Here is a 72,089-nt window from a genome sequence, read left to right as displayed (position 1 = left end):
CCCATGGGACTGGACAAGGAAATTCTGAAGAAAAAAAGTATTCTAGTGAGAAGAAACTACCTGTAATGTACATCCAGACATACTTTGGAAAGATAAGAAATAGGATCATTGACAAGGAATTTGAGTGGGGTCACTGTGGGTCTCTAATTCACTCCTTTCACAAAAACAAATTCAAATCAAATGCAACTACTATATAAGAAATAATGACAGTTCTTCTCTCTTTTTTTTTCCCCTGATTATCTTGGATTTAGTTAGGTTTCATAAAACAAGTTGCAATTCTCAAAAGCTGTGAGGCAAAATACAAATAAATCTGATTGCATATTTTTAAAAAATCTGTAAGAGCTACTACTAACAAAACCTAATGAATGATAATACTACAGTAACTCAACATGACAATTGGCAGACAACCTTGTTTACTATTTTTTTTGAGAAATTGGAGCAAAAACATGTAAGGAGAAATAGGTAATGACTTGAAGAAAACTGTGATATAAAAACATTAAAATCATTCTCACTGATGATTAAGGATTTAAAATATAGTGTTATTTACTTTTTAGATAGGTAAGTATTTAAAGATGTGGTACATACAGAGCTAGGAAATATGAGAAATAAACGCAATAAGTTTTGATAGGAATTAAATGGGAATAATATCTTTCGAAGGATAAAGATCATTAATTAAGAGTATACATTTATCTTGACATTGTACCTGTCATTTTAACAATGGAAACACCTATCTTCTATAGAATTAAAAATTACATTTTTTGACTCATTAATGTGTATCTAAGAAACTATCCAGTGTTTATTAACCCATATTATGTAAATAAAAATCAAGAATCTTCATTGTAGCATTGGATGAATGGATAATATTCAGAAAAAATATATATGCTTAAAGTTAGAAATAAGTATATGTACATGACTTCATCTGCATTTTTTTCAAAAGCCATATCAATTTCAAACAAGTAGACAGTGAAATATAATGCATAATGAGATTATATGAAGCTTGATACCAATTTTTTGGTCACAAACTCTCTATGAATTAAATATTTCTTTGGGGCTCCTGGGTGGCTCAGTAGGTTAAGCTTCTGACTCTTGGTTTTGGCTCAGGTCATTATCTCAGGGTCCTAGAATCCAGCCCCACAGCAGGGCTCCCTGTTCAGTGGGGAGTCTGCTTCCCTAGTCTGTCTCTCCCTCTGCCCCTCCCTCCATTCATGCACTCTCTCTCTTTCTCTAAATTAAGTAAATAAATCTTAAAAAAATACTGTTCTAAGTATTATATTTATATTAAAATAGAAACAATATCTGGAAGTATACACAGAACTGTTAAAAAGACTTACTTCTAGAGAGTGTGATGGATTTTAAAGACTTTAATTTGTATATGAACCCTTCTTTATTAAGTAATAATCAATAATCATCTATTATGTTGCTCATGGATCAGAAGAATTAACATAGTTAAAATGTCCATGCTACCCAGAGCAATCTACACTTTCAATGCCATCCCGATCAAAATACCAATGACATTTTTCAAAGAACTGGAACAAACAGAGCTTAAATTTGTGTGGAACCAGAAAAGGAACCGAATCACCAAGTAATTGTTGAAAAGGAAAAACAAACTGGGGGCATCACGTTGCCAGATTTCAAGCTATACTACAAAGCTGTGATCACAAAGACAGCATAGTACTGGCACAAAAACAGACACATAGAGCAATGGAACAGAATAGAGAACCCAGAAATGGACCCTCAGCTCTTTGGACAACTAATCATTGACAAAGCAGGAAAAAATATCCAGTGGAACAAAGACAGTCTCTTCAATAAATGGTACTGGGAAAATTGGACAGCTACATGCAAAATAATGAAACTTGACCACTCTCTCACACCATACACAAAGATAAACTCCAAATGGATGAAAGATCGTGATGAGAGACAGGAATCCATCAAAATCCTAGAGGAAAACATAGGCAGCAAACTCCTTGACATCAGCCACAGCAACATTTTTCATGACACATTTTCAAAGCCAAGAGAAACAAAAGAAAAAATGAACTTCTGGTACTTCATCAAGATAAAATCTTCTGCGCGGCCAAGGAAACAGTCAAAAAAACTAAGAGGCAGCCCATGGAATGGCAGAAGATATTTGCAAATGAAGCTACAGATAAAAGATTAGTATCCAAGATCTACAAAGAACTTCTCAAACTCAATACACAAGAAACAAATAATCCAATTGAAAAATGGGCAGAAGATATGAACAGACACTTTTCTAATAAAGACATACAAATGGATAACAGACACAAGAAAAAATGTTCAAAATCATTAGCCATTGGGGAAATTTAAATCAAAAACACGTTGAGATACTACCTTATGCCAGTTAGAAAGACAAATTTGACAAGGCAGGAAACAACAATTGTTGGAGAGGATGTGGAGATAGGGGCTCCCTCTTACATTGTTGGTGGGAATGCAAGTTGGTACAGTCACTCTGGAAAACAGCGTGGAGGTGCCTTAAAAAGTTAAAAATTGAGCTACCCTATGATCCAGCAATTGTACTACTGGGTATTTACCCCAAAGATACAGATGTAGTGAAGACAAGGTCCTTATGCACCCCAATGTTCATAGCAGCATTGTCCACAATAGCTAAATTGTGGAAGGAGCCAAGGTGCCCTTCAACAGATGACTGGATTAAGAAGATGTGGTCCATATATACAATAGAATATTACTCAGCCATCAAAAAGAATGATTTCTCAACATTTGCTGCAACATGGACGGGACTGGAGGAGATAATGAATGCTAAGTGAAATAAGTCAAGCAGAGAAAGACAATTATCATATGGTTTCACTCATTTATGGAACATAAGAAGTAGGAAGATCGGTAGGAGAAGAAAGGGAAGAAGATAGGGGGTATAAACAGAAGGGGGAATGAACCATGAGAGACTATGGACTCTGGGAAACAATCTGAAGGCTTTGGGGGAGGGATGGGATAGGCTGGTGATGGGTATTAAGGAGGGAACGTATTGCATGGTGCACTGGGTGTTTTACACAAGTAATGAATCATGGAACTTTACATCAGAAACCAGGGATGTACTGTATGGTGATTAACATAATATAATAAAAATATTATTATTAAAAAAAGGAAAGACATCTGAAATGAGACTTGGAACACTCTGGGTTTATGAAATTAAGGAGAAAAGAAAACATGCAAAGAAACTTTTCCTTCTTCAGATGCATTTTACTGTTGAAAAAATGTTTTTGTTATTGAGCTTAATTATGTAAAATCATTAGTCATTCCCTTTTCAGTATTAAAGCATGAATTCTGCTTTCCTTTAAAAAATAATCACGCAGTATGAAATTAAAAAGGATATATATAAATTTATAAGTAAATATAAATAAGTATATTTATATATTTATATAATGCATAATTATATAAAATAATGTTTATATAACATATATGATTTATATAATCATATTATATAAATAAATGTATTTATTTGTAAATAAATATAAAATTTATAAATATATATAATATTTAGGATACATATTATAGTATATACTATATATATAAAGTATAATATTTAGGAAATTCCCCATGAGTGCTTTTTTTTTGACTTTGTTAAGACGTCTTTTTAATTTTGACATTCCTCCTTTACAGAGATCATTGTCCCATTAATTAACAAACTAAAAAGGGCATAAATGTAGGAAGAAAGGCAGAAGATAGGGAGGCAAATAAGACTGAAACATATATTCAATCACCATAGTAATGTCAGCGTTTTACATCAAACTGCTGCACAATTTCATGGTCCTAAAATTATGAATCCTGTGAAATAAGAGAAAAGTAAAAATGAGGAGCTGAAAATAATCCAAATGCAGTGAAAGGGCATGCATTTGTCTTTCAGGATAATTTGAGTTCCAATCTCCTTCTGAATTGTGTTCACAACTTCTATGTGCAGGTAAGAATGACTCCACAGGAAGATTTGTGACAATCAAAAGACACAGTTCATGTTTTTGTATCTCATCTTGCCAGCTCTTAACCAAGAAGCTACCTCTTGTCTTGTCTTTGAAATGACAGGAGTTACTTGCCCTGCCTCAGGCTCTGCGAGGGGGTGAGCATGAGCCCTGCCGCTAGCACAGGCTTCTCTCCATGGAAGAAACCAGTTTTCATGGAGAACATGCAATACAGTCATTTTATGAATGATTCTGGGGAAGAGACACATATTTTCTTCCCTTAAATTCAAACATTGGAAGGAATATAATCACTTTTTTCTCTGGGTAAAGATCCTTCCCAGCACACTAGTTCAGCATTAGCAACCTCCCAACACACAGTTTACACTTTATTAGTATCCTCTAGAGCCACTGTGAATATCTTCATATTCCACCAAATTGTGCACCTGTCCCTGCACAGAGCAAATTTTACTGTATGTCATGCAAATTTGCCACTACTCTCTTGGTCAGGGAGAGATTGGGCAACATCCATCATTTTATCTTTTATATATGGACACAACTTAGTAACTCAAAAAATAAACAATTAATTGCTTAAGGTGGCATTTCAACTTTACCTTACCTCGGGGAAGCATTTCTTCTCCATTGCTCAAAGCTAGAGAAACTGGAAGGCAGTATCAAGTGCCCAACTAGAAAAACCTGACCTCTCCCCACATGTGTGGGTGATGACTCATGGAAAGGTCAGGAAATTAACCCAATGACTGATGACTCGGCTTTTCAGACACAATTTTGTGTGAAATTGGAGAGAGAAGAGCAGCTTGCCTGCACAATCGAGACTATTACTATGTAAAAGAATTTTTTAGGGGCACCTGGGTGGCTCAGTCGTTAAGCGTCTGCCTTCGGCTCAGGGCGTGATCCCAGCGTTCTGGGATCAAGCCCCACATCAGGCTCTTCTGCTGGGAGCCTGCTTCTTCCTCTCCCACTCCCCCTGCTTGTCTGTCTCTCACTGGATGTCTCTGTGTCAAATAAATAAATAAAATCTTAAAAAAAAAAAAAAGAATTGTTCAACTTATGTGTTTGGGAGTGTGTTCTGATGATGTACGAAAAGGTATAATACATTTCTCCCTGTAGGTGCTGGTCAAGGACTGGGAATACCATTGCATCTAAATGCACCATTCTACTGTAGAAGTACCCTTACTTAAATTGCAAGTCAAAGAAATGTGCTGTTTTTCAGTTTCTGGGGGTATGATCAAAGATTTTAGTTTATTTTCCAAGTATTTTTAATCTTAAATAGTTTAAAATTCACAAGAAGTGTGGTCACAATGGCCAATGATAGAGAATGCAATTGATGTTTTGAGGAGGTGTTGGGGCAAGCCTAGATCTCCAGGCAAGGGCTGACATTGCCCCATCTCCCACCAGGAAGCTGAGAACACCTTTTTCAATTTTTTTCCCTCAAAATGAAACCCGCGTCTCAGATCTCATTTTCTCATGTCTGCCTGACAAATCTGTCTTCCTTATTAGCACCAATTCCAACATTTAAAAAAAGGAACTCACATTTTGCGTTTCTTCACATTTTGTCTCATTAGCACTTTTACTTGTTATCCTTTAAAAGGATTTTGCATTGGTAGGTTTATTGCTCTATTACGATTAAATAACATGAGTTGTGATGCCTGTGTTTGTGTGCAGCTTTTGTCTTGGTGTGTCGGTCATAATCCATAAACTTTCCAACTGCAAGGAGGATGCTCCTCGTTTCCTATTTTTCTGTTCCTTTGATTCATTTCATACAGCCTTTTCTTTTTAACAAAACAAAAGAGAAGTACAGATTTATGAGTTGAGCTCCTAAATCCAGAAATCTACTCACCATTTTTACTTGAATGCACCAGGTACCACTAGAAGTCAGAAGTCAGAAGGTGCAGATCTAGGTGGACAACCCCCATGGGATTGTGCAATGTCTTCTCCCTAACTATGGGTTCACATGTGTGCTCTAGCCAGGTGCAATTCCAGATATGGGAGGAAATATAGACACCTCTCCTGGGCTTGGCCCATACCTCTATAAATGCAAAGGACCACAATATTTGTGCATAGGGCAATGACAGTATGATGCAGCTCTCCTGAAGTGAGACAGGAAGGGTTGTAATGGTGGTCTAGATTCATCAACAGCCCCAAGCTCTGGGGAAGCGCTAAGCCCACAGGGGTCATTAGTACACACACTGAGGTGTGCTGTATGCATGTATCACATCAAACTGTTCAATCCCCCATAGGGTCTAGACAAAAAATGAGGACCAGGAGAATTTGTCCCTTGATATAAAAAGTATTTATTCCTTCATATAAGTAAAACTGGAAACTCAATCCATTGTTGTTCTATAAACATAAATAGTGATGGGCCATTTGCTCCCCTGTTACCAAGGATTTTTATGTGTCTAAAAAACAAATTATGCATAATCAGTCCCATACAACCTGGAATAGGATCATGCATTACCTTTTCTTTCTTTTTTTCTTTCCTTAGATCTATGGAAAATAGGGCAAAAGTATTTTGACTTTTTTTTACTAAAAATTTAATGTATGCTAAGAAAGAACCCATTGTCTCAGATAGTGAAAACAATGACTTAAGTGCATTGATTAATAGATATTTTATTATTAATTTAAGGAGCTAATTTGTTGAACTATTTTGTTTCATTTATTTATTGATTTTTGGATCTGAAAGGAAGATGTCAGCATATATTGATTTATACTTCATAGTTTTAAAACTAGAGGAAAGTTGAACGGGTATGAACCCCTAAGTTTATTAGATTGTGTGCATATGACCATGTTTATAAAGCTCTTGTAGATGCAAATATGACATCATGAGGCTGGATTTTTTTTTAAATGATAAAATAAATAAATACATTGAAGTTGAGTTCCTGCAATCAGCCAAGCAATATCAGAGAATAATCAGACTAGTTTGAGTCAATTAGCAAGATAATTTATCAAAAGGATGATTTGAGTACTTTTGCATACATACAGTTACAGAATCAGGGAATAAAGAGAATATTCCATATAAACCAATACATATAACTTGTAGGTTTGTAGAAGGTGTATTCTATACATATTCAGACCACATCCATCTTTCCCTCTTCCCAATATGACAGGAGAGCAAATAGGCAGAGGGCCCCAGTAGCACCCAATAAACCTGCATGGTGAAGTCCATACTTGAAGACCAGATAGGTTTAATAAATCCCAGTGTTCCCAATTTCTCTGCCCTTGGGGACACTAAGAATTGAAATCACCAGTCTAAATTTGCTAAGTTCTTTCCCCCTGCTAACACAGCTATTTTACTCCCTGCTCCCAACCAGCCCCACATATCACTCTCCTCCCAGTTTCCAGCATTCAGGACCTTCTTAACATGTTACAATCACTAGCTTATTAATTCACTTGACAAACAAGTTACCTGGTTGGTTAGGAAAATGCCCAACTTTGTTATTTGACTTATCCAGTCTTCTGTTAATATGTAAACATAGCTCTGAAGAGTTATAGCTTCAGAAAAACTAGAATCTAAAGTTGGTGGTTACTTTTTAATCATTCTTTGTGATTACAGTAATTCTTTATAATGCTTTGAGCTAGGAAAAAAAAGTCCAATTTATAATAACAGAGATATGCACAATAGTAGGGCAGTGATGGGGAGGAGAGAAGATCCAAGACATTCTACAGGTGTAGGAGGTGGCTCTCCTCTACAGCTCAGATGAAGAGGGGCTCAAAAAGCATGAAAAACTCAATTAAAAAAAAGGTTTTCATCCATATAATTTTATAGAATGATCCCCACATTCTTAGCGGTACAAGATGTGGCATATAGAGTGCATATGAGGTACAATATGATACAGAAGTACTGTTGTGTTGTCATCAATGGGACCATTACCTGGACATGGTAAGTCATCATGTTCCTAGAATCCATTATATCTACAAACTGATCTTTCTTTATTTTTATTTTTTAACTTATTTTATTTAAATTCAATTAGTTAACATATAGTGTATTATAAGTTTCAGATGTAAAGAAATTCATCAGTTGCATATAAAACCCAGAGCTCATCACATCACTTGCCCTCTTTAATACCCATCACCCAGTTACCCAAAACCCCCACCTTCCCTCCAGCATCCCTCAGTTTGATTCCTACAGTTAAAAGTCTCTTATGGTTTGTGTCCCTCTCTGATTTTGTCTTATTTTATTTTTCCCTCCCTTCCCCTATGATCCTCTGTTTTGTTTCGTAAGTTCCACATATGAGTGGAACCAAATGAGAATTATCTGTCTTTGCTTGATATATTTCCCTCAGCATAATACCCTCCGGTTCCATCCATGTCAATGCAAATGGTAAGAATCCATCCTTTTTGATGGCTGAGTAATATTCCCACATATATATATATATATATATATATATATATATATATATATATATATGAATTGATAAATAAAAAATGGTATAAATATTTATCAATTCATCTGTAGATAGACACCTGGGTTCTTTTATAGTTTGGCTATTGAAGACATTGCTGGTATAAACATTGGCTTGCAGGTGCCCCTTTGGGTCACAATGTTTGTATCCTAGTAAAGTAATTGCGGGGTCTTGGGTAGCTCTATTTTTAACTTCTTGAGGAACCTCCATACTATTTTCCAGAGTGGCTGGACCAGCTTGCATTCCCACCAGTGGTGTAAGAGGGTTCCCCTTTCTCCATATCCTCACCAACATTTGCTGTTTCATGACTTGTAATTTTAGTTATTTAGACTGGTGTGAGGTAGTATCTCATGGAGGTTTTGATTTGTATTTCCCTGTCACCGAGTGACATTGAGCATTTTTTCATGTCTGTTGGCCATTTGTATGTCTTTGGAGAAATGTCTGTTCATGTCTTCAGTCCATTTTTTGACTGGATTCTTTGGTTTCTTGGGTTGGGTTTGATAAGTTCTTCATAGATTTTGGATATTATCCATTTATCAGATAAGACATTTGCAAATATCTTTCTCCCATTCTGTACATTGTCTTTTGGTTTTGTCAACTCTTTCCCTTTCTGTGCAAAAGCTTTTATCTTGATGAAGTCCCAAAAGTTTATTTTTACTTTTGTTTCCCTTGCCTTTGGAGACATGTCTAGCAAGAAGTTGCTGCCAAGGAGGTCACAGAGATTGCTGCCTGTGTTCTCCTCTAGGATTTTGATGGATTCCTGTCTCACATTTAGGTCTTTCTTCCATTTTAACTTTATCTTTGTGTGTAGTGTAAGAAAATGGTCCAGTTTCATTCTTCTAAATGTGGCTGTACAATCTTCTCAACACCATTTGTTGAAGAGACTGTCATTTTTACAGTGGGTATTCTTTCCTGCTTTGTTGAAGATTAGTTGACCATAGAGTTGAGAGTCCATTTCTGGGTTCTCTATTCTTTCCATTGATCCATGTGTCTGTTTTTGTGACAGTACCATACTGTCTTGATGATCACAGCTTTGTAGTATAGCTTGAGGTTAGGCATTGTGATGCCCTCAGCTTTGGTTTTCTTTTCCAACATGCCTTTAACTATTCAGGATCTTTTCTGGTTCCATACAAATTTTAGGATTATTAATGCCAGCTCTGTGAAAAAAAGTTGGATGGTATTTTGATAGGGATTACATTAAATGTGTAGATTGCTCTGGGTAGCATAGACATCTTAACAGTATTTGTTATTCCAATCAATGAGCATGAAATGTTTTTCCATCTCTTTGTGTCTTCCTCCATTTCTTTCATAAGTGTTCTGTAGTTTCCAGAGTCCAGATCCTTTACTTCTTTGGTTGGGGTTATTCCTAGGTATCTTATGACTTTTAGTGCACTTGTAAATGGGATTGACTCCTTAATTTCTTTTTCTTCTGTTTCATTGTTAGTGTATAGAAATGCAACTGATTTCTGTGCATTGATTTTATAACCTGCCATGCTGCTAAATTCCTGTATGAGATCTAACAATTTTCGGGTGGAGTGTTTTGGGTTTTCCATATAAAAAGTAACTTGTCATCTAGGAAGAGTGGGAATTTGATTTCTTCTTTGTCAATTTGGTTTCATTTATTTTTGTTGTCTGATTGCTGAGGTGAGGACTTCTAGTCCTATGTTGAACAGCAGTGTTGAGATTGGACATCTCTGTCATATTCCTGACTTTAGAGAGAAAGCTTTCATATTTTCCCCCATTGAGAATGATATTCACTGTGGGCTTTTCATAGATGGCTTTATGATATTGAGGTATATTCCCTTTATTCCTGTATTGTGGAGAGTTTCTGTATCAGATGAGGGCATCATATGTTTCATGTTCTTTCTTTTATTAATGTGATGTATCATGTTGATTGATTTGCCATTGTTGAACCACCGTTGCAGTCCAGGAATAAATCCCACTTGGTCATGGTGAATAATCATTTTAATGTACTGTTGGATCCTATTAGCTAGTATCTTGATGAGAATTTTGGCATCCATGTTCATCAGGTATTTGGCCTCATAGGATGAGTTCAAAAGTTTTCCTTCTGGGTTGGAGGGCATGTATTTCATGGAGCACTGGGAGCACTGGGTGTTTTTTTTTTCTCCATAATAATATTTTTATTATATTATGTTATTCACTATACAATACATCCCTGGTTTTGGTGTAAAGTTCGATGATTCATTAGTTGTGTATAACACCCAGTGCACCATGCAATACGTGCCCTCCTTACTACCCATCACCAGCCTATCCCATTCCCCCATCCGCCTCCCCTCTGAAGCTCTCAGTTTGTTTCTCAGAGTCCATAGCCTTTCATGTTTTATCCCCCCTTCTGATTACCCCCCTTTCTTTATCCCTTTCTTCTCCTACTGATCTTCCTAGTTCTTATGTTCCATAGATGAGAGAAACCATATGATAATCGTCTTTCTCTGCTTAACTTATTTCACTTAGCATTATCTCCTCCAGTGCCATCCATGTTGCAGCAAATGTTGAGAAATTATTCTTTTTGATAGCTGAGTAATATTCCATTGTATAAATGGACCACATCTTCTTAATCCAGTCATCTATTGAAGGGCATCTCGGCTCATTCCACGATTTAGCACTGGGTGTTATACGCAAGTAATGAATCATGGAACTTTACATCAAAAACTAGGGATGTAGTATGGTGACTAACATAATATAATAAAAAAATAATTATAAAAAAAGTTTTCCTTTTATTTCTCTTCTTTTCTTTTTTTTAACAGCTTCAGAAGAATAGGTATTATTTCTTCTTTAAATGTTTGGTGGATTTCCACTGGGAAGCAGTCTGGCCCTGGACTCTTGTTTGTTGGGAGGTTTTGTTTGATTACTGCTTCAATTTCCTTGCTGGTTATAGGTGTGTTCAAGTTTTCTATTTCTTCCTGCTTCAGTTTGGGTAGTTTATTCTTTCTTTCTTTCTTCCTTCCTTCCTTTCTTTCTTTCTTTTTCTTTCTTTCTTTCTTTTCTTTCTTTCTTTCTTTCTTTCTTTCTTTCTTTCTTTCTTTCCTTTCTTTCTTTCTTTTTCTCTTTCTTCTTAAATATTTGATTTATTTATTTGACAGAGAGAGCAAGAGAGCACATACAGAGGGATTAGTAGAAGGAGAGGGAGAAGCAGGCTCCCCGTTGAGCAGGGAGCCCAATGTGGGGTTGATACCAGGACCATGGGATCATGACCTGAGCTGAAGGCAGATGCTTAACCATCTGAGCCACCCAGGCGCCCCTAGTTTTTACATTTCTAAGAAGCATCCATTGCTTGCAGTTTGCCAAATTTGTTGTATATTTGCTCATAATATGTTCTTGTATTTGTTTGCATTTCTTTGGTGTTGGTTATGATCTCTCCTCTTCATTCATGATTTTATTTGTGTCCTTTCCCTTTTCTTTTTGAAAAGTTTGGCTAGGTGTTTATTGATTTTATTAATTATTTCAAAGAATAAGCTTCTAGCTTCTTTCATCTGTTCTACTGATCTTTTGGTTTTTATTTTACTGATTTCTGCTGTAATCTTTATTATTTATGTTCTCCTGCTGGGATTAGGCTTTATGTGTTATTCTTCTTCCAGCTCCTTTAGGTGTAAGGTTAGCTTGTGTATTTGTGTCTTTTCTTGTTTCTTGAGAAAGATCTGCATTGCTTTTGCTGCATCTCAAAGGTTCTGAACTGTTACATTTTCATTCTCTGTGGCTTCCATGAATTTTTTAAATTACCCTTATATTACTCTTTTATTACTGATCCATTCATTCTTTTTTTTTTTAAGATTTTATTTATTTATTTGAGAGAGAGAGAGAGTGTGAGTGAGTGACAGAGAGCACGAGCAGGAGGAGGGGCCAGGGAGATGCAGACTCCCCACTGAGCAGGGAGCCCAATGCCAGGCTCAATCCCAGGACTCTGGGGTCATGATCTGAGCCACCCAGGTACCCCACTACCCATACATTCTTAATAGGATGTTCTTTATCCTCCAAGTATTAGAACTCGTGAGTTCAAATTTCAAAGCACTGTGGTTTGAAAATATGCAGGTAACAATCCCAATCTTTTGGTACCAGTTGAGACCTGATTTATGACCCAGTATGTGATCTATTCTGGAGAATGTTCCATGTGCCCTTGAGAAGAATGTGTATTCTTTTGCTTTAGGATGAAATGCTCTGAATATATCTGTGAAGCCATCTGGCCCAGTGTGTCATTCAAAGCCCTTGTTTTCTTGTTGATCTTCTGCTTAGATGATCTGTTCATTGCTGTGATATGGGGTGTTAAATTCCCCTACTATTATTGTATTATTATCAATGTGTTTCTTTAATTTAAAAAAAAAATAATGTACATAATTGGCTGCTCCCAAGTTAGGGGCATACATATTTACAATTGTTAGATCTTGTTTTATAGACCCTCTAAATATGATACAGTGTCCCTCTTCATCTCTTATTGTAGTCTTTGGTTTAAAATCTAATTTGTCTGATATGAGGATTGCTACCCCAGCTTTCTTTTGAGGTCCATTAGCATGAAAAATGGTTTTCCACTCCCTAACTGAATCTGGAGGTGTCTTAGGTTGTAAAATGAATCTCTTGAGACAACATATTTATGGGTCTTTTTTTTCATTTTTTTCTTTTTTCAATCTGACACCTTGGTTTTTTTTTTTTTTTGATTGGAACATTTTGCCCATTTACATTCAGAGTAACTATTGAAATATATGAATTTATTGCCATTGTATTACCTGTAAAGTCACTCTTTCTGTATATTGTCTGTTTCTTTCTGGTCTATGCTACTTTTGGGCTCTCTCTTTGCTTAAAGTATCCCCTTTAATATTTCTTGCAGAGCTTTTTTTTTTTTAATCACAGTAACAGAACTAAAATCTAATCAGGCTGAAATTAAAAATGCTATTACTGAGATGCAGTAAAAAATGGAGGCTCTAACCACTGGGTTAAACAAGATAGAAGAGAGAGTCAGTCGTATAGAAGACTAAATAATGAGCCTTGTTTCTGACAAATTCATTCATTCCAAATGTGGAGATTGTTTATGTACTCCTCTAATACTTTTCCTAGTTGTTCAAAAGAGTTGAAGGTTGTATTCAAAGGATAAGGCAAGCTCAAGGTACCCCTACTACTATGCCATCTTGGAAACTACAAGCTCAAATTGATACTTCTATTCAAATTTTCTCTATACCTAAAAATTGATTCTACTCATTTCACATTTGACATTAAACTTTATTGGCCAGTGGTTGTATAGTTATAAATTGATAATAATAATAATAATAATAATAAATTACATTTTGCAAAACACTTTTAGATACACCATTGAATTCTGTCCCCTGAAAGTCAATCATTTATTTATTGAGCAAATATGTGTTGAGTCATAACCATGTACAAACCAGTATTTGAGGTGCTTACAATATGCAGAAAATATCAATAGACAAAGACCCCTTCCTTCAGAATGCTTGCATTCTACCAAGAAAAAGCTAAACAAACAAACAAAAATGAACACAATAAATAACAATATAATAGAATACATTTAGAAATTGTTAAGCATACTATTGGGGGGGAAGCCTCCATTAGGTCTGGTAAAAAACCTGGGAGAGTGGGCTCTGGGTGGACTCTGAGGTGGTTCAGTCTGTATAGTTCTGACTGAGAAGCTGCGTTTTAGGAGGCTTAATGGGGAAAAAAAAGAGGAGGGAGGAAGTTGAGTAAGGGAGACATGTAGGAAAAAGGAATTTCAGGTAGAAGTCACAGATGGGAGAAAGGTCCCATGGTGGGAAGTGCTTGGTCTAGTGTAAACCCAACTTAGATGCAATGATAGAGGGAGGAGGATAAAACCAGCAGTATGTGGACAGAGACAAAATCAGAATCAGTTAAGGAACTGGTGTTCAGATACATCAGTGTTTGAAGCCTCACTGTAAAGATTATGGGTTTAATTCTAAGTTGAATGGAAAGTCATTGCACTGGCACTACTGTCTTGGGAACTGAAGGATCAGCCCAGCTGCTGCATTGATAATGGACATGGGAGGGGCTGGAGTACAGCCAAGATTACTGTTAAGAAAATAATATAGTAACCCAGTGGAAAAAGATGGAAGTTCAGACCACAGTTATAGCAGCAGAGTGGTTAGGACTGGTTGAACTTTGTATGTATTCTGATGTTAAAGCCAAGGGTTTACTGATGGACTGGATGAGGGCTAACGAAATAAAGAGAGGAGTCAACGAGATTCTTGGCCTGAGCAATTGAAAGGATGGAATTCCCTTCCACTGAGATGGAGAAGCCTGTGTGTGTGTGTGTGTGTGTGTGTGTGTGTGTGTGTGTGTGTGGAGATGTCAGGAGAAAGAACAGAGAAGAGAGTAAGGGAGAGTTCAGGGAATAGGAAAGATCTTTAAAGATGATTTAAAGAAGTTAGCCATTGATGAATCAGAATTCTAGAGAGAACAGAAGAGACATTTTAGGAACTGGGAGGGAAAGGAGAAAGAATTATAACAGCGGATGCACACAACTTAGCGAAGTTTGGGAAGCAAGGGATGAAGGAAGACTTCAGTTGCTTGAATGATTGATATAAATCATGATAAGATGCAAAGTGAGGTAACAGGATTGGAGGGAGACAGTGGAAACCAGGATGTTAACTTTGTCTAGGGGACTAGTCATTCTCTGTTCATGCTTTGAAGAGGGTAGACAGACTGAGACTGTGCTGTGGTGTCCTTCTGCCTGTTAAGCTTAAGAGAATGGGTAGAACCCCCTGGGGAGGTGTGTTCTCAGTATGGCCTCCTGTCATGGATCCCTGGCCTTGCAGTGACATGAATAGGTGTTACACTAAACTGCTGGCTCCTCTTTAATCCCTGATGATGGGAAAGCATGGAAATCCAGGGCATGAGCCTTTTCTCTATTCAGACCATGCATGGAAGAGGCCTCGGGTATGCGTGGTCTATAAAACTATCAACAAGAGGCATATAAGACTACATTATTATTACCTACATTTGGAAAGGAGAAATGGAGAGAGGGCTTGTTTGCTTATGATCAAACAAAAATGTATCACACATGAATGTACAGAAATCTTAGTTCAATGCAAGGACTCATCAATAAAGTATGTAGAGCCATCTGGAAATACAGTTTATGAGATTGTTCCATTTCTAAAATTATTATACTTCATGATAGTCCTCTAAATGTAAAAAGCCTGGAAAGAAAAATGTTTAAAAACTCTAGAAAGAAAACTATGTTAATGATGTTATTGGAAAGTAAGTGAGAGATTTTAGTCAAGGAGATCTTTCAGAAAGAGAAAAATACGTAAGTTTCAGGTTAGAGTTAAAGTGGAGGATTAAAGTGTTGGCAGATTATTATTAAAGTAATGTTAACTAAATTTCTCATTAATTAATAATTTTATGATACCTGAACATTTAGCATTTAAGCATTTTGGCACTTGTCTGGCAATTATTTATTAGACACAGATATAGAGTAATATAACAGCAAAGTTAACCTTCAATGACAAGAATTTTTTTAGGAAGGTACAGAGTACTCTTTAAAAATAAGTCAGATATCATTATCAGTTCATTATCATCGTCATCATCATCATCATCTTTATATCATATTTAAGTAGAAAAGTTTAATTAAAACCAATCTTATCAATCATGATCTTAAATATTTGCCATAGCATTGTAAGGTCAATATCATTATTATATTAAGTTGCTGAGATCTAAAGACAAAGGGTTTATTTGTTTGAGGTCTTGCCACTAGTAAATGGCTAAGTCAAAGAACTAGTTGAATCAGAATTCTGAGAAATCTCTACTCTAAAAAATATCTCTAAAGATAAAGGAAAATTTGCAGTCCCAGATGGGTCTTGGATCATAATCAATTATAGTAGAATCTGAGGAATGGATTTCATAATCCTTAGAAATTAGTCCAGTATAAAGAGGATTTAGAAAGTAAATGAATATAGTCATAGGAAAATTGAATGTAAAAAGAAATCGTTCTGGATTTGTTAATCAAGAAGGAAATGGAATGTTATCAATAATAGGTATAAAGAAAAAATAAAAAGTCAGGAGTAAGAAAGAGAGAAAGAGACAGAGGCAGACAGAGACAGAATGAGAAAGGAAGAGAAATAGAATTACAGATCTGAAGCTGGAGGGATATTGGACTGTTCTCCACCAATTTAAGAACTGCCATTTCTTTAAAAAAATAATTTCTTATTCTTAGTAAGAGTTGGAATGAAAGGAGACTAAAAGGAATGAGAAATTATAATGAATGTATAGAAATCCTTAACACAAGTTAAGGATTGGACAAAGCCTCATCAAGAAAATGTGTAGCATCATTTGGAAGACATGAGGAGCCTGCTCCATTTCTAAAATTGTGATCTATAGGGGTTTCTGGCCAGCTCAGTCAGAAGAGCATGTGACTCTTGATCTCAGGTCGTGAGTTCAAGCCCCACATGGGCTGTAGAGATCATCACTTACAAAATCAAATATATATATATATATATATATATATATATATATATATATATATTCTATAATTCTCCTCCAAATGTAAATATGTAATATTTTCTGTTTTGTCCTGATGGAAAAATGTCCATAGCAAGAAGGATTAAAGTGCTGATCTGAATGGGGGCATTTGTTGGAGCTTAGCATGTTTGCATCCTCATTCCACCCCAGGAACTTTTGCTAGGTGTAAAATTCTCAGGAACAGAATGTTAGGAATGATCGTGTCTCACATTAGAAGCAGAGTCAAGATGACCTCTGGATGCCCAGTTTTCTGACTCCGCATCTGTCATAGATGGCAAGATAAGAGGAATCGTGTCACAGATAAAAAAATAAGGTCGGAGAATACCAGAGAACAGTTGATTGAACGTGTAGATGTAAGACCCATTTGTTACATTGTAAAATGAGATTTCACCTGCTTCATAGTCCAAAAAAATCCCAATGCAATGAGGCCGTTCCAGGTGGAGGAGAGGCACCGATGGGGAGGCAAGGACCATGTACTCATTCCCTTTCAGCAGCCACATGGCCCAGACTCCGTTCTCAGGAGAGGGTGTGGTCTCCCCTTTCCTTGGCACTGTCTCCTGACAGACACCTAAACCCCACTCTGCTCTTTCTCCCACCATGACCTCCCAATAATGCCTCCCTGAGGAGAAGTTCTGCAAACCCAGGATACAGGGCCATGTGTCAAATCGCTCAGGGTTGTTGGGGAGATCCCTCCACAGCTCTCCATCCTGCACACTGCGCAGATCAGCCGTCAAGAGGAGGCTAGGATGCGCTGTGACAGGGTCCAGCTTTACATCAACTGTGGGAAGAATTTTGTGAGACATGTGAAAGGTCAGAGAAGACTGGTAAAAATATAGGAAGCACAATAATATGTATAATAGTCACACCATTCCTCATTCTTCTCTCTCAAATAACTCCTAGAGAAAGCAAAATAATATTTTATCTTTCAGGTCACTCGTATATTCCTCATTACTTCCTTGTGTATCCCACTGCTACCTCTGCATAATTCAGGACTCATTCTTACCCCAATAAAAGCATAACAATTGATGATGTGATGAACCATAAGCATACCTATTTAAGATTCCTTTTGCCTATATTCAGAGCACTTGGGAGCTCTTAGGAAAATCATCTGTATTTATTTTTTTCTCAAAATCCATAGAACAAATTTGTTAATTTGAAATCTACCACTTTCAATGTTACTTTGCTCTGGTAGGAAGAATTCTAAGATGAGCCCCACGACCTACAGACCTTGGTGGTACTCTCATGATTTTATTTTATGACAAGAGGAACATGATCTGGGAGGATCTCATCTAATCACATGAACCCTTAAAACCGGAAAGGTTTCTCTGGCTATTGGGCTGATGGCAGAACAAGAAGTCAGAGAGATTTGAATTTAATGTGTCATTGCTGGCTTTGAAGACAGAATGAGCCACATGAGGAGAAAGGCCAGTGACCTCCAACTGACAGCCAGCCATGAAATGAGGATCTCATTCCCACAACTGCCAGAACAACATTATGCCAATAAACTGAATAAGCTTGGGAGTGGATTCTTCCCTAGACTCTTCAGAGGAGCCCAACCTGGCCAACACCTTAATATTGATCTTGTGAAAACTAAGCAAAGAAATGAGCTGATCCCACATGAATGTCTGGTCTGTATAATTATGAACTAATAAATGCATGTGGATTTAAGCAGTGAAGTCCGTGGTAATTTGTTACACAACAACAGAAAACCAATACTGATACTGTGAGGTCCCAGGGAGATTGATGTGAAATTTTACTTATACACATAATTAATAAATACATTTACATGTAAAATCTTCTCAGTGAAGAAGGCAGGATGTAAAATATTCAGTGTCTTTTCTTTATAAACATTCAAAAATAATAAATTTTATTCATACAGTTTCATTTTTAATATCATAATAATAACAAATACTATTACAATGACCCTTACTACTATTTGTCTCTAAATCCACTTCTGGTGATCTTGTGTTGATACCCTAACCTGAGTGGGTCACGTACATGATATATCATTGCCGCTAACCCATTTAGGTGCCTGCTATCATCCCCACATTACAGACGAGGAGACTCAGAGTCATAGTTTATGCGATTTCCCCAAACTTTAGAGGTCATAAATAACAGACTAGAATGTTGGTTTCCATGGAACTCTGTTAGGCCTACTTAACGCACGTTGTCTTTACACATCATTTCCACTCCAGCACACTTCCCTGCTCCATTTATAAGAATATAAATCTGTGAAAGGTAGTTAATATGGTCTATCTCCAATTGCTCCCCCACCCCTCTCTCTTATACTCAATTGCTCATCATGATATAACAATACTCTAATGAAACTTCCCAGTGACCTCCACACTGGTGAGTAGTCATTCGAGGTCACCTTAAATCACTTTCTTGTAGCAGTCAATGCTTCGCCCCCCCACCTTTGTCCTGGAAAACCTCCTTTCTCTTTCCCAGAGACGCTGATCCTCACCCTTTCCTCCCCTCTCCACTCATCACTCATTTGGTCTCCTTTACTGTTTTCCCCTCTTCTCCATCCAGTGGTTTCAGGACTGGGACCTCTTCTTTCCTTCTCAGCTCACTCTCGATGTGTTATTGGGCTGGCTGGATCATTGCTTTAATTAAATTCCACTCATATGCTTACTGATTCCAAATGCAAATCTCTACCTTAAACCTTTCTCCTGAAACTGTATTTGCAGAATCATCTGCTTACCTGACATCAAACTTTGGATATATAACATTCATCACACCATTGGTATGTTCAAAATCCAACTCCCTCCTTCTGCCACACCTGCAGCCTTAACCACCAATGTAAACAACAACTTCATTATGAAAATTCTGGAGATTCAAACTCTGGAATCATTTCTGACTTTTCTCTTTCTCTGACAACTCATATCTAATCCAACAGCAGATTTTACCAGCTTTACCTTTGAAATATACCAAGATTCTGTGCACATTCCACATCTCAGCACCTCTGATAATACTACCATGTTAATCCAATCCATAATCATCTCTGATTGAATTATTGCAAAGGCTCCTAATTGCTTTTCCCACTTAAAGCCTTACCCCTTTGAATTTATTCTCAATAAAACATACAGAGTAAAGACTCTTAAAACATTAATCTAATCATGTTATTCCTCCATTTACAACTTTCCATTGATTTCCTGTTTTACTCAAAGATAAAGCATCCTGGTCACAGTGACCTGCCCAGAGCACCCTGTGCAAGTTGGTCCTTTCTTGACCTCTCTGACTTTGCCCTTGCTTATTCTTCCCCAGCCGCACAGACCTCCTCATAGTTTCTGGAACACATCTTTTATATTTCTATTTCCGGCCTGGGCACTCATTGTTTCTGCTGCCTGGAATGTTTTATTCCATGTTAGATATTTGATGTGTTAACCTCAAGGGGACTTCCTGGATTATCAAATTTAAAATTAGATGCCCTAACCTGAAAACTTCTTGCCACACTTACCTTATTTTTTCCCCAATATTCTGTATCATCTTCTAACATTCTGTGCATTTTGCATAATTTAGGTAAATATGTACACTGTATGTATATGAAGCTATGGATTTGTAGGATTTTTTGTTATTGTTCAATAATATATTTCAATACTTAGAAAAGTGCCTGGCACAAAATATGGAATATTTATTGAATTGATTCATTATTTATTCAGTAAAAAATGGGAATATGAGGACTTTGATTATGGGAGTGTAACAAATTGCAAGAAGTCATACAGTTAGTATGCTAATCTGCCCATCATTGAACAGGGCTGCATAGGGTTTTCTCATTATGGGCTGAAACTTCCTTCGAAGTAATGAAAGCAGTGTTTAGCCACAGTTTGCATACATTGCTAGGTATAACTTGGGTTAAAAACAGAAATACAAATGTTGAATCTATACTCTTTGAAAAACAGCATTATCAGATCTAACAAACTCATTTATGTCACCACACTTACTCCTACATAAAAATAATTGACTGAATATTTTTGGCTTTATTGAATACCTGATTTAAGCAACTCATCAAGTTACAGATAATAAAATATATTTGATGTATGCTTTTATATTGATGATTTTTCTGTTTTCAAATACGTTTCATTTAGTCCTCCAAACAATACATTTTTTCAGCATTTTATAAACAGGGAAATGAATATTCATTGCAACTAATGTTACTCATATCACAGCTAATAAGCTGTGAACCACACTTTCAAGCCTGTTGTTCTAACTAAAGGTAGCTTAAATGGGTGTTAGTGACTCTGATACTCTTTATGACTCTACACAAATATCCCAGTTCTTTCTTCTGAATACAGCACTGTCTCCCATCCACCCTTATAACTTGGCATGAGCATGTGACTCACTACAGTTAAAAAATCTTCAGGGAAGCCAGGGTGCCACTTAAGTGTGGATGCCTTTAGGACCAGTGCCCAAACCACCATAACCTAGCCCTTTCCCAGAGCAACCAGCAACCGAATCGAGGTGGGGCTCTATCTGCACTACTCCCAGAGGAAGATGAGGTGAAACAAAAGTCTCCACAACCCACTAGTAAATCAGTGATATGATCTAAAAATAGACCTTTGCTGGGGTGCCTGGTGGCTCACTCTTGGTTTTGGATCAGGTCTGATCTTGGGGTTATAAGATCGAGGCCCGCATCAGGCTCCACTCCCAGTGAACATCCTGCTTGGGTTACTCTCTCCCACTCTCTCTCTTTCTCAAATAAATAAATACATCTTTAAAAATGAAAGATAAACTGGGTTCTGTTACTGCAACCTGATTTGTATGGTAACAAACTGTAATAACAACCAAACTATAGACATTGTAGTTCTCCCGGCTCAAAGAAGCAGCCTACCTTGGAACTTTCTCAACATTTCCCTCATCCCAGGGATGCGACACATTGTCCTCAGCTCCATGGGGATGGTCTCCGGTTCCAGCTGTGTGACATCCTTACTTCTGAGAAGGGCACAGAACCGACAATTCTTAGTAGGATTTATCCACCAACTCCCTTGTCCTCCCACAACCCGTCCCTGATTCAGACAGTAAACATACCGGCTCAAGGCTCCTCTCACACCCTGAAAGTAAAAGAGAAATATAAGCAGGTATGAGTTACACTCTAAAATTCTTTTTACAGATTGGAAATAAACCATGAACATCTCTTTAGGGATGATTGGAAATAATTAATTATGACAATAAAATGATTGAAGACATCAATCTCTCTTAACAAAATCAAAAAATTGGCTGTTGAATTTTCTCATGAATTTTAAAATCAGTTTGCCTGTACTACAATGGAATCAGACTACACAAAGTTTAGGTTAATTCCAATGATATCAACCAATTTAACTATTTTCTGAATTGATAATTCTGACATTTGGATATATTAATAAAGAGTTACATTCTGTAACAAATGTAGATGGAATTAAGGTAAAAATACACTTTAAAAATCTCCAGAATTTATTTGAGGAACAGAGAAAGGTATTGACAAAAATATATTACTCCCCATGTCTCTGTAAGAAAACCCCAAATTCCTCATTACTTGAACCACGACACCATAGCTATGGACTCATGTGTCAGTAGGTTACCTAACTGGATAAAAAAGGAAGTCATTAATTAATAGCAACATTTTATCTCAAAGGAGATTATTTAAATAAATCCCCTGTTTTACATTTTCTTTTTTCCATCTAAAAATAACCACGTGTCAGATAAATTTTGAGAAGGCATAAAAGAAGGAAAATAATTGACTTTACTTTTTATGAGACTGGCAGGCCGTGTTTTTGGCCTTTGGCAGTAAAATGCTGCTTACTGGTACTGAGGAAGAAAGGGAAAGGTGGATACAAAAATGAAAATAAATAATTTTAGAATATATTCTCCCTAAGATTTGTAGCGGAAATAATTTTAACATTTATCTGGTGCTAATAACTGCTTATTTTCAATGTTTTGTTTTGAAATATGGTAAAATAAGATGATGGATGTCATTATTGAAAATGCTAAAGTTCTGTGTATATTTGCTGTCTGAAATTCAGAAAATGAATTCCTTTTTGATGCTTAGTTTGCTCACATGGAAACGAGCCTAGTAATAATGATAATGATAATAAACATATGTGTTGCTTACACATAGATGGTAGATAAATGATAGATAGATAGATGATAGATAGATATAGATATAGATAATTGAAGACAAAATGAATTAAATAAGACAAATAAAAATGCTTTGAAAGTTCATTCATTTAATGAACCCCTAACTATGTCACCAGTGCTGCTTACTCACTGTCCTTGTAAACATTACGTAGATAGTTAATATGAAGATTTCACTGCACTTTCAGCGTCTGGGGCTGACTCACGATGGAATCTGCGGGTCAGCTGCTAAATGAGGACATGGATTCCTTAGCTGAGAAGCTCCTGAATGAGTCATTGGGGATGAGACAGAATGAAGTGTGCCCAGAATTTTTCTACTGCAATGCGTTCTGTCATGATAATACACATGCATTATCAACAATGGTTTTCTCAGTTCACTTGGGATTTTGATGACCTCATGAAGGATTAAAAACAAATAAAAATTTCCCTTTTTCCTATTTTGTCTCTCTGCTGTCCAAACCCTAACAGACTGTGAGCAAATGGCAAGGAACCCATTTAATCCCTCCCCACCATGCTTGGAATGGGCATGCAATATGGACAAGGAAATTTGTGTTTGCCACAAAATTTAACAGGAAAGCTTCAAGCTGGACAATTTAAGACATTATTCATACATTTAGCTACTGACACAGAAATGGGTTACCAAAGACTTCTGGAATCGGCTATCATCATTGACAGATTAGCTGTGCGGTTTTAAGAAGTGGTTTTCACCCAACATAACATCAATTGTCCATTTTTTTGTTTAACCTCATAGGTAAGATATCAAATTAATTTTTGGTCTCTAAGATGAACTATTTTATACAATTGTTGAGAGTCCCTCCTCATTCTGATGCTAAGACTTAGAATTAAGGTGCTTTCCAAACAGATGCCAGGGTGCCCTTTTCCTAAAAATCATGATGGCACAAGTGGTTTGTGACTGAAAGTGGCTGTGTGTCTCTGTGGTCTCCCCCGTACCCTTTGTTCTGCTGAGGGGCCCAGGCTCACCTCCAGCAGGCCCAGCGCTGGGCGCTGGCACCTCTCCTCCAGCTCCTCGGCCAGCTCCCTCAGAGCCCTGCTCTGCTGCACCAGCCGGTTCTTGCTCTCCCGGAGTCTCTGCAGGGTGGCTCGCTCCTCCTCCTCCAGACGCCTCAGCTGCAGTTGCTCCTCTAGGGCCAGGAACCCACGATACTTCTCAAACTCCAAACGGAAACGCTGCCTCTGCATTTCCACTTTCTCCTGGAGTGACACAGGGGATCCAATCATCAACCAGGGAGAGCTTCAGGTATGGGGTAGGGAAGCTGACTGCAACGTCCAGAAAGACCCCAGCACCAAAACTCTGTCCACAGTTCAGCTGCGTTTTAACAACATGCAGAAACCAGAGGCCGCTCTATGGGACCAGTGGTCTTCAGACTTAGAGTTTGAGAAAGGCAGCTGGATTTGAGTTCTCATTTGGCCATGGACTTGCAGGCAAGGCAGTTCTGCATGCAAGTTTTTGTACCATATTTAAATTATGGGAGGAGGAGTATGCGGATTAAGATTAAATATCTATTAATCTGCTGAGGAGGCTGACTAGCATAGAATAGTTGCACAATGAAGTTAAAATACATCATTAAAGTACTGACTAGAATGAGAACTGGATGGAAACAACTGAATCATTATGAAGATTAGAGAGACCTGAATTGTAAATGTGAGAAAAAAAAAAGCCTTAGACATTAGAAACATGAACATTACTTCGTAACATGGTAATTGTGAAACCTTAAGGCTAATGTTCTCTGTTCAGCCAAAATAAAGCTAAATGATCCACAGGCCATTTATTACAGAGTTAACTTAAGGAAATTAATCCTGATTTCCACCCAAACCCACATGCACATGTTTTAAATAGACCTAAAGAATATACTCTGACACAGCATTATTATTCATACATTTTATTCTCTTGAGCCTGGGATGTGGAAAACTAGCTTTAAAATGAGTATAGAAAACACAATAATCTCCCATAGTGTCTCATTTTGGATTCCCTGGCCCATTGCAAAACATTATAAGGTCTTGGTTTGATTTAAGGGCATGAACTAACACCTTTTTTCTAAAAACAAATTAACAAATGAAAAACAAAATTAGTAATGATTCTCAAATCCCTTAAGGCTCAAAACCATCTGGCAATTTTCCATCCCTACCACTTTCTGCCACTTTCTAAATTACTGGATTCATGTAATCCTGACTTCTAAAAAAATAACCAACTCTAAATTCCATAGTTTGATCTGAAAGGTACAATTCATGTAATTTATCCCTGATGTTGGAGTCTGAGCTGTTGAGCCGTGGTGCTAATAATTCAGCCACGGAAAAAGAGTGGAGTTACACCCTGAGGGACGGCATGGTGAAAGAAGGGGTTTGGTTGCAATCCTTCTTTCTCTCACATCCTCCTTTTGAGTGTGACAATTGTATCTACAGACATAGACAGAAGTGTCTTTGTAGAAGTTAGAGTTTGTTTTATTAAACTGATGTGTGTTGTATTTGGCCTATATGGTTCATGCAAGTTTACATTGCTTAGAACACGGATCATAAAGCAGAGAAAGACAATTATCATATGGTTTCACTCATTTATGGAACATAAGAAATAGGAAGATCAGTAAGAGAGAAAGGGATAAAGAAAGGGGGGTAATCAGAAGGGGGAATGAAGCATGAGAACCTATGGACTCTGAGAAACAAACTGAGGGCTTCAGAGGGGAGGGGGTGGGGGAATGGGATAGACTGGTGATGGGTAGTGAGGAGGGCATGTATTGCATACTGCACGGCGTGTTATATGCAACTAATGAGTCATCGAACTTTGCATCAGAAGCCAGGGATGTACTGTATGCTGACTAACATAATATAATAAAAAATATTATTATAAAAAAACAAAAAACAAAATAAAACCAAACAGAAGAACACGGATCATAGAATTATCTCTACTTAGAATAATTAGTGGAGGGTTTGCAAAATCTTGCATATGGAACTTCTGATGTGTAAATCTATAGTCAGGTCAGGATTGAAAACAATTGACTTGGATTATTAGCCTAAAAAGAACAAAAATTATGAATAAATGTTTAACTTTACATATGATATGCATAACTATAGAAAAGATAAGATTCAGCACAGAAGAAAAATGTAGCATATATGGTCCTTACAGAAATATCAGTCTGAGGATAGAGTATAAGACAACATTTTCAAGAAAGAGAAAGGAAATAATTTAAAATATATTTTAAAATAAATAAATAAATAAATAAATAAATAAATAAATAAATAAATAAATATATATATATATATATATATATATATATATATATATATATATATATAAAGCAATCAGAGAAGAAGGGTTATTTGGAGAAGGCCAAATAATAGAAATACTCTATAAATCATATGTTACATAAATAGATATAAATATACATATACTTTCTATACATAGTTTCTCAATCTTGACCCTATTTATATTTGACCAGATGATTCTTTACTTTAAAGATTTTATTTATTTATTTGAGAGAGAGAGAGAGTATGAGCAGAGGGGAAGGTCAAAGGGAAAGCGAGAAGCAGACTCCCCACTGAGCATGGAGCCTGACCTGGGGCTCGATCCCAGGACCCCGGGATCATGACCTGAGTTGAAGGCAGACACTTAACCGACTGAGTCACCCAGGCATCCCTGACCAGATGAGTCTTCATTGCGAGCTTTTGTGGGCTGTCCTGTGCATTGTAAGGTGTTTGGTAGCATGCCTGGCTTTCACCCTTGGAATTCCAGTAGCAAACTCCCCTCCCCCAACCCGCCATGAGAACCAAAAATGTCTACAGTTATTGCAAAATATCCCTTGGAGGACAAAATCACCACAGATTGAGAACCAGTGTGTGTGTGTGTGTGTGTGTGTGTGTGTGTGTGTAAATAGGTAAGTGAAAAAAGTTGAAGTGTAAAAAATAAAGAAGATATGTATATGGATTACTGACAAGGGGCTGAATGTTCAGATTATCCTCCTATATTTAAAATGATTAATATTAGCTATATGCCATATATATCAATCTTGTGAAATATTTATTATGTCATTCATCCGATGAACACACACACACACACACACACACACACACACACACACATTTTAAACTAGTAATGATAATATGAGACTTCTGTAGGTACTAGGAATGGAACAGTGAGTTATAGTACAATCAAGGTCAGTAAAACTATTTATAATTTGGATTGGGGTAGTATTAATAGAGATAAAAAGAACACAGATACACAGTGTAATTTGAGGGGATGCGATGATCCAAGGTGATGCAGATGTTTCCCTAGAGCAACCATGTAAATGGAACAAAAGTGTGCAGCAGGGAAGATGCTTCCATAGTAATTTAATGACCCAAACTTGGTTCTGCCAGACAAGCAAGCCTCCAGAAGCCCCAAGATTCTCTTACCTTCCAAACGACAGTTTTCTTCCCCATGTTGGCCTCCTGAGTGAAGGTCTCCTCCATCTCCTTCCTTACAAGTTCCAGGGCCATCAGGAGCTTGGCCTGTTTGGAAACATGTGCTGAACCCATTATAGATGCCTGAATTCAGTACCTAATATCAACCAGGGATATCAAGAAATGCAAAGACCGACTAAACAGGCTAGTAAGCACAAAAAAATGTTCAACCTCACCAATGATAAAGTAAAATATAAATATATTTTAAATGTTAATGCCAGATATAATAAAAAATCTAAACATATGTTCATTACAGCATTATATTTTTTAATTTTTAATTTTTATAATAATTTTTTATTATGTTTTGTTAGCCACTATACAGTATATCCTTAGTTTTTGATGTAAAGTTCCATGATTCATTAGTTGCGTATAACACCCAGTGCACCATGCAATACATGCCCTTCTTAATACCCATCACCAGCCTATCCCAATCCCCCACACCTCCCCTCTGAAGCCCTCAGTTTGTTACCCAGAGTCCACAGTCTCTCATGGTTCATTCTTTAAAATAGAAGTAACTTACCAACTGTCAAAAGTGAGAGAGTGAGAAAAATGCATTTTATATTAACATGATGGAATTAAAACAAGATGCTGCAGAATATTGAATGATAAGAAACATTCACAATTATAAAGTCAATTAAGATAAGTATATTTTAGGGGCACCTGGGTGGCACAGCGGTTAAGCATCTGCCTTCGGCTCAGGGCGTGATCCTGGCGTTATGGGATCGAGCCCCACATCAGGCTCCTCCGCTATGAGCCTGCTTCTTCCTCTCTCACTCCCCCTGCTTGTGTTCCCTCTCTCGCTGGCTCTCTCTATCTCTGTCAAATAAATAAATAAATAAAATCTTTAAAAAAAAAGATAAGTATATTTTATGTAATATAACACCAATTTTGAAAAAAGTGCTTGTAATGAATATATAAAAACTATGTAGCAATAAATGTTCAATAGATGAAATTGTATCTACAACTGCTTGGTTGTGAGGGATGTTATTCCTTATATCTATATATTTGAGGTTTTTAAAATTATTTATTGATTTATAATAAGAAAATTGTTTATTATTATTTGGTCAAATGAAACCTTGTAAATCACTAATTGTTAAGTGGAGAGGAGATATGCAATATCATAAACCTTACGAGGAATTTAAAAAATAATAAACTGAATCTCCTTTCCACCCTCAACCCCTGCTAGAGGTAAACACATATATTTTATCTAGAGAGAACAACCATAAAGATACACATATATATATACTTTTATTTTCTTCCTTAAGTCATTCAATAAGTCTTAGGAAAAAAATAGGGGGTGGGGGCTCTTCCCCAAGTCATTTAATAAGTCTTACACAAGAACTGCCTTTAAAAGAGACTGCTATAAGCTTATCTATAATGTTGCACAGAAACTAACAGGATAATATATGGAAGTATTTGACAAGATGGGGGAAGCAGCATTTTTTTAAAGATTTTATTTATTTATTTGTCAGAGAAATAGTGAGAGAGAGGGCACAAGCAGGGGGAGCAGCAGGAAGAGGGAGAGGGAGAAGCAGGCTCCCCACTGAGCATCAGGGAGCCCAGTGACCCTGAGATCATGACCTGAGCTGAAGGCAGACGCTTAACCATCTGAGCCATCTAGGTGTTCTGGAAGTGGCATTTTTTAAATGTTTGTATGAAACATAACTTTGACACCGATAGACAGAGAAACAGTTCGCTTAGGCAGAAGAAATTGTGATCAAAAGCAAGGAGGTGAACAAGATGTGTCATGTTTGGGGACAACAGTGATTAGGTTGGGTTTGCTGGATATCATGGTTGGCTGAGACAAGAAGTGTAGAAACAGCACTTAGGGTCCTATGAAGTCCTTGCTGACAGGCTAAGGAGTTAACAGATATTTATTTGGTAGTCAATTAAGATATATTACATACAGCCACGTTACATTTAGGTAACTTCTGGTAAAAAGAAAGCAGGAACAGCATACTTCAAAAGTGTAGCTAGGAAGGAGCTGGCACCTGAAATTTGTAGATGACAACCAAAATAAAAAAGAAAAAGTCAGAGATATTTCCAGGTATGTCAAGAGGGAAGTTGAGGTGGTAAATATCCCAAAACCTTGATTTAAAACAAAGTTAAAGTAATAATAATAATTAATAATAATAATTTTAGAAAGTCCAATGTTCACGATTTATTTCATTGCGACAGTACTTCAGTTAAACATGTCGGTAGATTTTAGACCACTCCCACCTCTTTTGCGGTGGAAGCTGCTCCCGATGTTGGGAATTTAAATGTGCTCAGAACAGATCAAAGACCTTTTGAAGAGCACCAGTAGGGAAAACTCTATTAGAGTTTCACAGACGCCACTTTTGGGGGCCAAATACTCCAATATGAGTCACCTCTTCACTGGGGATGCTGTCATCATCAGTCCCCCCGAATACGTGTGAACAAACTTAGCTACTGGGTTTTTACTTCAGGGCACACATGCATTTGTAGGATTGGAAGGCGATCAGAGCTGTGTGCTCCGCAGGCACTGGTGTCCAAAACCCAGGGGTTGTTTTGGTGACAGTATTAACTAACATAGAGATAAGTGCTATGGAAGATAAGGCATTAGACAGCTAATTAAGAAGCATTTACAATAAAGATGTACACCTGTAACCAAGAACCAACTGGATAACCCAGCCTCCACACCAGAGTCTTTGGAACCAGGACTGACCATCGGGAGAATAAAACCAGGATGAAAAAACTAGGCACTGGGGAAGGCTTCACAGAGGAGGGGACAATCTAAAATCATTTGGTCAAATGAATTGGGTGCATTTGAGCTCCTGAAGAGAGGTCCCAGAAGGGGGTTACCGTGGGGCAAGGCAAGGGGACCCAACCTGAACGGAGTCGTTCAGGTCAGGATGGAATCATCTGGGTTTGTCCCTAGCTAGACAAGTCACTAACACCGCTGCCTCTAGCCACTCATCTGTGTGGGCCGCATTTCCAGACTCCCAACCGGGCCTCTCCACCTGTGCCCTGCGGAGTGCACCAAGGGGCTCTCACCTGGTAACACCTTGCTGCCTCCTGGAGTGGCACCGTGTGGTGGCTCCTATGCTCCGGGGTGGTGTCACAGACCCAGCACAGCGTCTCCTGGTCCTCCTCGCAGAAGAGGTTCAGCTCCTCGCCGTGCCGCGCGCATTGGCGCACCCCAGTGGGCCCCGGGCCCAGTCCCAGCTGACGCACGCTGTCCACCAGGCTGGCCAGCTGCCGGTTGGGCCGAAAGCTCTCCAGCCCAAAGGGGCCCCGGCACTGCGGACAGGCGTACAGGCCCCCCTGAGCGCTGTCGGACTTCTCGCAGAACTCGGAGATGCACCGGAGGCAGAAGCTGTGGCCGCAGGCCACGCTGACCGGGTCCTGCAGGAAATCCAGGCACACAGGGCACCTGGCTTCCTCGCGCAGTCGCTCCCCAGGTGCCCCTGAGGCCATGGCTGGCCGGGCCTCGCCTGGCCGGGCTGATAGCAGCGCTGCCTTCCCCAGTTGCCTGCACTATCTGCCCTCGTGGTCTGGCACAGAAGGGAGGGATCCTACAGCATCAGGAGAAGAGGCACAGGATGGGTGTTATCCGCTGGCTCTGGTTCAAGAGCCCAAATAAGCCACTCCCGGTGAAAAGTTACAACTCATACAACCCTCAGTTACAAGGATAAAATTAACATTTTAGTCACCCTGGCCTCCTAGGAAACTGAGCATTTGTAAAGGAATCCCTCACACTGTATCCTAATGTTTTCATGTGCATTTGGAAAATTGCTGAGCTCCTCCCTTTCATTATTTTTCTGAAATACCCCGTGGCCTTCTTCTCCTTATATCCTTATAATAATTTCTCTCTCTCTGTCTCTGTCTCTGTCTCTGTCTCTCTCTCTCTCTCTTAAGATTTTATTTATTTATTTGACAGAGACAGAGCACAAGTAGGGGGAGCTGGAGACGGTCCTGCTGAGCAGGGAGACCCATATGAGGGTGGATCCTAGACCCTGGGATCATGACCTGAGCGAAAGGCAGAAGCTTAACAAACTGAGCCACGGAGGCACCCTTATACAGCAACATAATTTCTTAAAATCTTTTCCAAACTTTAATTTTCTGCCTGCCTTTATTTAACTCATGATAAAGAACTGAGTAGCTGAGCTGACGTGAAGATGCCTGGATAGATACGTGTAGAATAATGACAGGTACATAGCCCAGCAACTATTTGGAATATAAATTTCTATCATAGTTCAGTAAGGGTCCTGTAAGGACTGCATGCCTGTTATTACTGTTGCAAAGCACATTTTGGAGGTGACAAGGCTGTAAGTTACCGCTTTCCTCAGAAGTAATTCAAGCAGAGCCCATCCACGCTGCTGCACTTCTGAGGTGAGGAGAACTGAGAAAGACACAGAAGGAGCAAGGTAATTTGAAGAGAGGATGTGATCCCTATTTGGGATAAGTATGGTGAGGTCATTAGGTCACCTGAAAGGTGGCAAATGCAGGGGGTGCCTGTCATTGAGCAAAATGTAATTACCATGTTGTTGAATTTGAAGTGATGGTGTGTATGCCTATAGCAAATCATCCAGTCTGTCGTCAGCACACGTTTGTTGGTACCCAGACACAAGGGTAAGCAAAAGACAGATTACGATCCAGCTCTCAAGGAGCCTTAGGATACATCAGGAGAATGCAAGCAATTACAGAGTAATCGCTGGGAGAAAGGTTACTCAGCACTGCTACAAGAATATAATAGAGGACTCTGAGCTTGCCGGCAGGGTTAGGGTGAATCTCCCAGGGAGTCTCTGCGCTAACAACTGAAGGGCCAGTGCAAGCAGTAAGCAGGAACGGAAGCCAGCAACAGAGCAGCCAGAGGCCCAGAGGCTGCAGGGTACACAAACATGAACTGTGGTGGGAGGGAGCAGGGCGAACCCCCGTGACCAGAGCCCCCCAGGCAGGCTGTGTGTGGGGCCAGATGAGGATGAGGACCAGCAGATAAGGTCCCAGTCAGAGGCGGGGACCAATGACTCAGGTCTTTGGGGCTCCTGTGAGGTTTATGATCCATATTCATTTTTTTAAAAAAGATTTATTTATGTTTTTGAGAGAGAGAGAGAGGGTGAGTGAGGGGAGGGGTAGAGGGAGAGGGAATCTCCAGCAGACTCCCCGCTGAGCAAGGAGCCCAAAAGGGAGGAGGGGGCTTCGATCTCATGACCATGAGATCATGACCTGAGTGGAAACCAAGAGTCCAATGCTTCACCTACTGAGCCACCCGGGTGCCCCTGTGGGTCCTTCTTCTAAGGATGATGGTTTGGCCTGAAGCTTTGGTGGTGGGCAGCGTCTGAAAGGCTTGAGGTCATCTGCCAAAGCCTAGGTGGTTAAATAAACAAGATTCTTTGAGAGCAAATAGATGCAGATATGAGCAAAGCAACACAGATGTGAAGTTAGAAAAGAAAGCAAAAGGGCACAGGGCTGCCCAGTAGAAAAGCAGATGGTGACCCAGGCTGAAGACTGTGCCACTTTCTCGCCAAGGCGATTTAGAGAAGGGCATGTCCACCTCTCTGTGCCAAACTTCCTCTAAAATAGCAGGACATTGTTAGTTCCGAGGATGAGATGGACTCACAGATACCACACATTTGATCCAGGCTCTTGCGAGACTGAGTATATTTGATTAAAGAAAAACAGCAAGATAGATGGGAGAAGAATGGTGAGACAGAGCTTAAGCGACATTAGGACGGGGAGGTTTTTTTTTTTTTTCTGTTTTGTTCAATGCTATGTTCCCAGTACCTTCAAGAGTGACTGGCACATTTGGACACCCAGTAAATGCTAGTTGAATAAGTAATCAGTGAATGAACAGAATCAGTACAGTTTATCTTAGAACCTAATGGATGGAGGAATTTCAAAGATGACTATATTATGTCAAAGGTGAGATCCATATTTTTCTATAGGTTACAGATATTAATTTCCTTCTTATTCATATCCCTGAGACTCTCAATGATGCAAGAAACATCTCTATTTTATTGGGAGACACAATAAAGCCATATATGTGCTCAAATGTATAGATGAATTGATAACACAGCTCACTCGAATGGAGATTTCCTAATTCCTAGAGGCTAAGAGGAGCTTGCTGGTTTCCCATTTGGGGGTTTGCGGATTGCAGTGGTCTTCAGTAGGATGAGGCTGAGTGACTGAGCTGACATCAGAGGGCACGTCCTCCCCAGCTGATTCTAGGGCAGCCGAGTTTAAGCTCTGTTTTGTCTCCAGACTTGTTAGCTGAGGAATGAGGCCTGTGCCATCATTGTTATCATTGTTCTTAGAAAAACATGCTTCCCTTGCAGCGCATCTATCCAGGTAACTAGTGGAATGGATTATAATTTGATTTCATTGTATTTACAAATGCTCTGTGAAGTGACAGCCTGGGCCCTGTTTTGTTTAATAGGGTTGGTCTAACTGAAATGTGTATTTTCTCATGATCTTTCTTCTAAGGTGAATAGAATACCTCTTTGTGTCGTTACAACCCTATTTTGGTGCACTCCCTCCTACATTCTTACCTCTGAATCTTTTTCAGGTTGCATACGTCCAAATCCACCCTGACTCTCACTAATACTCTTTCTCTACTTCTTTTCTCCATTTGTGTCCTGTCTTCTCTGACAACATGGGAACATCCGTCCTTTGCAAATTCATTCCTGCTCACCTTCCCTAACTATCTCCAGGGTATCCTTATTTTCTTCCCTAGCCTGAGTCCCTTGTCCTTCTCACCAAGACTCTCACTTCTCCCTGGCCTCACCGTTTGCCTCAGCTCTGGGGATTCACAATCGCCTAGACCCACACTCCTTCTACTCCACAGGGGGAAAAAAAAAAGTCAAAACCTCAAAAGCAACAGCCGCTGACACAGCATTTTCCTTCCTGCTTGTGGTTTTTAAAAGGATCTTGGTTGGTTTTCATTCAGCACTTACACCCTGCATTATACTTGTTCCTTTTCCCCCAGAGACTGCATTGGTGATTTATTGAGCTAGGGTTTTCAAACGTCCTCTGTGGACACAGCCTCAACTGTCCCTATTAGGTAAGGGGCAACTGCATCCAGGGAACCTCTATGTTGCCACAGAGGGAATCCGGGATGAGGAGTTGAACCAGAGAAGTTTCTCATGACTCTAAGGGAGAGTGAAGGGTGTCTGAGACACAGGCTGTTGCAGTGGGAGAAATGCCACCCCTTGGCTGGTTTCCCACACATGTGAGCTCCATTCCCCATATGGGCATGTTAGCAAAAGTAGATTTATGTAGTAATGCTATATTTTAAAAATGATTTACATTAGAATTTTCTTTTAAGTAATATGAGGGACTTAAGGACAAAAATGTATCCTGTTCATATTTTTTTAAAGATTTTATCTATTTATTTGACAGAGAGAGGCAGCCAGAGAGAGAGGGAACACAAGCAGGGGGAGTGGGAGAGGAAGAAGCAGGCTCCCAGTGGAGGAACCTGATGTGGGGCTTGATCCCATAACTCCAGGATCGTGCCCTGAGCTGAAGGCAGCCACTTAATGACTGAGCTACCCAGGTGCCCCCCTGTTTATATTTTTATTCCAAAGTCCTTCACTCAGACTGCACAGAGTAAGGACCCAGTATAGCTTCTGGAATAAATTAATAAGTGCAATGTCCCATGTGAGATTTGCAGTCATTCTCTGAAAAAAATAGTGTAAACTTCATGCATATATTAGATATGAGAAATCTGAGATGTAATAAATGCAAGGAATGGAAACAGCCCTGTCTTTACTTCTATGTCTAGTGTTTGGTGAGGATCCTAGTGTGCTCTGTGGACTGGTGCCGGTATGGCATTCTCCCTCAACAGACGGTTCTAGGAGCTAGGCACCAGGTCTCGGGATCAAATGCAGAGCTTCTGTCCAGCTGAAGGAGAGAACTGGCACACGGACAAAATGACCAGGTAGTGGCAGAATTTCCCAGGTGCACCCACGAGGGTGGACAAATGGGCCAACCGGAATGAAGACACGATGTGTAAGCATGTGGAGAAAAGGTTCACAAAGGAACTGCTCTTGGAATATAGTTTCCAGGGAGACCTGGAACTGCCAGCCTGCCCCTGTCTTTCTAGTGGAATCTGGTCAGAATAAGCACAAGCACAAAACCCAGTGACGTATGAAGGGACATTGGGTGTCTCAGAACGTCCAGGAGTTTGATGTGGTTCCTGGTCCCACTGCGACCAGGGCAAGACCAGCTGATGACCAATTCTACATGTTCCACAAATATGTTTAGATTTTTTATTTGTGGGGAATGGGCACTGATGACAGATTTTCAGTGATGGTCACTGAATTTATACCCAGTCACTGTATTTGTCTTTCCCAGTGCTTTGGGATTTGAGGCCCTAAGGGTCACTGTGAATTAGGGGCTCTGCCTCTGCTCGAGGAAGCTCTAGTGTGGCTGGGGGTATGGGGTAAAATGGGACATATGAATTTCTCCCAGCTTCTAGAGGCAGCCTGAACTCAACTGTACTTATATAGATCCCATTACTGCATATCCAATAAATGTAAAAACAGACCTTCTTTCTGGGCCTCTCTGTCCATACCTCCAAGCCAGGCCCATGAAAGACTCTTCAATGAGTGCAATATCTCCACTCCTTTTTCCATCGCCATTCTACATAAAATACGTAAGAAGAAGCAGAGGCATTTCCCCATATATATACAGACTTCCACACGTTGACACAATTAATGGCCTCGTATGGAATCTAGTGTTTCATATAGTGCTATTGTTGTAAATTAGTTTGACACAAAAATAGGCTTTGGCGCTTAGTGCTTATATGATATGCCCCATGCTAAGAATGTCTATGAATTCAAGAGTCTTCTACAAACACACTATGGCATAAGAGAGAAAAGCATGAGTCATAGAGGGGGATTTTTCCTGTTTTCTATAAGACTTGAAGAAAGAGAAAAGGGCATATACGTTGTTTTAATTAGTGGCAGGGTGGGAGAGAAATCAGGAAGAATTCACGGTGATATTTGAAAAGGGTTTCCCATGACTGGACACGAAGTACTTAATTAAAAAAAAAAGACAAACAATATTACAAAGTTCAATCTTATTTTTTAAATAAATGAATACATCCTCAAAGTATAAATAAAGAAGGTACATGATCCTCCCCAAAGTGGAGCATTCCTATGAAAGTTCTTGTAAACCAAAATGCATACTAATGAATCATTAAACACTACAACAAAAACTTACTATTTACTAGATGCTGGTAACTAAACATAATAAAAAAAAGAATTGTTAAGTGGATACATTTAAAAAAATTACCATTAACTTAGAACATTTTTGAGCATTTCCAGACCCCAAAATAACCTCTCTTAGGCTTTTCTGATACCTAGGGATGAATCTTGCTGAAAAATGCACCAAACAAATCAAGATTAAGCACAGAGGTTCACAAAATGCAAAGCTATGGTGGCTTGATGCTGAGTGTAGCTCCTGGGGAGCTAGCTTGGGGGGTGGGAGCACCCTTACTGCTCAAGGTACATGCCAGGTCATTAACTGCTCCCTGCAAAAACAAACACTGAGCCCTGGTTTTGCTTTCCACCTCTTTGGTAAAAGCAAACATCCTCTTCAGATTTCTTTCCCTTTGCAAAAGCTGATGTTAATGTAAGTCTCTCACAAAAGTGAAATGGAGTAATGGGAACTTCCAAAAAGTGGGGAAATACCTGTAATAGCAGAGCTGGGCATTTTAAGAGTAAAGTTTAAAAGACTGAAAGCAATGGTAAAGTGAAATTTCTCTGGAAAGCAGATTTTGGTAGATGAATGTTGTGGTATCAGCCCCAGGGGCTATGTCTGAACACTCTTCCTAATCTCCTGAGGAGGGTTTTCCCAACTACCCATCCTGCTCGGACCCCACCCCACCACTTCCATGCTGGAAATTCTCTTTCATGCAGGTATAGTAAGTCTCTTCCTCATTCTTCTCTCATGCTAGCTCCTGAATTCCCGAGCAGGATAATACTCCTTCTATCATTAGTGTAACTAACATTTACTCATTTTCTTTGGTGTCCTTTGAGCTTGATTCCACTGATAGAGCATGCCCAATTCCCGGAATTGCCTGAAAAGCAGAGCATGACAATGAAAGACAGTGGATTTGAAGCTAAAATAGACCTGTATTCAAACACTGGTGCTCTGGCCCTGGTGAGTGATATCATGTCATTCAAATACCCCTCAGGTGCCCCTGGTGAGTTATGTAAGCCTCTCTGTGTCTTTGTGGGTGAAATGGGTTCTTTTATAAGGCTTATATGGGTTTTTGTGTATGGAGGGCCTGACATCTAACACATGCTCAATAAATGCTTATCCTAACCCTTCACCATCCACTCCTATAATGCACCTGAGAGAAAGAAAGGAAACTGCAAATCTTTGGGGACATCATCTGTTCAATTGTGTGCAGAGGCTAATTGTTCTAAATTTCCGTATTCCCACTGTGTGGTCAACATGGAGAAGTTTAAAAGTGAAGGTTTTCTTCATAATTGTATGCCAGGAGGTTTATCAAGGTAATAGCAAATTAACTACTAATTTCAAAACGTGGCTTTCTTGAAAAAAATAATTATTGATTTATACATTGTGTGTTATCTTCTGCTGGTTGTTTCAATGACTTCATCGGCTGTTTTTGGTTACTTGATTCTAGAGGGTAGTTTTAAGTTATTAAAAAAAATAACGCATTGCCCAAGTTTGTCGTTGAACATTAAGGATTTCTAAAAAATACAAATATCAATAACTGTTTCGCATGGGTAGCACAAAGCATTCCTTATAACTGCAATGGCCCCACCACATCACATAAATATGTAGAGAATGCAACAGGCAAAGAGATAAAATGTTTGGATAATCCCCATTCTTACTTTATGAAAAACTTAAGTAGAATTCGAAAATAACTCTGCATATAATTTAAATTGATGGACTAAGAATTCTGTATCCACCCATCACACACATCAAGCCCCTAACAGAGGTAAGCAATGTTAAGGGATTAGAATGGGATTTGAGGGCGGTGGTGACTTGACTTTGGAAATAAAGGTCTGTGATGAATGCATCCTGGAAAATCCCCCTCATTTCTACAGTTCTACAAAGGCAATATGATATTGACAAAGTTGAATTTAGATGTTGTCAGCAAAGTGTGCCTCTAACTTAATTTGAAATAACTTTTGTCTATGAGACAAAATAAGAATTACATTTCTCAAAATATTTGGATGTTATCCTATCTATTCAATAAATATTTGCTTGTATAATACCTAAGCGAGTGATGATATTCCCTGTGTTTAAACAATATCATATCTGAGTTATAGAATGCCCTTCTTTTTTTGAACCAAAATATATTTCTCTAAAGATGCCTCATCTGTTAATGTCATCTCTACTTTTAAGATGAAACAGAGCAATTTTAATTTCTCTTATAAAACTATTTAATCTATAAAAGCATCCATGTTTATCTTCTTCGAATCAGATGAGATACCTCCACTTCTTCTTCATTATTATTTTTTTCTTTCTTTACAGGATTTTATTTATTTATTTGAGAGAGAGGGGGGGAGGAGAGAAGCAGACTCCCTGCTGAGTAGCAAGCCCAGGGCGGGGCTCAATCCCAGGACCAGAGATCATGACCTGAGCCGAAGGCAGATGCTTAACCCCCAGGTGCCCCTCATTACTTTTCTCTTGGCATAATTCTAAAGCATCACAACATCCTCCACTGAGCACATACCACATTGGCTAGGAGCTTCCCAAGCACGGCCCTCAATAGTGAAGGCAGTGTGCTCCAGGAAGGCTGCAAATGAAGCTGTCTGTCCCCATGCTTACTGTGTGAGACTTCTATTGACTGACGTGCGCTTACTCCCCCACCCTACTATTTTGTGAACACGTATATTTGGTAAGACAAGAATCCACCACTCTTACCTAGAGAAGCAGGAAAGAACTCTGTGCCAACATGGCCTCTATATCCAGATATTCTGGGGGGAGCTAATTGTTCCGTAGCGACCTTGATCTCAGTGACCTTAAATGAATCACTTACTTTCTAGGCCTTAGCTTTCTTACTTATACATTGATGTCCAACATGTAGAGCTATTGTAAATGTGGGATGAAGAACTACATGTATGGCACCATGACCCCAATTAAATAAATGCTCAAGAAATGTTGGCTATATTATTATAATAAGAGTATCATTATTTTGCATTTTACACTGAAATTAGATTGTTATTAAAATGAAATATTAATTATCTTAATTTGAAATGACTTTCAGCAACATTTGGTTAGGTTTAAGCTTACTATTAAATAATTATATTTTTTATATAATCCTTCATATCATAGTGATAACTAATTACCCAATTTCAAAATTCTCTGTGCACTGATAAATGAATTCATCATACAACAATGAAGAAAACTTTAAAATATCAACTTTACTGGGTCACATAAAAGAGGGATTTTAAAATACCATTCCTGAAATGAAAACTTGAATATTTAAAATTATCTGTAAATTTGTTTTGATGTGATACATCTAAAAGGATATTTATTTTTAATGCAATAACATAATTCTTAATTAATATGCAATAAACTTTAGTAAAAATAAGTTTATAATGTTTGAAGTAAGAAATCAATAACAGGATTCTTGCTGCACTGTGAAATAAAATACAGAGCAAATGACTGCTATGAACATTCTTTTGATTTCTTTGATTTCATATTGCACTATCAGAAGCTATGATACTGATGGGAAATAAAAGGCTAGTGAAAAGAATACCCAAGATAATTGATGGCCAGGAGTAGTGAGGAAAAGATGACCCAGTGAAGGAGAGGCACAAAAAGAGTTCCTATGTATGTTCTATATAGTACACATTTGTAGGCTTCTAAGTGTTTCTGTCATTAAGACCCTTCAAAACCTACAAATGTGCACCATAGCTTGCAATTTATATATTTCATGATATGCTTTTAATCCTCATTATCCAGTTTAGTCTTAGAGGTGATGTTTATCTACCCATATTCTAATATCTTCTCTTTGCAGAGAAGAGACACCCACCCTTGTCACCACATGCATGAATATTAGAAGGAAGCTTCATATCGCCCCCTACCTCCCATGGTCCATGATTTGCTCTCACCAGGAAGCCAGGTTGATTTGTGAAGCCTGACACTTTCTGGTTGTGGAGATTGTATATATATATTCCATTTGCCTTCCGGCTGTCTGTCCCTCATGTGTAGGCAGTGATGATCTTTGTAGGCATGGACACCCTCCCATCTCCGTAAATGGAGGTGTGGCTGATGTGTACAGATGAAAGTGCCAGAGAAAACTGTCTAAGTAAATAATCTGCCGTGAAGACCCTATCACAACTTTTTTTTTTTTCCTGCAAACATGCAGAAATTACAAATTTAGGTTTGAATTAGATATGAAAAGTCCACCTCACACAAGATACACAGTCTATCTATGGTGTTTAATTTTGTCCCCCCAAATTTAATAGCATGAGCAAAGACCTATGATAGAAAGTTGTTATAAAAGTAGTAGCAAAAAAATGCCAAGATGATCCAGGCTATATAATTAGCTATAAAAATAGCCTGGATACAGGTTATACAGTATTAACCTAATTGCATCTCCCCATATGTAGAACTCACAAAAAAAAATTTGGAGGGTAAGACATCAAGTGCCTAACTGTGGGAGACAGTACTATGGATCCCTCCCCCAAATAACTTGGATATTCTTCCCAACAGCCTTTATTACCTATAAGCACAATGGTTTCTGATGCTGCAGTATACAACATATCCTAAGGAACATACAGTTGTGGCCATTTGCTGCATATTTTATTTCATCACAGTTTACTCAGAAATTGTTTTTTTACTAGAATTTATTTCATGTTATTTAAGAATTATGTTGTTGAGTTAAAATAAACACCAATTTATGTATATCACACCAAAATAAATGTACTGATATTTTTGTCTACTTCTTTCCATTTTCAAGTTTTCTGAAAAGTATAGGCATGAATAATATTATTTCTAAAAAATATTAGTTAATGCAAACATCAATGCATCAGATTATAATGACCTTTCATACGCTTGAATTTTTTGTTTATTTTTTTCTGTGTGTTTTTTGTTTTGCTTTGTTTTTAATACTGTTACATTATAGATGGTTTGAGAAACTTTTTCTTCTTCAACCTATCTTCCAAAACTCAAAATAAAACAGCCTTTCATATAAACTCAGATGTTGCTTTTTTTTTTTTTTTGATAAATTGACAGATTCACATTTAGAATGAGCTTGGGTACAGATTGCTCTCATTGCATAAATTAATTAATTTTTAGTCATGAATTGTTTTTGTTTTTTCATTTAGTTATATTTGCAATTAAAATATGATGGCAAAATGACATTCAACAAAAAGCAGCTGTCCTATATCCAGTCCTCAGGATAGGTGATTCACTAATTGTCTGCTTGCTATATTTTAGAAAACACTCTTTTGATTCAATTTTTATCTCAACATTTCTGAGAACAATCCTAATTAAAAAAAAAAAAAACTTCCAAAAGAATGTAAAAATTTATTTATCCCGAATGTGTTACAGACATCTAAGCCTCAGAAGGTAGAGCTGAATCTCAGAAGATTGGTTCCATTGTTTACTAACTCGATTGACAAATTACAGAAAAAATATCTGGGGACCAGGATTCTCAGAAGGGCCAGGTCCCCAAGAAACCCAGTTATTAAAAGGAGAAGCCTGCTTCATCCAAGGTCAAACCCCAGCAGAGGAGATGGCAAATTTCCACTTGTATGAGGAAAGCACGGCCCACATTTGGGTTCAAGGAGGACAAGGCAGATCCTGGAGCAGGAACACTTTAGGGCTCTCCGTGCTGGGAAGAAAGACAGGTAGGAGAGGCTCGTGTAGACAGACACAAAGGTTTTCAGAAGGAAATCAACATGGTGTGTGTTTTAGTGTCGAGTGACATAAACTTTGTTGTGTTGTTTGCTTTGGTTGTTGAATTTGAATTCTAAAATTACACAGACTCCAATAAATTCTTCCTCATTATCAAGGCAATTTTAGCCTTTTCTGATGCTTTGTGTGAAAACTAAGTAAATGGTCGTGCCATTTGCACGTGCCATTGCGCATTGTTTAGCATACAAATCTTCAGTAACTGGAAAGTAACCAAGAAAGAATTTTTAAGGAGTCAAAGGCCATTTAGTTGACTCTAGGCAAGATTGCAATAACATTTTTATGTTTATTTTCATATAATTTCAAAGAAAGCTACAAAAATTAGATCTGAAGTTATGCTGGTGGCTCTAAAGAGGCCTCTAAAGAGGACTCAGCATTTTGGGAGGCAGATGTTTTCATTCTGATTTGATTTGTTTTTTGTTTTATTTTTAGCTCAATATAATTAGTTCTAGCACTGAACATTGAAGTCCTAACCTCCCAGAATAGCCATAGAGTAGCCAGAGAAGATACCATGGAGAAGGTGATATCTGAGCAGAGTAGGGTATGAGCCACTTAAAAATAATGATAATATCCCAGGAAACTGAATGTGTTGAATAGAAATGGAGTCAAGGCTTACACTGTTTGAACAATGCTAAGGGAGCTGGAGTGCTGGGATCAGAATGGGGTAGGAGAAAAGTGGACAAGGAGATTGCAGAGGAGATGGGAAGAGAAAAGTAGGGTCTGCTACACTGTGAAGGATTTGGCTTTTCTTTTCTTTCTTAAGCATTAAGAAATCATATACCACATAGTTCAATATGTATAAGAGACATCTAATATTGTATCCCTGATAACAAGTGCATTGATTTTATCAAGATATTATTTTCATTCCATATGAATTTTTCATAGTCAAATGAAGATAATATTCTCAATTATTTCACTCAAGTATGAGAGGAAGAAATAGAACACAGCAAAAATAGTGAACTAAAACAACAATGAATTAACAGTAGATTCCCGATGTGTGCATAAGTGGATTGGCCACACTGATTTATTCACTTATCAGGAATGATTCACAGTACCATGTGCTCCCAGCATACCCAGTAAGCTGGGTGCCACTGTGGGCTTTGAGAAGAGGAATGACACACGTTGTCCTCTCTTTGCCTTTGTTTCTCTCTCTCTTTCTTTCTCCCTCCCTCCCTTCCTTCCTTCTTTTCTTTTTTCTTAATTTTCTTTCTTTCTTTTTTTCCTTCCTTCCTTCCTTCCTTCCTTCCTTCCTTCCTTCCTTCCTTCCTTCCCTGTTTTAAAAGTTTCATTCAGGCTGCTTTATTGAGTATTTACTGAACAAGGACAGATGGATGCAGATGGGCTACAAGGAGACTATTGAACAATCCAAGTGAGAGGAAGTGGCACTTCTGCATATATTTTCAGGTGGAGCCAGATGATTTGGGTGAGAAATCAGATACTAGGTGTGAGAAAAACAAAAGTCAAGTTTTCTGATCTGAACAAGTGGGAGGATGGAGTAACCACTGATGAGATGTGGGAGACAGACTAAGGGGAGACTCTTAGGTGAGAAAGAAATGCAGGTTAGTTAGTGTTAAGTTCCAGATGCTAATTAGACATGTCAGGGTTCTTTCAAATAGAGAAATTGTTTACATGAGACATATAGTGAAGCTTGATACACACATTTTGGTGCTGAGGGCCAGGTGATAGCATTTACAGTCAAGAGTCTGCATCAAGCCTCAAGGGAAATGAGGGTGTATTAAGAGGTATTCAACCCCGAGGGCCTACATTAAAAGGTTGGAGGATGTGGAGAGATGCTAATCAAATAAATGGATACAATGTGAAAGACATGTCTGTAATGGAATTCAGAGGGCACATAGCTGGGCATATTAACTGACAAGAATAGACCCAGAAGATGACGGAATAAACTCAGCCATGTTGACAACAGATTAAGACCATTAGGGATGTTTGAAGAGCCACTGAAACGTGGCATTACTATTTTGGTGGAGTGGTGAGGGAAAAACCCTGATTGCAGTGGATTCAAGGGGGGTGCAGGCAGTTGACAGAGACAACACCCTCAAGAAGGGAAGGAGTGCAAGTGAGCAGACAGATGAAAGCAGTAGGTTTTGGAGAACAGAATGACATCAAGACCATATCTTCTTTGTTATTTTTTAAAAATATTTTATTTATTTGTTTGAGAGAGTGAGCAAGAGAGAGACACAAGCAGGGGGGAGGGAGGGAAGGAGCAAAGGGAGAAGGAGAGGCAGACTCCCTGTTGAGCAGGGAGCCTGACTTGGGGCTCAATCCTAGGACCCGAGGAGCATGACCAAAATGAAAGCAGATGCCCAATTGACTGAGGTACCCAGGCACCCCATCGGTTGTATATTTTTTTTACAGGGAGAGAAAACCACCTGTTTACATGCTGAGGAAATGATCTAGCAGAGAGGGACCATTGTTAATTCAGGGAAGTAAGAAAGTATAATACCTGCAAAAACTTCCACTATGTGGGAGGGTGTAGGAACTAAAGCATGTGTGGGGGGATTTACCTTAACCCATGAATAGACCTTTTATTTGGAGTGATATGTAGAAAGCAGATGAAGAAGAACTGAAGGTGGGAGGTGGGGAATTTAGTAGCCTGAGTATCTGGATATTCCCATTGGAGAACTTCAGGTTTTCCTTCAGAACAATAGGATTTTGCTGAAGGCATAGATAGACACGGAAGTGTTGGAAGTTTGAAAAGAGAAAAAAATATAATAACTAGTTACTAAGGAGAATGGAAGAGTAAATAGATGAAAGAAAGGTGGAGTCATTGTTCCACAGCGTTAAAGACACACTGAAGTTATTGTTTATGAATCTTAAAAGGACAACATTATGTGTTGTCTCTCATCTCCTTTATTGCATGGAAGCTCATATATGGCAGTGGATGTTGCCTTTACCCAGGATGAGCTTTGACAATGAACGAAATGGAAGCAAAGGAAAGGTGACGTGTTGAATGTATACAAGGTACATCCTCAGTGGCAGGACATGGTATCCAACTGGGCAAGAAAGGACTCTGGTACAGGTAAAGGTTAACTCGGCTCAAAGCTTCACACACACACACACACACACACACACACACACACACACACACACAGAGCAAGGTATCCATAAATATTGTTTGAAAGGAGAATGAATAAACTTCTCCAAGATGTCATAAGAGATACGCTCAACCTGACTTGTAAAAGGGAGAAAGGAAAGTCATTGTTTCCATATGTGCCTGCTTTAAAAAAAAAAAAAATTGTTGTTGTTATGCTTAGTTTCCAAGTTTGCTTTCCATCAGAGATTTTTTTGTTTTGTTTTGTTTTGTTCTGTTGTTTCTGTTTTTATTTTTATCTTTGGATCTTAGACTTCTAAATTTCAGAGAACACAAGAAATGGAATTTGCTGAGGTTCTTTCCAAGACCTAACATCCACATTCAGCTTATAATATCAAAATATTTTCTTATAAAAACAAGATGAAAATGTTGCTATAAAAGTGCTTGTTCCTATAAAGGGTTGTACACAAAGATCTAAACTATTTAAAAAATTAGTCTCTGAGCTGCTAAACATCAATAGCTACAAATATTTGTATGGCTTCTATATAGTGCTTTTCCAAAATATTTTCTCTTCCACAGGCAATGAAGCCCCCAAATGTGTCCAGTGTCACTGAGTTTCAGCTGCTAGGATTCCAGAATCTTCTTGAATGGCAGACACTGCTCTTTGCCATCTTCTTGTTCATCTACTTTCTCACAGTCACAGGGAATGTTGTCATTATTGCAGTAGTGAGCCAAGACCAGCGACTGCACTCACCCATGTATGTATTTCTCAAACACCTCTCCTTTCTGGAGATCTGGTATACATCCACCATTGTGCCCCTTCTCCTAGCCAACCTGTTCTCCCACGGCCAAGCCATCTCCTTCCCTGCCTGTATGACACAGCTTTATTTCTTCGTGTTCTTTGGGGCTACTGAGTGCTTTCTTCTGGCCATGATGGCCTATGACCGTCATCTGGCCATCTGCAGCCCACTCCACTACTCTTCCCTGATGAGTCCTGAGATCTGCACCAAGTTGGTGGCAGTCTCCTGGTTGACAGGTGTTGGCACAGGATTTCTCCCCTCCCTAATGATTTCCAAGTTGGATTTCTGTGGTTCTAACCAGATCAATCATTTCTTCTGTGACCTCCCTCCCCTCATGCAGCTCTCATGTTCCAGTGTGTATATCACCAGGATGGTCATCTTTATCTTGTCAATTGCAGTGCTGTGCATTTGCTTTTTTCTTACACTTGTGTCCTATGTTTTCATTGTATCTACCATATTGAGAATTCCTTCAGCCTCTGGTCGGATGAAGACCTTTTCCACATGTGGTTCCCATTTGGCTGTTGTCACTATCTACTATGGGACCATGATCTCCATGTATGTTCGCCCCAGTGACCATCTGTCACCTGAAATCAACAAGATTATTTCTGTCTTCTACACTGTGGTCACTCCACTGCTGAACCCAATTATCTATAGCTTGAGGAACCAAGAATTCAAAGATGCTGTTAGAAAAGTCTTGAGAAAAAAGTGTGGTATCTATGGAGTAAGAGTGAAGGGGAGTTTCTTTGTTGGGTAAGAAAAATTAGCACAAGAATACACAGTGGATTAATTTGGGGAATATGTGAAGGGCAGGCTCGGAGCCTTCAAACCAGAATGTCATCATTGGCACTATGTTGAATTTCACAAGCCATAATAAAGAGTTTCATCATGGTCCCTTGCCAATAACTGTTCAGAAGGCAAATAGCCTCTATCAAATCATTTTAGGGGCAATTTTATCCCTTGACACTTTCTTTCATCTTCTGATAATAGTCTAATTGTGTGATTTAAGGGCATGATGATATCACACATTACTTTCAGATTTCACAGTAGGACTGAGTTCATAAAGCATACATTTAGAAAATTATACATCTTTTAAGTACTGGTAGGAGACAGGCCTTATAGATTCAATTCCTGTTGCTATTGGTGTCTATTAAATGTCTGTGGAATGAATGAAGATGTATAAATGATTGTTGACCTAAATTATCTCCTAGTGACAAGAACAAAGAAGGGTTTTTGAAGTGCCAAGGATTTATCTACAGGAATTTAGACTTTTTAATGCTTTTTATTTAATACAATTCTATGAAAGAAGGAAGAAAAGGAGGAAGGTAGAGGGAGGGAGGCATAAGTGGAGGGAGAGGGACAGGTGGAGTGGGAAGACAGAGAAAGACTAAAGAAAGAGGAAGGAAGGAAGGAAGGAAGGAAGGAAGGAAGGAAGGAAGGAAGGAAGGATGGAAGGAAGGAAGGAAGAGAAAGAAAGAAAGAAAGAAGAAAGAAAGAAAGAAAGAAAGAAAGAAAGAAAGAAAGAAAGAAAAAAGAAAGAAAGAAAGAAAGAAAGAAAGAAAGAAAGAAAGAAAGAAAAAGAAAGAAAGAGAGAAAGAGAGAAAGAAAGAAAAAAGAAAGAAAAGAAAAGAAAAGAAAAGAAAAGAAAAGAAAAGAAAAGAAGAAAGGGAAGGAAGGAAAAGAAGGGATGGAGGGAGGGAGGAAGGAAGGAAGAAGGGAAATAAAGAAAACAAGAAAGCAAGCAGGGAGAGAGAGGTAAAAAAGAAAGGAAAGGGAAGGGAAGGATAAAAGATGGGAGGGGAGGAAGGAAAGAAGAGAGGAGTCAATGTTTCTTTTATTCAGCCAATATTTAGAAGACCTCTACTAATCTTACCTTCTATCTCATTCATTAATTCCACAATTATTCTCAAATCCTTTATATGTGCCAGTCCTCATGCTGCAGTCTGGATTGCCCAGGGACATGATGGTAAAGAAATGGACAAAGAAGATTTTCCCTGAGTGGAGCTTCTAGTTTGAAGGAGATATCTATCTATCTATCTATCTATCTATCTATCTATCTATCTATCTATCTATCTATCATCTATCTATCTATCTATCTATCTATCGATAGATAGATATATAAATTTATGTCTATTTGTGATGTTTGCCGTGAAACAATAAAGTATAAGCTGGTGCATTTACATGGAACAATAAGGTCTGAATCAACATAGAGGATTAGGAAAGCTTTCTATGTTTATGTTGTACTTTAACCTATACTTTACAGTTGAGGAGAATAAGAATGGAAGTAGTATCCCAGGCAGAGGACATGGCATGAATGTCAGGAGAAGCAGCCTGGGGAACATGGGGATAGAGGAAGGAAATAAATTTGGAGAGAAATGCAAGAGTTAGTTCCTGCAGGTCATTAAAAATAAGGGTTTTTGGATTTTATACTAAGACAAATAATGGATTATCAAAGGGTATCAAATAGGAAATGACATGATATATTTTGCATTTGCAAATCTCACTGCTGTTTAGAGAAATGAATGAAAGAAAACAAGAGTTGCTGGAATTGTAGCAGTAACGCACATGGGAGAGGAGCTTGGCTTGATTTTAGGTTTTATGATACCTCACAGATGGTGAGGTTAGGAGTGAAAATTCTGGACTCATTCACTCATTACTATGCAGTGGGGCCAGTTTGTAATCTCTTCAGAGTCCAGTATTCGATTTGTGATATGTTCCACCTCAATCCCTGAGCTTTAGGGGTAAGTGCACTTTGACCCTTTGGCACATGTTTTTAGTTCTTTTTACCCTCCTTCCAACCCTTGTTTCCTCTTCCTCCAGAATTTGACCTATGAGGACTGTTGTTAGTCCTTATCAGAGCCATCTGTTTCAACTATTGAATAAAAGTAAAATGATACATTGGAATCTGAGATAGGACAGGAACTGGATGATATAAGAGAGAAGTATCATTGCTCTGGGCTTTTGGATAGAAGATCAAGAAACAATCAATTATCCTATCTTTCATATGGCCATTGCTGATCAATATATTGAATAAGACTTACATTTAACCAGACTTAAGTTATCTTACCAATAGTTTCTTTCTAATTTTAAACTTGATAGGTAATTGGCTCTGCATAACGGGAGAAAGATTATTGACCACATATGAGAGATTAAAAAAATGATGTCAAATGGTCATTTGGATGCATAAATCTGGAGCTCAGAGTAGTAGCCTGGATGAAAGTCAATATTTGGAAGATTTTTTGGGTTTGTTTTGTTTTGTTTTGTTTTACATATAGATCTTATTTGAAAACAATAGAGCATGGAGAAATTTCAAAACATAATTTTCAGTAGAGAAGAGGAAGCTGAAGGGGAACTAAGGAGGAACAACCACATAAATGGAAGGACATTTGTAAGGTGGTTGTACAGACTCTTCTAGGGGAAGAGAGTGTTTTGGAAGGAAGAGGTGATGAGCATGAAAGGTAAGGATTAACAGGCTTTCATCAATGTGCCCAATCTAGAAGTGACTGTTGTTCCTGGAAAGGGCAGCTTCTTTGGAATGGGAATGGCTTGCAAGGAAGCAATTGTGTGCATGCGATTGTGTGTATACCCTGAGAAATGCAACTATGAAAGAGTGAGATAAAAGTGCTTATATTGGATGGGTCATTGTGTTTTCAAAAGAGGTAAGATTTTAGCATCTGAGTAAGTTTGAACACTTCCAGTAAGAGTCCAGTAGTGAGCAAAAATTTGAGGAATGGACATGGAGGTGATAACTGACAGCCTAAAGTTGAAGAGGGAGGGATCTGAGGCAAATGTGACTCAAATCAGCATTCAACAGGAAAAGCACTTATTTACTGCTAAGAGACAGAAGGGAGAGGATATTGCAATATAATGGGTATTCAAATAAATAGTTAGGATTTCTAGACATCCTCACCTGTGGACTTATAGGGCTTATGTTTCTGAGATAAGGTAACAGCTCTTCTTTACCATATAAAATGCAGCTCTAGGTTTGAATGAAGTGGTAAATGCATTCCAAACTCATTTAGTAAAATGGGATTGATAGACATCTGAAGACAGGTGAATTTGACCACATCCAGAAGATGTGGTCCATATATACAAAGGAATATTACTCATCCATCAGAAAGAAGAATTACACAACATTTGCAGCAACATGGATGGGACTGGAGGAGATTATGCTAAGTGAAATAAGTCAAGCAGAGAAAGATCATTATCATATGGTTTCATTCATTTATGGAACATAAGAAATAGCAGGAAGATCAGTAGAAGAAGGAAGGGGAGAATGAAGGGGGGTAAACAGAAGGGGGAATGAACCATGAGAGACTATGGACTCTGGGAAACACACTGAAGCTTCAGAGAGGAGGGGGGTGGGGGACTGGGATAGGCCAGTGATGGGTATTAAGGAGGGCACGTATTGCATGGAGCACTGGGTGTTATACGCAAACATTGAAACATAGAACACTACATCAAAAAACTAAGGATGTACTGTATGGTGACTAACATAACATAATAAAAATTATTATAAAAATAAATAAATAAAAATGAAAACAGGTGGATTTGAGAGCAAAAATGAGTGCCTAGATGAAGTAGGGTATCACTGATTTATTGTGATGCTGAGCTTCCTGCTTGTACGCTCTGCTTTAAGACCACTCAGTTTTTGTGCGCAGGCACATACAATAAAATAGTTCATTCTGGGTTGAAACTTAGCTCTGTGAATAGAGTCAGAAATAAAGGCAAAGACACAATGGATTTAAGGGTCACAGATTGTCAGGAAGAGAAATCAATATAGGAGGGAGGTGAAGCAAACAATGACCAGAAGTCCATAGTTAAAAAAATAAATAGGATTTTGTTATTTGTTATAGGACTATCTTTGCTACATGGATAGATAAGAAGTGACACATAGACATTTAGTGGCTTAAAATAGTAATTTAAGACAGGGTTTAGTTTTAGGAGATAACAAAGCCAAAAGTATGGCCATAAGAATAAGAAAGATAAATCAGGTCATGTAAAGAAAGATGGATTGGTCACATGGCATGGTCATAGGACAAACATTCCAGTAAAAAAAAAAAAAAAGAGTTATGGTCCTGGTGTCTTTTGTAAATGAGAGGAGGTGGTCAGTAGTTTAGTAAATCATCTCAATAAGGGAGAGTGGGTTCACTACCTCTTCAACAGAAGCCTTAAAAAATATATTTTTTGGGGCACCAGGGTAGCGCAGTCATTAAGCGTCTGCCTCTGGCTCAGGGCGTGATCCCGGCCTTCTGGGATCGAGCCCCACATCAGGCTCCTCCGCTGGGAGCCTGCTTCTTCCTCTCCCGCTCCCCTTGCTTGTGTTCCCTCTCTCGCTGGCTGTCTCTCTCTGTCAAATAAATAAAATAAAATATTATATATATATATATATATATATATTTTTTTTTTTTTAAGGAGTGGCATAGACTGACCCTGAGATACCAGGAAAGGGAATGCTAAGCAGTTCCACTTAGGACAATTAGTGCTCAGTTCCCACTCAGGCAAGAAGTTGGGATAAGATTCATGAAGTGGTTGAACAAGAGACATGAGTTCCAAAGGGAGGCTTAACTGTGATTGACCCAGGGCTGCCAGCTTTCCAAGACCTCTTGTAGTGTGCATTCTCTTTAGGTACCACTCCAGCCTTGTGTGGAATATGCCAGGTGGAATATTTCAGAGACCCCATCTTCAATGGAAGTGCATTTACCATGTTTTAAATTAAACACAATTTGATTCTCAGTTCCTTTTAAAGGGGTCTCTAGACCATTGTGTTGTGGAATTAAAAGGGCCAATGTTACATGTGTTGTTGATTATTTACTTCTATTCTTGCTTGTTCAATAACTATCATACACTCAAGGGTATTATATTTTTAAGGAATCATTTCAGTAATTTGTTATAGCATAGACTAGGAAAATTACATAAAACTTTGAATGAAATTCATCCCTACTACTGCAAATAAATTACTAAAAGTACATATGTTACCAATGGAAACAAACAATATATAATTTTCTTGGTTGTATAATCATTTGGTTGATATATTTATTAACTGTACACAATAAAAATAACATTCTTTATGATGTACACATCATTTTTTAATATACCACTTTACCAATAATCATGACTGTGAAGAAAAGGGAAATTGACATTTGATCATTTCTATCTCTAACAAACACAGAACAAAAGTAACTTAAACCCCAAATGGTTGCAGCTAGATCCTGAACCATTTTTATGTGATCACATGACTTAATATGTTTTCTTGAAGATCAATTACCCCTAAATCGGTCATTTGAGAACAAGGACTATGACTTTATCCCCGGTTTTAACTTATGGTCATACTCTCAACAGGCAGCATGTAGAGACAGATGAAGGGCCAGAGAAGAGAGCCAGGAGAGACTAGCTACTGGTAACCCTATACCTGTCCACAGCGTCCTTCTGATTGACCTATTTTCTTATAACCTCTGTCATATCTGTCAAAGGAGTTGGGCTGATTAGATTGCCATTCATTTAGTGCACAGTGTTAAAAGTGAAGACATTACATAACATGGTGGTCAAAAAGACATGTTGTGAATCGGATAGTCATTTGGTCAAATTCTAGCTCTTCCACACACAGGGAGCATGGGATGCCATGCACCATTTAATCAAGGTCACCTTTAAGTAAGTCAAATTTTAAAAGAAGAAAAATAATATTCACCCCATAGTAGTTTCTATTTAAATTCATTGAGGGATCTCTGCATATATTAGGTAATCTATAACTAGTGGACTATTCTATGGCATGGATATGTTGATGTTTTCTACAGGATCCTAATTCAGGCCACAACATCCATCACTGATGATGGCCCTCACCTGCATTCCTCCATGGGATGTGCACTGGGCTGCTGAATTTGAGTTTATGCCCCTCCCAGGTGCATTCTGTAACTACTAACTGGATAAAAAGACCTGTCCCTTTGCCCTAGTTTTCCATGGAATGCCCAAGGCCTCAGGTACGACTGCACTGTGGGGCAGCTTCACTATTGTCCTATGCCTGCTTTTTCACTTGCTACAGGTGCAGCTCCTAACAGGGATCCCAACAGTCCTTAAATCCCAAGTTCTTGGCTCAATATCTACCCTCCAGGGAGCCTCCTTTAAAGTAGAACACAGTGATGCACACATCAATTCCAGTTGGTATGAAACAAGGAGGGGATGGAAGACAGAGGCTAAAACACATAGGACTTCACACAATGTGGAAATACAGTTTTGCTATCATTATACAAAATGAATACAATCACATTTATATTGTAACCCCAAACTGGGTTTACCTCTTGGTGGCCCTCAAGCCAAAATACATAAACAAGCCAAATACTGGAAAAGGAAGTATTTTACTTTGAAAATATAAGGAAAGGGGCACCTGAGTGGCTCAGTTGCTTAAACACCTGACTCTTGGGGCGCCTGGGTGGCACAGCGGTTAAGCATCTGCCTTCGGCTCAGGGTGTGATCCCGGCGTTCTGGGATCGAGCCCCACATCAGGCTCTTCCACTACGAGCCTGCTTCTTCCTCTCCCACTCCCCCTGCTTGTGTTCCCTCTCTCACTGGCTGTCTCTATCTCTGTTGAATAAATAAATAAAATCTTTAAAAAAAAAAAAACACCTGACTCTTGATTTCAGCTCAGGTCATGATCTTGGGGTCCATGAAATCAAGCCCTGCATCAGGCCCTTGGTCAGCAGGGAGTCTGCTTGGAATTCTCTCTCTCTCTCTCCCTCCCCCTACCTCCCTTCCCCAGTCCCTTCTCTAAAACAAATAAATTAATATTTATTTTTTAATTTAAAAAATTATTTATTTGAGAGAGAGAAAGAGAGAGCATGAATGGGGAGGAGAGGGAGAAGCAGGTAATGGCATAAAAACAGGCACATAGATGAGTAGAACAGAATAGAAAACCCAGAAATTGATCCACAACTATGTGGTCAAATAACTTTTAATTTCTTTTTTTAAGTTTTATTTAAATTCAAGTTAGTTAACATATATTGTACTGTTAGTTTCAGAGGTAGAATTTAGTGATTCGTCAGTTGCATACAACACCCAGTGCTCATTATATCATTATATATCATATATGACATTTATGTTATTGGTGTATGTTCTCTCTAGTCCTACTTTCTTGAGGGTTTTTATCAAGAATGGATGCCGTATTTGTCAAATTATTTTCCTTCATCTCCTGAGAGGATCATGTGGTTCTTATCCTTTTTTTTAATTATTAATGTGGTGTATCATGTTGATTGATTTGTGAATGTTGAACCACCCCTGCATCCCAGGAATAAATCCAGCTTGGTCATGGTGAATAATCCTTTTAATGTACTGTTGGATCCAGTTAGCTAATATGTTGTTGAGAATTTTTGCATCAATATTCATCAGGGATATTGGTGTGTAATTCTCCTTTTTGATGGGATCTTTGTCTGGTTTTGGGATTGGGGCAATGCTGGCCTCATAGAATGAGTTTGGAAGTTTTCCTTCCATTTATGTTTTTTTTGAAAGAGCTTCCCTAGAATAGGTATTATTTCTTCTTGAAATACTTGGTAGAATTCCCTTGGGAAGCCATCTGGTCCCGGACTCTTGTTTTTTGGAAGATTTTTGATTACTGCTTCAATTTTTTTGCTGGTAATTGGTCTGTTCAAGTTGTAAATTTCATCCTGTTTCAGTCATGGTAGTTTAAAAGAGTCCAAGAATGTGTCCATTTCTTCTAGATCACTTAATTTGTTGGCATATAGTTGCTGGTAATAATTTCTAATAATTGTTTTTATTTGTTTGGTGTTAGTCGTGATCACTCCCCTCTCATTCATGATTTTATTATTTTGGGTCCTTTTCCTTCTCTTTTGGGTAAGTCTGGCCATCGGTTTATCAATCTTATCAGATCAATGAACCTAGAGGCTTGGTCTTTCTAAGAAATAATAAGATCAATAAACCACTGGCCAGACTTATCCAAAAGAAAAAGGAATCAAATTAATAAAATCATGTGAGTATTTTTGTTTGTTTACTTTGTTATTGCAAAAGATGATTATGTTCATCTTTATCCCCTTTACTGTGTGTGGAAGAAGTCACTTCTTATAATTCTGATTTCTGTCAAAGTTACATCATCTCCCTCTAGGTATACTAGCCAAAATAGTTCACTTTCACTTAGCATTATCTCCTCCAGTGCCGTTCATGTTGCTGCAAATGTTCAGAACTTGTTCTTTCTGATAGCTGAGTAATATTCCATTGTATAGATGGACCACAACTTCTTAATCCAGTCATCTGTTGAAGGGCATCTCCGTTCCTTCCATGATTTAGCTATTGTGGACAATGCTGCTATGAATATTGGGGTGATTATGGCCCTTCTCTTCACTACATCTGTATCTTTGGGTAAAATACCTAGTAGTGCAATGGGTGGATCATAGGGTAGCTCAATTTTTAAATTTTCAAGGGACCTCCACACTGTTTTCCAGAGTGGCTGTACCAACTTGCATTCCCACCAACAATGTAAGAGGGATCCCCTTTCTCCACATCCTCTCCAACAATTGTTGTTTCTTGCCTTGCCAATTTTTGCCATTCTGTGGCATAAGGTGGTATCTCAGTGTGGTTTTGATTTGAATTTCCTTGATGGCTAATGATTTTGAACATTTTTTCATGTGTCTGTTAACCATTTGTATGTCATCATTGGAAAAGTGTCTGTTCATATCTTCTGCCTATTTTATGATTTGTTTATTTGTTTCTCACGTATTGAGTTTGAGAAGTTCTTTCTAGATCTTGGATACCAGTCTTTTATCTGTAGTATCATATGCAAATATCCTCTCCCATTCCGTGAGCTGCCTCTTAGTTTTTTTGACTGTTTCCTTGGCTGTGCAGAAGCTTTTTATCTTGATGAAGTCCCACAAGTTCATTTTATCTTTTGTTTCTCTTGCCTTTGGAGATGTGTCATGAAAAAGGTTGCTGTGCCCGATGTTGTAGAGGTTGCTGCCTATGCTCTCCCCTAAGATTTTGATGGATTCCTGTCTCACATCGAGGTCTTTCATCCATTTGGAGTTTATCTTTGTGTATGGTGTGAGAGAGTGTCAAGTTTCATTCTTTTGCATGTAGCTGACCAATTTTCCCAGCACCATTTATTGAAGAGACTGTCTTTATTCCCCTGAATGTTTTTTCCTGCTTTATCACAGATTAGTTGCCCAAAGAGCCGAGGGTCCATTTGGGGTTCTCTATTCTGTTCCATTGGTCTATGTGTCTGTTTTTGTGCCAGTACCATGCTGTCTTTGTGATCACAGCTTTGTAGTACAGCTCGAAATCCAGCATCGTGATGCCCCCAGCTTTGTTTTTCCTTTTCAACACTTCCTTGGCGATTCGGGGCCTTTTCTGGTTCCATACAAATTTAAGGACTATTTGTTCCAGTTCTTTGAAAAATGTCATTGGTATTTTGATCGGGATAGCATTGAAAGTGTACATTGCTCTGGGTAGCATGGACATTTTAACTATGTTAATTCTTCCGATCCATGAGCATGGAATATTTTTCCATCTTTTAGTGTTGTCTTCAATGTCTTTCAAGTGTGATTTGTAGTTTCTGGAATATAGATCCTTTACATCTCTGGTTAAGTTAATTCCAAGATAACGTATGATTTTTGGTGCTATTGTAAATGGAATGGATTCCCTAATTTCTCTTTCTTCCGTCTCATTGTTCATGTATAGAAATGCAACTGATTTCTGAGCATTGATTTTGTATTCTGCCACATTACTGAATTGCTCTATAACTTCTAGTAGTTTGGGTGTGGATTCTTTTGGGTTTTCCATATAGAGTATCATGTCATGTGCGAAGAGAGACAGTTTGACTTCTTTGCCGATTTGGATACTTTTTATCCCTTTTTGTTGTCTGATTGCTATTGCAAGGACTTCTAGCACTATGTTGAATAATAATGGCGAGAGTGGGCATCCTTGTCGTGTTCCTGATCTTAAGGGAAAGGCTTCATTTTCATTTGTTTCCCTGTTTTTTAAAATTTCTTCTTTGATTTCTTGCTTGGCCCACTAATTCCTTAGTAACATGTTGTTTAACCACCAGGTATTTGTGGTCTTTCCAAACTTTTTCTGGTGTTTAACTTCAAGTTTCATAGCATCGTGGTCAAAAATATGCATGGTATAATCTCAATCTTTTTGTACTTGTTGAAGCCTGGTTGATGACCTGATTGTGACGTATTCTGGAGAATATGAGAATGTCCCATGTTCATGCAAAAGGAATGAGTATTCTGATGCTTAGGATGACACATTCTGAATATATCTGTTAAGTTCTTCTAGTCCACTATCTCATTCAAAGCCATTGCATCCTTGTTGATTTTCTGCTTAGATGATGTGGCCATTGATGTAACTAGATGTTAAAGTTCCCTACTATTATTGTAGTATTATGAATTTATTTATGCTTGTTATTAATTATTTTATATATTTGGGTGCTCCCACATTGGGGGCATAAATATTTACAATTGTTAGATTTCCTTTTGGATGGTTCCCTTTTTTATGACATTGTGCCCTTCTTCATGTCTTGTTACAGTTTTTGGTTTAAAATCTAGTTTTTCTGATACAAATATTTCTACTCTGGCTTTCTTTTGAAGTCAGTTTGCATGATCAATGTTTCTCTATTCCTCTTACTTTCAATGTAGCAGTTGTCTTTAGGTCTAAAATGAGTCTCTTGTAGGCAGCACATAAATAGGTCTTATTTTTTTGTTTATTTGTTTTGCTTTGTTTTGTTTTTATCCATTCTGACATCTTATGTCTTTTTAAAATTAATGCAAAGAGAAATTTATTTGTTTTTAATAATAATATTTTTATTATATTATGTTAGTCACCATTCTGTACATCCCTGGTTTTTGATGTAAAGTTCCATGATTCATTAGTTGCGTATAACACCCAGTGCACCATGCAATCCGTGCCCTCCTTATGTCTTTTGAATGGATCATTTAGTCCATTTACATTCAGAGTAATTATTGATAGGTATAAATTTAGTGTCATTTTATTACTTGTTGTTATTTTTTTCATTGTTTCTGGAGATTTTCTCTCTTCCTTTCTAGTCTCTGTCACTTTTCATCTTTTCTTTCCACTCAGAGAGTCCCCTTTAACATTTCTTGCAGGGTTGGTTTAGTTGTCACAAACTCCTTTAGTTTTTGTTTTTCTTGGAAGCTCTTTATCTCTTCTATCTATTCTGAATGACAGCCTTGATGGATGGAGTAGTATTCTTGCTGCAGATTTTTCCCATTCAGCACATTGAATAGATCATGCCACTCCTGGCTTGTGAAATTTCCATAGAGAGGTCTACAGCTAGCCTTATAGGTATTCCTTTGTAAGTTAGGGACTTCTTTTGCCCTGCTGACTTTAGAATACTTCTTTGTCACCATATTTTTGAAATTTTACTATAATATGTCTTGGTGTTGGCTTGCTTTTGTTGATTTTGATGGGAGTTCTCTGTTCCCCCTGGATCTTTTTTTTTTTTTTTTAATCTTGATATCTGTTTCCTTCCCCCAGATACGTGAAGTTTTCAGGGTTTTTTTCAATTATTTTATTAATGTTTTATTATTTTTTCAAGTAAATTTCCTGCCCCCTTTTCTCTCTTTTCTTCTGGGACTCTGATGATAGGAATGTTATTACATTTGATGTGCCACTTACTTCCCTAAGTCAATTCTCCTGTTCCATAACTCTTCTTTTTCTCTTTTGTTCAGCTTCATTGTTTTCCATTATTTTATCTTCTATATCATTTCTTTATCTACTCCTTCCTCTGTTTCTTCCATTCTTGTGCTTATTGCATCCAGTCTGTTTTGAATTTCAGTTATTGTATTTTTCATTTCAGACTTTTTTTTTAAATTATTTTATCTCTTCAGTAAGAGAGTCCCTGTAGTCTCCTGTTCTCACCAACCCAGTGAGTATACCTATGATTGTTGCTTTAAATTCTCCATCATGAATATTACTTATAACTGTTACAACTAGATCTATGCCCATGACCTTATCTTGTTCTTTCATTTGGGATGTATTCCTCCATCTTGGCATTTGACTAACTCTCAGTCTTCTCTGTGTTAGAAAAGCCTGTTATGTTTCTTGCTTCTATGTGCAACGGCTTTATGAAGAAGTCATACAGTGTCCAGGGCCATGTGCGTCTCGGTGTGTCTCTGTTGTGTGCTGGTGCACTTTGCTATTATTTTGGCTGTTCTATTCTTCAGGCCCATCTTCTGCATAGGTTCTCCTTGCCTGAAGTAGGGAGTGTTTAGACCTTGGCTAGTGTGCTGAGTTTTAGCTAGGTGTGCACTAGTCTGCTTATTAAATGAGACCTGGTTTTACTTCCACTAGAACTGAAGCCTTGTAAAACTCTCTGGTTGGAAGACCTGGTGTGTGCAAGGGTTTCTGCTGGTCTTCTAGGGAAGGGACCCACTGGGCTGGGACTTATGCACACTTTCCCCAGAAAAGCAGTACCAGTAGAGCACAGGGGGGTGGGTCTTGGTGTAATCAGTGTTGGTGTGGTGTTGTTTACTGAAGCTGATTTAAGCTCCTTCATCCAGGAAGAGGGGCCTCTGTGCTTGCTGCTTTCAGGGACGCACTTCCAGAAGAGCAAATCATCTCCCCTATGTGTCTCATGCACTTTTCAGATCTCCATTTTAACACTGTATGTCTCCAGGCTCTTTTTCTGCCAGAAGCAGCAGAGTGCACCTTGGACTCTATCCCAGTCAAGCCTGCTGATCCTTAAAACTCCAAACTTAGGGATTTTCTATGACAGGGGCCTGTGCTGATCTTCTGGTGGAGGGCCTTGACACACTGGGATTGATGCAGATTTAATTGAGAAGGGCAGTTGCATCAGAGTGAGTGGCCTGGGACCTGCGGCAAGCAAGTGAGGCAGCCATTGTCAGGGTTAGCTTCTCTCAGCAAGTGTTTCTGCATCTATGCTGAGGAGGAGGGAAGGGAAATGGTGCAGGTGGACTCCTTTGGCTCACTGAATGCCACCTCTCAAAGATGTGCTCCGGGAAGAGTGAGAAATGCCTCCCCTGGAAGTCTTAGGCACCTCTTAGGGCCATCCGCCCCTAGGTTGTTTGCCTGCCTTCTCTCCATAAGCAGGGCAGCACCCTCAGGGCTCTATCCAAGCCAAGCCCATTGACCTTTAAAACTCCAGGCTTTAAGCCCATCTAGTTGCAAGAATTCACAAAAATCAGCCCTTCTCAATTTCCCAGCCAATGGCTTTGGGGAAATGTTCTCCTTGTGCAATCCTCTGTGGACTCTACACTCTCTTAACGGTCTCCACAAACATGGCTCCCTCCCTTTCACAGCACCTTCAATCCATTTTCCCCCAAAACACATCTCCACACTTCCTATGTTCTACAATGTGATATCTTCTCCCCTTTCAGTTGTTGAGTTTGTCCTATCAGTCCTGAGATTGATTTATGTAGTATTTGGAATGATTTGATATTTATCTAGTTGTGTTGGTGGGAGAAGGTGAGCCTAGTCCTCCTATTTCACTGCCATCTTGTCTTCCTAAAAAACACATTCTTAAAAATACAGAACAAACTGGTGGTTACAAGATGGGTGGGGAGATGATTGCAATAGATAAATGGGATTAAGAATACACTTACCTTGATAAACACTGAGAAATGTATAGAATTGTTGAATAATTATATTATGCAGCTGAAACTAATATAACACTGTATGTTAAGTATACCTGAATAAAAATCAATAGATTAATCAAGTACTCAATATTATTAATCATCCAGGAAATCATATTAAAATCACAGTGAGATATTATGTTACACCTGTTAGGATGACTAAAATAAAAGCCACAAGAAATAACTACTGGCAAGGATGAGGAGAAAAGGCAACCCTCATGCATTATTGGTGGGAAGTAAATTGGGGAAGCTATTGTGGATATAGTTTGGAGGTTCCTCAAAAAATTCAAAATAGAAATATCATATGTCCCATTAATCCCACTACTGGATATTTACCCAAAGAACATAAAAACACTATTTCACAAAGATATAGACACCTCTAAGTTTGTAGCAGCATTATTTACAATAGTCAAGATGCAGAGGCTACACAAGTGCCCATTGCTAAATAAATGATAAAGATGTGGTATACATACAATAGAATACTTTTAGGCATAAAAAAGAATGAGATCTTGCCATTTGGAAAATATGGATGGATCTAGTGGTTATCATACTAAGTGAAATATGTCAGAAGAGAGAGACAAATATCATATGATTTCATTTATATATGGAATCTAAAAACAAAACAAAACAAAAAAAAATAAATGAACAAAGAAACAAACAAACAAAAACCAACCTGTTAAAAACAGAATGAAATGGTGGTTGCCAGGGGGAAGATGAGATAAATAAAAAGGATTCATATTTACAAACGTCTAGTACAAAAATACTGTATTTAAAATGAGTAACTCATGGGGATATAAAGTACAGCATAGGAAATGTAGTCAACGATACTGTAATAACATTGTTTGGTGACAGACTGTGAGTACACTTACTGTGGTGAGCACTGAGTGATGTGTGGAATTGCTGAATCACCATGCTGTACTCTTGAAATTTCTAAAGCATTGCATGTTAATTATACTTCAATTACAATTAATAATATAATCATAATAAAATGAAACACTAAACATTAAAAAGCAAATTGGGACTAACCCAAGTAGAACTGCTTAATCTCTCTCTCTCATTGTATTCCAGGGCCAGTGTGTGGACATGGTATACTCATCGTTTTTAAGGCTGCTGAGAATATTTTTCTCCTGTTCCATTTTGAAAACATCTTTGATCTTATTTATTCTTTCAAGGAACCAGCTTCTAGTTCTGTTGATCTGCTCTACTGTGCTCCTGGTTTCTAATTCATTGATCTCTGCTCTAATCTTGATCAACTGCTTTCTCGTGTGTGGGTTAGGCCTATTCTCTGTTCCAGCTCCAGCTTCTTAATGTGAGAATATGAAAACTGCATTTTAGATTTTTCAATTCTTTTGAGTGAGGCTTGGATGGCTATGTATTTTCCCCTTAGGACTGCCTATGCAGTGTCCCATAGATTTTGGATCAATGTGTTTTCATTCTCCTTAGTCTCCATAAATTGTTTAAATTGATTTTTAATTTCCTGGCTTACCTAATCATTCTTGAGCAGGATTGTTCTTAGTTTCCAAGTGTTTGAGTTTCATCCAAATTTTTCCTTTTGATTGAGCTCCAATTTTAAAGCATTGTGGTCTGAGAATATGCAGGGAATGATCTCAGTCTTTTTGTATTGGTTGAGACCTGTTTTCTGACCCAGTATATGGTCTATTCTGGAGAAAGTTCCATGTGCATTAGAAAAGAATGAGTGTTGTTATTCTGGGGTGTAGTGTTATGTATATATCTATGAGGTCCACCTGGTCCGGTATGTCATTCAAAGCTCTTGTTTCTTTGTTGATTTTCTGCTTAGGTGATCTGTCTAATGCTGAGAGTGGGGTGTTTGAGCTCCTCTACTGTTAACGTATTATTATCTGTATGTTTCTTTATTCTGGTTAAGAGTTGGCTTGTGTATCTAGCTGTTACCCTGTTGGGGGCATAGATATTTATAATTGTCATATCCACTTGTTAGATACATCCTTTAAGAAAAATATAGGGTCCTTCCATATCTCTCACTACACTCTTTAGTTTAAAATCTAATTTGTCTGATATGAGAATTGCTACCCCAGCTTTCTTTTGAGGTCCATTGGCAAGAAATATTGTTCTCCATACCTTCACTTTCAGTCTGGATGTATCTTTCAGTTCAAAATGAGTCTCTTGTAGACAGCAAATGGATGAGTCATGTCTTTTTATCCAATCTGCAACCCTGTATCATTTTATGAGACATTTAGGCCGTTCACATTGAGAGTAATTATTGAGAGATATGATTTTAATGACATCATATTGCCTGTGGAGTATTTGGTTCTATAGATTTTAAATTTATGTATAATTCTTGGGGTCTTTTTACTTTTATAGAACCCCCCTTAATAGTTCTTGTAGGCCTGGCTTGATGGCCACATCTCTTGTCAGTCTTGGAAGGTCCTTGTCTCTCCATCCATTCTGAATGACAGCCTTGCTGGATAAAGGATCCTTGGCTGCATGTTCTTCTCACTTAGTGCTCTGAATATGTCTTGCCGACTTGTTCTGGCTTGCCAAGTCTCTGTAGACAGGTCTGATGTTATTCTGATGTTCCTCCCTCTGTACGTGAGGAATCTCTTCCCCCTGGCCACTTTCAAGATTTTGTACTTGGATCTAAGATTTGCGAACCCTACTGTTATGTGAAGTGGTGTTGGTCTGTTCTCATTAATCTTGGGAGGGGTCCTCTCTGCCTCTTGGACATGAATTCTTGTTTCCTTCATCAGTTTAGGGAAGTTCTCAGCAACAATGTGTTCAAATATCTCTTCTAGACCTCTCTTTTTCTCCACCCCCTTGGGGATGCCAATGATTCTGAAATTGGAATGTTTCATTGAGTAAGTAATCTCCTGTATTCAACATTCTTGAAATTGGAGTTTAAGCCAAGTTCCCACTTTTCCCTTCCTTTGTATGATCCCATCTTCCAACTCACTAATTCTTCTTCTGCCTCATTTACCCTGGCCGTCAGAGCATCCAGTTTAGACTGCATTTGATTCATAGCATTTTTAATTTCTGCCAGATTTGCTCTCATTTCTGCCCTTAGAGATTCTATATTCTTGTTAATATTTTTGTTAATATTTTTTTCAAGCCTACACATCATCTTGACCATTGTTACTCTGAACTCCATATCTGACAAGTTGTTTATATCCACATCCATTAGTTCTGTGGCAGAGGCCACAGTCTCTGTTTCGTTCCTTTGTTGGGGGTTCCTCCTCCTTGTCACTGTGATGAGGAGTGGTTGTGGGGATGTACAGAGCCTAAATTATTGACCAGGACCGAAGCAATGTGCACTTGTTTTATAGGGACCTTAGGCATGTGGGCCTCTTGTTTTTTCAGCCTGCCTTCTTGGGGAGGGGCCTGCCATGCTGATACTCAGGCAACCCTGTTTGGGTAGAGTTTTCCTGTCCCCTGTGAGGGGGATTGTGGATGGGCACAATGTGAACTGGTATTTCCAGGCTTTTGTTCTCTGGTGGCTTTCTGTGGTGGTTTTTTGTGACTCTTCTGAGAATCAGAGCTGCATTGGCCATATTCAAGTCTCTGCCTCAGAACAGAGAGATCACAGTCAGCTCTCTACTGAGCTCTCCTGGCCACTTTAATTCTGTTTCTGTCCATACTGCTAAAAACCCACAGCATGTCGGGTTGTGTGCCCCACAGCCACTCTCCAGTCCTCACTCCCAGGGCTAGCATGTCTCTGGCCTTTGTGCTTCCAACACCACCAGCTGCCCTGGTTCCTGTGCATTTTACCGAGCTCCCTGTTTCAGTGTGGTTCATGTGCTCTGGAGCTCCGGTTTTCAGTCTGGTCCTTCATGCTCCCGAGTCCCAGTCTCAGTCTGCTTTCTGCAGATGCACAGCTCCCCGCTTCGTACCTCAATACCTAGCGCAGGAGATGTTTGTTTGTAGAGATCAAGATATATCTTCCTATGTCTCAGGCTGATTTCATGGGTGTTCAGGATGATCTGGTAGATATCCAGCTCGATTCAGGGGACCAGTTGTAAAAAAGGTCCCATAGTCCTCCATCATCTTTTTTCCTCCTCTATCAAGAAATTTCTTGATAAATGCAATGTCAAGAAATTTTCCCCCTGTTTTCTTCTGGTTTTATATTGATGGGTCTTAAGTTTAGGTCTTTAGTGCATTTTGAATTAATTTTTTGTATGTTGTAAGAAAAGTGTCCAAATACTTTCTTTTGCATTTTGCATTCTATCCAGTTTTAACATTGCTATTTATTGAAGAGACTATCATTTTCTCATTGGCATCTCTTGACATTGTTGAGGATCATGTGACCATATACACGGGGGTTTATTTCTGGGATCTTGTTTTCTATCCCATAAGTCTATGTGCCTTCCTTCATGCAACTGGCCACACTGTTTTGATTCTTTAGCTTTGTAATGTTTTAAAATCAGGAATTGTGGGTACTCCTGCTTCTTATTTGACTGCCTTTTTTCACTTGTCTGTCTCTCAATGTTAGGGATAGCAGTTTGCTCTCTGTCCTTCCCTCACTTACAGATCCAAGAAGACATTTTTTTTTTTGTATTTGTTTGTTTTGGGGAGGTTGTTTGTTTTTCAGTTCCTTCAGGTATTTACTTGTTAAAATGCAGTGACAAGTTCTAAACTCCTTACATGCATAACCAGAAACAGAAATCCCTTGGCTATTTTAAAATTAGGATTAACTCAAGATAATTTCCCAAACTAACAGAACAAAGGAATGTAAATGTGAAAATATTCAAAGATGAAAATATTTCATAAAATTTTACATATTTCACAAATAAATTGATAGCAAACTATATATATATACATAGTTTTTTATAATATATAACATATATATTATAAAATATATATATTTTTTAACCCCCCAAAAAACCTTCAGAAAACTCCATACTTGACTGTAAATCTTTGAAAGCTTTTCTTTGATATTGGGATAAACACTAGCCATTATCTCTATTTCTCTTTACTATTGTATTTAGGCTTGCATTTAGTATTGCATTCCCTTTAGTATTTGTGATATTGTAGCTCATAGTAAGAAATGTATATTTGGCTTTATCCTAGTTCCTATAGCAGAACTTCTAAAATCCTTGAAATTTCCCAAGCAATAACGGTGCTAAAGATGCTAGAACACCTTTTGCTTTTCATAACCAGCCCCTTTGAAGCACAGTTGAATTTATGTCAATGAAGTGACTTTTAGAAAGCTCTTAGATACTAACAGGATAGGGGCTGGTTGCTAGGAGAACCAAAAATGTCAGGCTCTGCACTCAGCAGGGAGACTGCTTGAGATTCTCTCTCTCCATCTCCCTCTGCCCCTTCCCCCTCTCATGCCCACTAAATAAATAAATAAATAAATAAATAAATAAATAAATAAATAAATAAATATTTTTTTTTTAAAGAGAACATGCTAGGAAGTGAGAATATTAGTTGTGCTAACCATAATTTAAAAATAGTCTGGGCTATATGAAGACATTATAAAAAGTTCAATATTGTTGTAATATGGACAGTAAGTAAAAGGAGGGGGAAACATGGCAGGAAATGGGGAAAAAGGTGGAGATCAGGAAAAAACATCATGAGGATTAAAGATTTGGTAGTTCATTCTAAAGACAAAGAGGGAAAAAAACAGATTTTGTGAAAATATTAACTTTCAAATGCCCAATATAAAGAAAAAGATGAATCCTGGGTTTTCATCTGAATATGAATATTCCTGCCTGAATGATGATATCTGCTGATTGGATTATTCGTATATAAAGTTTCTGTTTTAATAAGCAATTTGCTGCTGATTTGTAAGCCAGATATTTTGTTCACTGGAATTTTCTTTTGAAAGCACCATTCAATTGTTTTTGTTTCCTAATTATATTTTTATTTACTCTATAAAAGTATGCAACTTTATTTATGTCTATCTTTTTCATTCTTGACTAGCTTATATGCCTCTGATGGCATGGATTAGATGTGTTTTCTCAGTGAATCAAGTACATTTCAGTCAAAAATCCTTTGGTAATATCTTTTTTGAAAAAATAATGTATATTAGATAAATTCATCTTTTATAATTTTCTTACATTTTTATACTTGTGTTTATTAACTATTTGAAGTAATAATTCATTTTTATAATGAATAATCAGCTTGATATCAATAATAATCTATATAATATGGTTTTTGTACAGTTAAAAAAACTGCACTTTTTAGAAGAATACATAATACAAAGTATTAAATAAATGTAGATGGAGATGATGATGATGAAGATGAAAACACATGACATTATACTGCAATTAAAGGATTGATTCATGACAAAAGCATCTACAATGATTTTGCTGATTTGTTTTTGTTTTTCTTAGGCTCAATCTATTTCTTATAGAAGTTGTGTTTACACGTTCTTTTCTAATTTGGAGAACTTTTATTTTAATTAGAATTGTCATAAATTATTCTCTGGAGTGTTGTTTCAGTAGAAGCCCTGCCCCTAGAGAAGCAGCAATAATGAACCCAGGCTTCCCTCCTGTTTCTAAGTTCCAATAATCTGTACATGTGATCATTGACACTCCATAGTTTTGAATCATTCATTCCTACAGAGTCCTTATAAGGTCTCCTATAGCCATGGTTGTATACTCCCCTGCATTGTTTCTTAACATTCTGAGACGTTCAGGAGAACATATCCATAGAAATGATTTAAATCATGGGTGGCACCCAAATCATGCAGTTATAAAGGAGGAAAACTCTGACCATGCACTTGCACATTCATAAAAATTCTGAGGTATACTTCAGCAGGTAAGTAGAGAATTTACAACATTCTTCTCTTTCAATTGATGGTCTTTCCTTGCACACACACACACACACACACACATATCATTTATAGATATGCATTTATTTATTTATTTATTTATTTATTTATTTTCCCCATCACTGATTTTCTTCTTTCTCCTCCATTTTTCACTTACTGACAAACTTACGCAAAATTTTGGAATTGACTGAAAGGATTGTTATTGTCCCAACTTGGGAGTTTAGTGTTTGTCTTACATTGCTAGTGCCCTCAAGGCATCCATTAATTGTCTGTGGTCAAACCAAATATTTAGCAGATCCAGGGAAAGACTCTTTCAAATAACACACCTTACTCCACAATTACTTTTTTTTTCTTTTCCACCAAATCCATCAATATTTCCTTTTTCCATTCTGTGATTATAGGAAGGTAAACTGTAGCCCTTCATACCATGTCACCACATTAAGAAATTTAGTTCCTATTAACTAAAATGCTGAATTTGTGTTATTATATTAGGAATAGTCATTATAAAGTATCACAGTGCAAACTCCCAACTTTGTTCCAGTTTTTTTTCTCTATCATAAAATGAATAATACACATAATTCAGAAATTTATGTGTTCTTACTTGCTTCCTCATTATGAAGTAAATATATGAGAATAAAAGTTAGTGAAAGAATAAATAAATACTTTGGGTCAGAATAAATGAGCAAAACATAAATTAAAAGACACAAGATCTTGTGTTATTTCCAACATTGACCCTTCCATAATATAAATTTCAGCTAATCTCCACCACATTCACCCATCACATCTATTGAAGAGTAGCAATAGAAATCCCAACTTAAATTAGCCTTTCCAACACCTATCAATAACAAATTTGTGTTTCTTATAATCTGAAATTTGAAATCACTCCCTAATTCAAACTTTTATTTAACAGCAACAATGACAACAACAGCAAAACTCCTCTCCAAGAACGGTCCTGTTTCTCTGTACTTTTCATTTTTGATTTGTAGTATGAAATGTACAAATTAGGCTTTGCTGCTTCTCTTAATCAAATTCAAAAATTCAGTTCTTCCTTCCTTTTTCCCTAATGTTTGCTATGTTTGAATTCAAGATAAATATAGTCAAAAGTGATCAAGTCATATGTTTGATCCTTTTTCTTACTCACAAAGACCTATGAACAACTTCTTCACCATGAAATGTGATCCTATATAGCGATTACATGAGACTGACTTTACTTTCTTTGGTGATCAGGTTAACTGTAACAGAGGTTGGAACCTGTAACTCAGGAGTTATGTACCTATTACTGATCATGTATAGTTTTGTTGTTGTTCTTGTTCTTGTTCTTGTTTTTAATACCTTTTCTTCTCAGTGATAATAAAACAGCTTTTAAAAGCTATTTTTGTACATATATATTAATAGATAATTAAACTTGATTGCAAATCTGCCATTATTCTGAATGAATGCCTTTACATAGGAATGAATTAAGGTCACTGTGGTGTGTCTATCCCAAAGGGCACTACTTATCTGATCACATGAGTGGTGAACAGCTAACTTCAGTCTTAGAGTCCCTACACAGAGGGGAGCCTCACTGGTCTTTCAAAATAACAGTTGTCCCAATCTTTCTGTAGAACTGTCTTCCACAGTTCATCTCAACATTTGTTTATACACTGGGAAAAAAAGGGGGGATTTGTTTATTTTTTTTCCCATTATCATCCCTCCACAAAGAGAAAGATGATTAATTGCTATAGGTAGGGTAGTTCCAAAGTTGAGATGCAACAACCGACCATGAACTTATCTTTTTTATTATGTCAGGTGGAAGTGGCAACATTATGGATCACAGAAACAAAACCAGAATCATTGAGTTTATTCTTCTAGGGTTTCAGAATGAGAAAGAAGTAGAAATTCTTCTTTTTTCTGCATTCCTGCTCATGTACATGACATCTCTGATTGGCAACACCGTGATCATCCTTTTGGTGTGTGGTGACTACCGTCTGCATTCACCCATGTATTTCTTTGTAGCCAATCTTTCTTTCCTTGAAGTTGCCATCACCTCCACAGTGGTGCCTAAGATGTTAGCTAACACATTTTCCGTCACCAAAGCAATATCCTTTGTGGGATGTCTTACTCAGTCTTTCTTCTACTTCCTTCTGGGATCCACAGAATTCTTCATTCTGGCTGTCATGTCATTTGATCGATATATTGCCATCTGCAACCCACTGAGGTATGCCATCATCATGAATAAACAAACATGTGTATTGTTGCTTCTGGGATCTTATATGGGTGCATTTTTGTCCATTTTAGCACCATCAATCTTAACTGGGTCTCTGCCCTTTTGTGGGCCAAATATAATCAATCACTTTTTTTGTGACAGTGGCCCTGTGCTAAAGCTGGTCTGTGCAGACATCTCTCTGGCTGAACTGGCTGATTTTATCTCTTCTGCTGTGTTGCTCTTGGGCTCTTTGCTCCTGACAGGAGTGTCTTACATGTACATTATCATTACTATCCTTAAAATTCCCTCTGTCCAGGGACGACAGAAGGCTTTCTCCACCTGTGTTTCACACATTACTGTAGTGACACTTTATTATGGAAGCTCCATCTTTATCTATGTCCGCCCAAAAAAGGGCAATGTGCTGGATGTTAACAAATTTGCCATAGTGCTCAACACCATTGTAACACCAATGTTGAACCCTTTCATCTATAGTCTTCGAAATGAGAAAGTCAAAGAATCCCTGAGAGATGCCTTCAATGAATGTATAGGCATGGTAGCAAATTCAAGATCTTTAAGATCTGAAAAATAATATATTTACAACAAATAGATCATCATATCTGGTGGTAAAATGATTTTATCATGTAACTAAAAGTTAATATTCTGGCATAAGGAAGAAATTTAGGAGAACATGTATTACTTCCTAATCCTTATCCAGGTTCACTTAAGAGTAATGCACATAGATTTAAAAATATGTACATGCATTCCTAATACATACACACATACTGATAGGTAGACAGATACAAATGTGTAATTAATTATTATTGTTCCTCCCCCCCTTTTTTTCTGTTCCTCCAGTGTTTTAAAAATAAAATTCTCAGGATGCCTGGGTGGTTCAGTCAGTTAAGCATCTGCCTTCAGCTCAAGTCATGATCCTGGAGGCATGGGATCAAGTCCCACAATGTGCTCCCTGCTCAACAGGAAGCCTGCTTCTCCCTCTCCCTGTCACTCCCCCTGCTTGTGCTCTTTCTCACTTGTTGTCTCTCTCTCTGATAAATAAATAAATAAATAAATAAATAAATAAATAAATAAATAAATAAATCTTTAAAAAATAAATAAAATTCTTGTACAATCTAATGATTTGAATTCAAACAGAGCTAGTATTAAGTGTTTCTGCCTTTGGTATGTTCTTAGATTTATAATTTTCTCCATTTTTTAATGTTGATTTATATTTTGCATTTGATGTATATCGATTATCTTAGAAGAAAATAATTTTAAACATGATCTGACTTCCACTTTGAAATATTGCATGTAAATTATCTTTTTTTATTTAAATTTTGATTTTACTTGTAGACCGTTCTATTCATGGCTCCCTGTCTGTTACAGGCCTTAGCAGTTATGGTCCCACTTCCCTGCCATAGAGTATGAGGGTATACCTACCTGTGGCAAATAAATTTATCAGAACTTATAGGCCTCTGCTAATTATGCAGATAACTGATAGGTAAGTAGCAGAAATATATCATACGGGCCTAGTTACAATACATTTTTTCCAGAATAGTAGGAAATCACTTAAGCTACTAAACTTTGAACATAAAAAGAAATTATAGTAAGAGGGCATTTTTTTAGGCTAATACTAATAATGACCTTGGAATAACATAGGTTGCATTACTTTTTCACTATTTGAAAGGGCAGTCAAAATACCTTCATTAGATATAAGTGAAGAAATCACTCCAAATTAAGTATTTAGACTAACATAAACTATGATCCATCATTGTTACTATGAATTATATATTTCACAGAAACTAAATTCTTTCATAAGGAACAAGTAATTTCAACAATATTCTGTGTCGTAAGGTTTTTTAAATACACAAATCATAAAGATACTCTTCTCATGTACAATAGCATTTTCTAACCATTAAATACTCCATGAAAGTTCCAAGCATGGCTTTAGTTGGTGCTTAGTCACAGATATAAAAAGCTACAGTTTGATTTGTTAATTATTCCCAGCTTTTTACTGTCGTTTCTGATTCCTTTAAAATTTTGACTTTTAGAAAAAACAACGACAATAACAACAACAACAAACAATACTTGTGCTCATCTATTTATTCTCAATTAGTACCCCATCATGTCCTAACAAGTCTTCTAGGGCATGCATGGAGCCCATTCACAGTGTTGAAAACATTAGAGTCCAGCAGAAAGAAAGTTAGAATTTTCACCCATAGAATGCCAATGAAGTTATTATTATTTTACTTAATGTATTGTCGTCAGTAAAACCTGGAAATGTAATTAGTGATTGTATGAAAGGGAGCATAACATTTCTGAAGAAAAACTCTACAGTCAGCTTGATAATCAGAAGGGGTGACCAGTAAGACAGGTTCCTAGAATGATAAAAGGCAGAATGCTTCTTCATATCATCATATTAGGCTAATATACCCT

At 37.9% G+C, this 72,089-nt stretch overlaps 3 protein-coding genes across 3 annotated transcripts; 2 read left to right on the top strand and 1 right to left on the bottom strand.

The window, feature by feature from the left end:
• Positions 1-13,545: 13,545 nt before the first annotated feature.
• On the bottom strand, positions 13,546-30,930 carry TRIM58 (tripartite motif containing 58). Its single transcript, XM_045777503.2, has 6 exons — positions 30,413-30,930; positions 27,350-27,445; positions 23,927-24,157; positions 21,863-21,885; positions 21,666-21,766; positions 13,546-17,612 (listed from the first exon to the last, which is right to left on the bottom strand). The coding sequence occupies exons 1-6, from the start codon at positions 30,833-30,835 to the stop codon at positions 17,023-17,025; spliced, it is 1,464 nt and encodes a 487-aa protein (XP_045633459.1). The 5' UTR covers positions 30,836-30,930; the 3' UTR covers positions 13,546-17,022.
• A 14,963-nt stretch (positions 30,931-45,893) lies between these two features.
• On the top strand, positions 45,894-46,865 carry LOC123779405 (olfactory receptor 11L1). Its single transcript, XM_045777496.2, has one exon. The coding sequence runs from the start codon at positions 45,894-45,896 to the stop codon at positions 46,863-46,865; it is 972 nt and encodes a 323-aa protein (XP_045633452.2).
• Positions 46,866-69,276: 22,411 nt separating this feature from the next.
• LOC123779406 (olfactory receptor 6M1-like) lies at positions 69,277-70,245 on the top strand. Its single transcript, XM_045777497.2, has one exon. It carries the CDS (start codon positions 69,277-69,279, stop codon positions 70,243-70,245), a length of 969 nt encoding a protein of 322 aa, XP_045633453.2.
• The last annotated feature ends 1,844 nt before the right edge of the window (positions 70,246-72,089 follow it).

This window comes from Ursus americanus, chromosome 5 (assembly GCF_024610735.1).
Source record: "Ursus americanus isolate L20-20 chromosome 5, mUrsAme1.1.p, whole genome shotgun sequence".
Classification (NCBI taxonomy): Eukaryota; Metazoa; Chordata; class Mammalia; order Carnivora; family Ursidae; genus Ursus; species Ursus americanus.
Note: the sequence above shows the minus strand (reverse complement) of the source record. Positions and strands in the feature narration are given on the sequence as shown.

Bases quoted from the DNA above. Each gene is read 5' to 3' on its own strand.
- TRIM58 (XM_045777503.2), bottom strand. From the start codon at position 30,835: ATGGCCTCAGGGGCACCTGGGGAGCGACTGCGCGAGGAAGCCAGGTGC. The intron at 27,446-30,412 runs GTGAGAGCCCCT...GTTTCCAAACAG, and splicing joins AGGCAGCAAGGTGTTACCAG to GCCAAGCTCCTGATGGCCCT. The intron at 17,613-21,665 runs GTAGGCTGCTTC...TTCTTCCCACAG, and splicing joins AATGTTGAGAAAGTTCCAAG to TTGATGTAAAGCTGGACCCT.
- LOC123779405 (XM_045777496.2), top strand. From the start codon at position 45,894: ATGAAGCCCCCAAATGTGTCCAGTGTCACTGAGTTTCAGCTGCTAGGA.
- LOC123779406 (XM_045777497.2), top strand. From the start codon at position 69,277: ATGGATCACAGAAACAAAACCAGAATCATTGAGTTTATTCTTCTAGGG.